Source organism: Haliotis rufescens, unplaced genomic scaffold, assembly GCF_023055435.1.
Source record: "Haliotis rufescens isolate VD_foot unplaced genomic scaffold, xgHalRufe1.0.p SCAF_17, whole genome shotgun sequence".
NCBI classification, from domain to species: domain Eukaryota; kingdom Metazoa; phylum Mollusca; class Gastropoda; order Lepetellida; family Haliotidae; genus Haliotis; species Haliotis rufescens.
Genome location: NW_025963857.1, coordinates 27,753,064 through 27,825,152, shown reverse-complemented (window position 1 = coordinate 27,825,152; position 72,089 = coordinate 27,753,064). Strand labels below are relative to the sequence as shown.

The following is a 72,089-nucleotide window of genomic DNA, read 5'->3' as shown; positions in this document are numbered from 1 at the left end:
GGTGGACACACCCGCTACTCAATTACCCTGGCTTCGTTCTGAACCTCTGTGACGTCATCCAGGGGCGTGTTTCTTATGGGCTTCATTGTTAACATTTCAAGTCATAGTTATGTTTGTCAGTATTGTTGGTTTCATTTGGTTTTCCTTCACTGTAATAACCAAACACTATCTGAACATTGAGTTGCGTTTTCAATGGTTTTGAGTATATTATTATTATTTACAAATAAGAATCAATAAATGATGAAAAGAGGGTCTGGGTGATCCTGGCACAGTCAGGCTGGTTAGGCTCATCATCAGCTATGGGGCTTTCCCAGCTAACACACGACGTTGTCACAACGTTGTGAAGAGGTTATGGATTGGTAACGTCGTGATATAACGTTGTTACAACGTCATTATAACGTCGGTGAAACGTTATACAGTTTGCTTCTCGATAGTCATAAAGGAATAGAACTGCTTTATCAAAATGAACATGAATTTGTCAGAATACCAAGGCAGTAAGGCATTACCTTTCCTATATATTCGGCATTTGAATTTTCATATCTTAATACTAAAATTTCCAGAACGTAATTGCGTATGTCTATGACAACGTTAGTATTACGTTACATTGTACGTTATTCCACAACGTAACAACAACGTTGCAAATTAACGTTATGATAACGTTGTGCTTTGGACATTACAACACGTTTTGTAAATGATGTTTAGGAAACCACTTGTAGGTCTACCATCTCTTAGTTTATTTTGTTAAAAAAGTATATCTATTCACGAAGTAATCTAAATGTTGTCACAAGCAATATTACAGTTAAAAACAATTCGCGCATTTTTTGCGGCGTGAGAGCGACTACTGAAAAGTTTAGCTTGTTGCCTCGTGAAGTGACGTCAGAATGACGTAACATTGTCGCGGAAGATTTGTTGTCACCAGCCATCTTAGTTCAAGCTCACTCTGGATATATACTGAACCAAATTAAAAACTTCACAATCCTAAAATTTTAACATTTTTGCCAGTTATCATTGTGGGCCCTTATTGTGTATTTAAACAGTAATGGCCACGTATTGTCTTCAGATAACACCCGTTTTTGTGCAGGTGAATCGATCCAAATCATGTGCACAGCACTATAGTGGCAAAAGTGTTTTTTCACGTGCAACTGGTCACGTGGCCATAATACCGCACGTGTTTTCAGCCATACTTGTTAGCAGTCATTAACAAAAAAAGAAAAACACAAGAAAACAAAAGTCTTTACGGCCATTTGTCATGCCACGCCTTTCAAATGTGCACCATGAACGTGTCATCGGCATGTTGCAGACGGGAACGTCCGTAGATGAAGTCGCAAGGACGATGGGTTGTAGTCGACGGACTGTTTATGATTTACAGACGCGTCCTGTAAACGGGTACCACCGCTGATCGCCGTCGGCCAGGTCGACCACGTGTGACGTCACATGCAGAGGATCGTCAGATTATCTTACGTCACCTCCGTAACCGATTTTTGACGGCTACATCAACCAGAAATGAACTGTTTAGGGGTAGACTGAGTGCGCAAACTGTTCGAAACCGTCTGAGAACTGCTCACCTTCAAGCACGACGGCCATACTGCGGGCCGATTCTGACTCAATAACACAGACGTCAACGTCAGTTGTGGGCACAGCGACACTTACGATGGATTCAGTGATGAATCCCGATTTAATCTTCGATTTGCTGATGGTAGGGCGAGGGTGTGGAGGCGCCGTCATGAACGTAACGCCCAGTGTTGTGTACAGGAAGTTGACAGATTTCGAGGCGGGAGTGTCATGGTGTGGGGTGCTTTCTGTGGCAATGCACGTTCCAGGCATCTTGGCACCCGTGGCAACCTCAACGCTGCTGCTGGTACTGGCACCAGAACTTCTGCCTTTTATGGCAGCACATGGACCCGGTTTGATCTTCCAACACGACAATGCCAGACCCCACACAGCAATTTTGACAAGGAATTTCCTTCAGAATGCGGGAGTCAACGTCATGGACTGGCCGTCAAGGTCTCCCGACCTCAATCCCATCGAACACGTCTGGGATGCTCTTGGCTGAAGTCTGCGCACACTCCAGAACCAACCACAGAATTTGCAAGATCTTGGCACCATTTTGCAGCAACAATGGCGTCGTCTTCCCAATCATGTGTTCACAAGAATCACAAGGTCCATGCGGAGGCGTTGTGTGGCAGTTGTCAACGCACATGGTGGCCATACACGCTATTGAACTTGTGTGCCATCAGATTCTCGTGCTCGGGACTTATGATTTAAACTGTTGATGTTATTACCGAATACCGTAGGTGCTTGGGACAAATTATGGTTACCACCGTTAATCAAAATCCTTCTTTGGACATTAATGACTAAAAATTGCCTTCTCTGATACATTTGTTCGTTGTATATCATATATGGGATTACTTTTAAAAATGTGAAGTTTTTAATTTGATTCAGTATATTACAACCAAGTGATTGTGCAGCAACTGGAACTGGACAGATGATCTGTGAATTCGGATGAGGTAAGTTAATTTTTCAAAAGCAGTCTCCGCTTGTTGATAGATAGATAGATAGATATTCCTAATTCCTCCAGATATTGAAGATACATATCATATATGATATTATGTTTAGTTACAGAGCTGTACAGCAGAACAATTTAACAATATTATGAGAAATGATAACTACAAAATGCATGACAATCAAGCATTCTTATAACTGTTTCGTAACAGATACAGCTATTTCCTACAGTATCTTGACACAATAACCATAAGGTCACCCCATAGACTTTGAGATAAAGAGCTAACACACTCAGGCATACCGCCAAGTAGTACAGACAGGATTATATCTGTATAACTGAAATAACGTTGAATAACTTCCAGCATATCGTATTCTTTGAGGGTTAATAGTCCCCAGACATTACATCCATAGAGCCCGCATGGGAGTATCACTCGTTCCAAGAGCCTTTTTGCTGGGATTGGATTCATGCCTCCAAACTTTAGTCCAGTATCATTATTTCTATTTATTAACAAATTTATTTTCACAAGCCAATTGTGTTCGTTCTAAGGAAGACTTATCAGAGCTAATCCTGACACCTGCATATATTATAGATTGCTGAAGTGGAACACACATACTGCCCAAGTACAGGGATTGAGAGCAGGTAAATTTACAAATATTAGAACAGAGCTTTTCGTGACATTGTACTTAAGCTGCCATTTATATGCATACTGATTTACAACATTGAGAAGATCTTGAAGGCCTGTTGGTGAGCTACTAAACGGTGTTGTATCATCTGCCAAGAGCTGGCCTGGACTATGTGACCACGGCAGATTTAGCCCTAGCTTAGAGCGTTCCAGCTCACATAACAGATCATTTATATATAATGTAAAGAGCCAAGCAGATATAACTCTGCCTTGACCAACTCCTTGGCGTACATAAAAAGATCTATCTGATCTATAGCCTGCAAAGCTGACATAGGAGTACATAGACATATAAGAGCTACGTAGTATTCGCCATGTTTTACCCGTGATACCAAGGTCATAAAGTTTTAGAAAAAGTCCATCTAGCCATACCCTGTCGAAGGCTTTTTCATTATCTAGAAATGCACAGTAGACTGGAGAACTTCTTTCATTGTAATATGCTATTGCTTCTAATAGTGTGAGGGCCGCAATGTCTGCACCTGCATTCTTGCGAAAGCCAAATTGGAGAAGATGTGGGAAATTACAGTTTTTAGTTACCCAGGATTCGATTCTGTTGAGTATGAGCCTTTCCAAAAGTTTACCAAAAGCAGATGTCATAGTTATTCCCCTGTAATTAGCAGGATCCGACTTGCTTTTACCATGACCTTTATGAATCGGGAGGATTTGACCTGTGTTGTACTCACAAGGTATATATTCATAGTGCACAATTGCATTGAATAAAACCATGAGATGGTGATGAATAGATCTACCTGCTTTTTTAATATGCTCGTTTGAGATTCCTTCATGCCCTGGTGATTAACCTGTTTTAAGAGATTTGACAGTATACGTCAATTCTTCAGCAGTGAAGGGTTTCGAAATGGGAGATGCTATAGCTACACCATTAAATTGTCATAAGAATCAGTGCTATTTAATACCTCATTTCCAGGTCATTAACACGTTGTTTGGCGTAAGAGGAAAATAGAACATCATGTTTCAGATCAGTATCCAGGGCAGCTAGATTTCTGTAATATTCACCAAACATATCACATATATCTTTCGGGTCATTAGTGGATTCATCTGAATAGACAAGTTTTTGAGTATGACCTTTGTTTTTACGATAACGTTTAGCTACCATGAAGTATTCGTGACCATCAACCTCAGCAGCTTCATAAACTTCTTTGTATCTATCATCTATCAGCTTTTGTTTTGAGATCCGTTGCTGTTTTCTAAATAACCTTTTGGCTTCTTTGTATCTAGCAAAAAAGATGTTGCTTTTATCACGAGTTTTACCATTTTCCTTCCATTTTTTACGACACTTGCGCATACTATTGTGTAATGATTTAAGATTATCCTTTTTCCAGTACGGTTTCAGCCTAGGTTGGAATTTTGATGAAGGAATGCACATTATTGCTGCATTTTGAAGGGCTGAGGTGATGTATTTATTGTAATATTGAATAAAGTCTACTGGCGTCTGGTAGTCTGAAATTGCAAAAACAGTATCACGAAGCCAGTTTTCAGTTTCATAACGATAAAGCATTAGATCCGTCTCAGTTGCTTTGCGCCAGTTAAGTTTATCACCTCCATATTGGCTAATAGGTGCTGTTATAGTTAGACAGGCAAGAATAGGCAAATGATCTGATACAGAGTAAGATACATTTGTATCAATGACAAATCCGACAATATTAGGTATAAAATCAACATTTACAAAAATGTAATCTAGCATAGTCTTAATATTTCCACTTTTGGTGAAATATGTATATCTAGTGACGTCATCGATGGGGATCACAGAGTACAGAGATCTCTCATTCAATACTCTGCTTCAGTACTTGGAACGCAGTTTATCAGGAGTGCGTAAGTCTGTGTTAAAGTCACCAAGTATGATAGTCTGTCCATGTTGTGAATACACATCATATAATTGCATGACATAGTCAAGCGCTTCACAATAAACACTGTCCAGCACATTACTAGATGGAAGATATGTTCCTATAATAAAAACAGGAACATTGTTCATTGTCAATTTGATACAGTAACTGATCGTTCGATCATCATCTGGAGTGTTTATCACAGACGAGACACAACAGTCCCATTTACGAACAAATATTGCTACGCCTCCTGAGCCTCTAGGTCTTGGTAGTTTTGATTTGTCACAATTGGAATACACATCAAATTCATCATGGATCTGATTTAAGTAGGATTCGTTTTGTCTGTTTAGCCAGTGTTCAGAAATGAACATTATATCACAACTTTCAAGTTTATCAGCAAGTTCAGTAGCAGCATACATAAAGCCACGCACATTCCATGTATCAAGTCTGATCATAAGAAACAAGAGATAGGTCACAAATAGTCGGGATCTTGATTTACTTGTCATGTTTAATATCTTGACTGTTCATCATCATTGTGTACATACCATCTTTTGCTGGGAACCCACTCTCTACAGTTGACATTCTCTGGCCAGAATGTATCGTCTTCAAGCATGACCTTGGCCCCCAGTATATGTTTGACCAGAATTCAGTCTGGCGGCGTTTTGTGGCCGTCATATTATATATTCGGGTTTCGATCGTAAGCGTATAGGTCTGTACATAGGCCTAACGTATGCGTCGCCTACTGACCACTGACAGTTATCGCAATTTCTTTCGTGTTATTTCTGAAATCATTACTGTTTAAAGTTTACGTGTACTGATCTTCTGACTTTGATTTTTGTGAAACAATGTGGCTCATTCAGGCCACTGGAAAGGCATCTTCCCGAGGCAAGAGAGTTAACTGACTTTAAAAGTCCAGTTTCCACCCTTGCCAAACTAGGCTGGAATTATTGGGCTGGATCGTAGCGCCACCAATGGCTATTGCCAATTATGTCCCTTCTAAGCCTCTCCTCTCGTATCACTTGCGTTTGCTTCACACAAAATGGTTGCGCCCGGTCAGGACGATCTGATCGATAATCAATATCTATATTGTGATAAAACGGGTCTTACATCGCGAAATGCATCAAATCACGTGAGCACCTTGATTAAAAACATGAGAAGATTTGGAAAATATCTGCTGACGACGAGTCGGTGCACATGCTTTGCAAATCCTGCAATCGACCGAAATCTGCACGACAGTTACGAACCAGATTTCAATTTCGGTGCGCGATTTTGATTGGACTATGCATGGACTCGTTAGTCCAGCCAAAATGTAACTCCAAAATACCAGCCTAGTTCGGCAAGGGTGGAAACTGGACTTTTATAGTCAGTTAACTCTCTTGCCTCGGGAAGATGTGGGAAAGGTTGAGTAGATTTCTCTTATACAGCGAAGAGAGGGAATCAAAACAATGGAGGTATTTTCAGATCGACTCTCTGTAGACTGCTAGTTATATACCTAGTCTAAAGCGCTCAATGATGTTATGAAAAATTGTATTTTCGGGAAGAGACAGGAACATACTTGTTGTTTCCGAAAAGGCCTAATTAGCACTGACTGAAGTAACCTAAATGTGGATCATCTGGTTGTTGGTGTTGTCTATAAAGTTTTATTGTAGCAAGGCGCTTATCATGTGTAGTTTTAATATTTCCAAAAAAGAATCAATTCATCATTTTCCGATAACTAGATCTATGTCCGACTCCCTTTTAATGAAAACGAGCAAAAGTAAAACGAGTCTCTCGTCGGGCGCTATAACGGGGTGTTTGCGGTATTGTCCTCGCTGGTGATGATAAGCTAGTCGATAGTCAAAAGTTAAATATCACCATATATTTTCAGTGAGTTGGTCATCGTTTCTTGATTATTAAGGTGAGATTAGTGTATCAAGTGTGCATCCATGAAAAATACAATGAAATTGATAACAACCATATTCGTTCGGTTTTCGATCTCCATATGTTGCCATGTAGGCTACCATACTACAAAATTATATTTTACGACATTGAACTGTATTATGTTCAATAACGTAGTAACAAATAAATTTCACATGATACTTGGTTCTCTGAAACTTTTTGACAATGAGAGAGAATAAAACGGTGATCGAAAACTGAACGAGTAAGCTCCAGTGCTCGCTACGAAATCGTACTGTAGCTAGATCTATATAAACAGCGCTGCGATGAAGATGTGAGTCGTAATTAGCTACAATGCCTGTTTAATATATCTGTTTCCGTTTGGATTCCGGTTTAGAAAAGGTCCCCAACAAACCATGTTTGTACTAACATGATTGTGTGTCATTATACTCTGACAGAGGTTGTGAGACGTGGCTCACTATAACAATCACTGGTTTGCCTGACCGGTTTGTCAGACCGGTGTATATGGAAACCATATTACATTAGGTGTTGTTTTTTTTATGATGGTACTCATAATTTTGTTACTTATGTCTGTAGCCTGAGATATTTCCGATCGGACGTTATACATGGGGACTTTAGATTTACAGTTTTTCCTTAATTTTAGACAATTATACAATATGTTATCTTTTTGGATAGACTATAGAATTTTGACTTTTTGTATATGTTTTCGTTGCAGCAAGGGGGAAAATGTTACACGACCATTCCGTGAGATAAAATCAAGAATGTTGAATCATTGAAGAATACACCAAATAAACCCTGGGCTGTGAATTATGTTAACGTAAGTACAGTTGTTTACAGTTACATTCCATTGTCTATATCCATGTTAATTGGTGGGTTTTTTTTGGCTTTAAATGAATGCAAAGAATGTAGATCTATTTATATAAATCTATGCTCGTACCACGTTTTGTATTCAACCTGATTCTTGATGTCTGTTATGTTATGAATGAATGTTAAAATTTGTTTCCATCAGACACTTGCATTATACATTATTGTTTGAATATTGATAAAGCTTTATCTCCAAATGAATGTTTCTCGTCATAATATATCTTTCAAATACCTGCTCGAGGTTTATTAAGCTGTTAGTATTTCAGGGAAGTGGAAGTGAACACCAACGAAAGAAGATTCTGTCTGGCATTCAGTAATTTCAAAAAGTGTATAAATTTTCAATGATCTAAAAATATTAAAATGTCAAAACAAATGTGTCTTTGAGTTCTTTGTTGAATGGTGACGTCGCATGACTGTAAGTTGAAGTATACTATATGGACTTGATTAGAGACAGACCATTTAATATTCAAGGGGGTGGGGACCTGGAGCTTTTCCATGGAGATTACATATGTTATCGGTCACAGCTACAAAAGCAGATATATGTTTTTATTTAACTCTATGAGCCTTAAGATAAGCACCTTGCAACTAGATCTATGTTATATTTTTTTGGCAGGCATTTCTTTTCACCAGTCTGTACCGTAATTATTTTTGTCAAGAATTTTCGGTGACAATATATTTTTTCGATAAAATTCCAGGCCCCGACCCTCCCCAGAATATCAAATGGTCAGCCCCTTACCATGTCTGGCATTCTTATTTTGTTTCCTGCAGTACTTGCCTAAAGGGTAATGGTGTCTGACTTTGTATTCGTCATTTGTATCCAGTTAACAGCTCAGTGGTGTTTTTACATTTTGAACATTGTCAGCAAAACACGATCTAACTGTTAACTGGGCTATTCGACGCCCTGGTTTTAAAACATTGGTAAAGGGTATCTCGAATCATACACATTCGCGTGACTAAAGCATATTCTGAAACATTTCCGGAACATGTTTTTGGTTGTTTTTACAACATTTTAGTGGGGAATGGTCACAACGTATTTCATCCTTGTAACACAAAGTTACTTCACGTCGTTGTGACAACGTCCATGGTAGTACACAGAATAACGTTGTAGGGACGCATTATTATAACATTGCCACAACGTAAAATACAACATTACCTTAACGTCAAATACAACGTTCCCTCAACGTAAAAATACAACGTTCCAACAACGTAAAATACAACGTCATCACAACGTTGTGACGACGTGAATATGACGTAACACAACGTTAGGCCATGACGTTGTGACGACATAAATGGGAGTCCACATAATAACGTTATATGGACGTAACATCCCCAACGTAACCACAAAGTAGACACAACGTTATCAAAACGTTGTCACAACGTGAACGTGTTAGCTGGGTTGCCCCTCTTCACGCAGCCCAGACAGCGAATGGGACTTCTCAAAGGAAGTGCTGCCCAGTCAAACCCACCGAGAACATTTCGGAGAAGACTCCCAAACACGACAGCCTCCTGTATTACCCAGATTGTCAGAAAGGCTGTATTCCTGGCAACAAACCCGGATACTCTCCCAATGTCAGTCAACAGAATGGTAGGTACCAAACCTAAGGCACCAAGAACAATGGGGAGTCTGACAACTTGATACTTGACATTTCGAAAGCGAGGTCCGCATATTTGCCATGTTTTTCTTGAATCTTGTCAATCACATTAGTGTCAAAGGGACAGAAAATTCAATGATATAAATGTTTCATTGGATTTATCAAAAATGACAAGATCGGGTTTGTTGGCCTAGAAAGGTCTGTTGCTGTATACGGTCCTTTTCCAAAGAATTTTGTATTCATCATTTCCGTTGACGCCATCGTCGTATTCTAGGTCGTACCATGGATGGACCTCCGTGTCAAAACCATAAGCATGGCGATGTCGGTAATGATAGGATCGAGCCACTAAATCATGTCGCTTAAGATACTGTGTGCCAACGCTCTTGACAGTCTCATGAAATTCATGGTATAGTCGACATTTCTTATGTTGATGCAAAATCACACATTGACGTTTTCGAGTGGGAAGTGACTGGTCCTGAGCCTTCCGTTTCACCTTTCAGGCCAACCGACTTCATCCAAGGGAAGGACTCTGCGGGCTTGTTGTACCTCTCAACACACTTCACTCAAACTTGATGCACTGGTCGTAATTATTTAAAAAAGAAAGATAAATGGCCTTAGCCGATAAAGAAATTGTAGAAAGTATTCAAATTAATGTCTACTTTTACCGAATCGATCCGTGGCAAAACAGATTCATTATTCTGTCAACTCATTAAATACTTTTATTTTCATGACAAAACTACGATATGTTTGATGAATCGTGCAATTTTGTCATGGCATGTTGTCAGGGTATTTTGCTCGAAATTGAAAAATTGGTCTTTTCTTCAAATCTGTAATTATATCGATTTTAACCTGGGTCCAAATGCACTTCCAAATCCAAATCATGGTGGATGTCATGCCTAAAGACACCAGAAATGTGAAATTTATTGTGATGACGTTGGGTAACAGCTAAGACTATACATACAGCACATACATGCACACAATGTAAATTTGGCGCTGAGGGGTTTCTCATGTTACTATTACGACTGAGCATCCGTCAAGCCCAAGCATTGGGTGATATGACGGTATGCGACGGAGCCCCTGGATACAGCTGCTGAGACTCAGTGTGGTGATTGAGCATCACCCCCCCCCCCCCCCCCCCCCCCCAAGCATTGGCACACACTGGGCTTAAAGGACGCTGAACTTATACTATCACTGTTCCAGTATTTAGCCTGTAATATTGAGTATTACCAATAAGTGTGGTAACACCCTATATTATAATTACCACTGTTATGACTGACGGGGAAATTATCCTTACCGCTTGTTAATGAATGCAACTTGCATGATGACTTATAGCTTGGATGATATAATAGCCCTACAAAATGAACAACAAAAGAACAATACATGAGAATCCCATTTTTCATTTTTTAGGAGAAATGTTCACCTAATATCTTAACTAAAACCCTAAATATGGGATGGAGACGTTACAAACACTTTCATATCTAATCGACTGACTTGTAGGCTCTGGGATTGAAAGGTGAAGGTCGAAAACAAATCTTTGCTTACAACGTAAAAATGGCTGCCGGATTTGTCTTTGCACATGCGCTATGTAAGAAACAGGAAAAAATATGGGAACTTACTGTCATGCACACGTTGATGAATCGCATGGTTTCCCGTGTCAACATATATTAATATTATACGTACTGCACTTGGGGAATGACGAATAAACAAATAACCCCTTATGAGTTGTACATATTAAGACATTACAGGGCGCTTTATATTAAGGTAAGGCATTCACAATTCAATAAGGTGTATTGTCACGACGAGTATTTTATGATAGCTATTCGACATTTTCCAGTTACGTGTACTTTATGCCATGATCGTTTCTCCAGCCATTATAAACCACGCCAATTTACTTTGGCTGAAATGAAATAAAACGTCAACGCCAGAGACGTCTCGATAAACTGCCGAAGCAGATTCCATTTGGCTTTAAAGTAGAAAAGTGGTGAACAGAATAGGAATGGATCACTGTAAATCAGTGATGACACCAGCTGTTGGCGTAAAGGGTCTGCTCTACTTGTAGCACCCGCTAGTCACATAATTTCACACAAAGGCACGTGTTTGATTTCCCTGAAGCCGCACAGCAGAACTCCTGCCATTCGACTGGCATAATCAAGTCTTGACCATACAATAGCGCTGATTTTGCTAATTTTACTGATTTTGTTGAAACTAAAAACGTTAATTTTAAATTAAGTCTATTGCATACACAGGCAAAAATGTTTATTACGAGAAAAGAGAAACAACTTAGAATATCTTTGTTTTGCAAAACAGAGGTTTTCAATTTTGCTCGCCCGAAACATTTCTTTTGTTGTTGATTCATCATGATTGATATTGAACTTCAAAGGAAACTCCAGTCTACAGCTGCACGATTACACCACATGGCTCCTGGACAGTGACACATGATTGGTTATCCTGTCTTTTTAAATGAGTGTTCAGGTATCAACTCTTCCCTGAACACTCATGTAAGAACGACATGATAACAATCATGTGTCACTGTCGAGGAGTCACGTGTTGTAAACGTGCAGGCACGACATGGTCAGAGGACTATAAGTGACAGGCAATAGATGGTTTAAAGTCCACCACGCAGCAAGCATCAAGTTGTTTACATTCTCCACAGGGTACACTCTTGGCCGCCAGATCCAAAGAGCAAGGCTCTATTGCCTCCTTTAATACAGTGACAGACGGCAGACCGAGACAGACACCCTGGGGACGGACAGAGAGAACTTGGGTAGACCAACAGGCAAACATCCGGTGATTGGCATCATGAGCATCGATCCACGTAATTGGGATTGATAACCTACATTGTACATCAACCAAGTCAGCGAGCCTGACCACCCGCGATCCCGTCAGTCGCCTTTTACGACAAGCATAATCACCTTTTACGGGCATGGGTTGCTGAAGACCTAATTCTACCCCGGATCACGGTACTGCTCCACTGGCAATCACGTTGAACCATCAGGCTCATTCCCAGTAATTCTACACGTTAATGTTGAACCACATCATAAATCGGGGTTGTCATCTTGTTTCGTGTAACTTGTCAAAGGCACGGATATATTTAAACAATTGGCATTTACTGACAGTTGCAAGTAACCGCAATGTAGGTCAAATTCTGCCACGTACCAGTTCCGGTTATTTTGAATTTGTATCATTTACTGGAGGTAATTGCAAACTATTCATGAGATTTACACATTTGAAATAAATAGTAGCATGTGACTTAATAAAGTTTGTTGCATAAATAAATTCGTTCGGCATTTTTTATAACTATTTCTATATCCTGAAATTACCTTTTGATTTCATTTCCAATAAATGACTTGGTGGATCTTTGAAGCGTTCGATTCGTAAAAGAAGAGGTTTATCTCCTAAATCATTGACTTATTAGCTTTACTCTACGTGAAATACAACATGCTTTCATTTTCATAAACTGTGATGTGTTTCAAAGAAAGGCTTGTATGTTTAGGACGTTCACATAGCTATGAGAAGTGGGAGGTGGTGGTGGTGGTGTGTGTAGGTGTGTGTGTGGGTGTGGGTGTGGTGAGGGGGGGGGGGGGGGGTATACACATTCTGAAACAAGAACATTTTTGCACATTTTTTAATTCTGCCTGTTGTTCAGATCAATGTATTTTATTGATGCCCAATTACTACGATATAGAATGTATATAATATATGAGTTAGGTTTAACGCCGCTCTGAACAGAATTCAAGTTATGTCATGGCGTGTCAGCTTCATGTAGAAGGAACCTCAGAAGTGATATGGATCTTTGCCGTTTAACACTTTGGTGAAACCCACGAGAAATATAATCAGGGCAAACCGGGACAGCATGCCCAGAAACATTGTACATGCTTGAATTCACGTGTCGTGTCTGCTAACACCTCAACACATCAATTGCGTTCCATGCTGATAATATTTGACTGTACCTCGACGTCCACTAGGCTTGAGCTAGACATGCGACCAGATAACGTGGAAATTGTCAATATTTCTAACAAGAACAGTATTGTGTTTAGCGTCAATGAGCTCTCTGCCATTAACAATTTTCTTGTCATCAAAGGGATTTCCCTTGCCACCTGTTGAGACATCGTTTATTAGTTTTGAGACCAGGGGAATCTGTAACTGCCTGATTTAATCAATTCAGTTACATGTGGGTGAGAGATGGCCACTTTGAAGTGAAACAATCCACGTGCCTTTGCATGTAGTCGTACTGGGTGATACTAGAGAAACAGGGTACATCCACCTTTTCGCGAACACCTGGTGTCATCACTATTTGATAGTGATTCAGGAACATATGCTTATCATACAGTCGGAATCGTACATTTAACTCTGCATTAACTTGATATTTCTTATGATCATGGAAACATCGCTTTTATGTATAACACTGTATATCCGTTTCATGCGGAGGAAAGCCCGAAGTGTAGTAGGTCTTTTAGCTGACATCTTTGGTGATGCACCTGATAATGTTGCTAGGTTAGACAGCAGCATCCCCTAAGCCCTTGGGATTCGCTCTTTTGAAGTGGTAAACGACTGACCTTTATCGCTTCGGGCTTTACTTCCTAGTACATCTGACACGCCGAGATATAACTGAAATCCGGTTAAACTAAACTCACTCATCACACAACCCAAACTGAATACTAGGGAACTCTTGTACCCCGAATTCCGCGGAAGGATTTGATGGAAGGTTGTATTTTTATTAAGGAATGGCTATGTTTCGATTGCCGGATCATACATGACAGATACATCTCTTCATACTTGCTTAAACTTTCAAATTATTTAAATGACACGCTTCTGGCGAGCTAGTTACAATATTCAGTTGAACAGTCACACTTCTTTATCTAACAATCTTGACAATGGCGGCCATTATATTTGAAAGTGTCTCCTTACGTACGTAAACATACATAATACATGGTTCAAACAAACATTTCGATATCAAATATAGAACGCTATAGTAATGGCCCTGATGCTGTATAATCAATAATCAGTGGTGCTGACAAAGCCAAGCCCAGCTAGTGGTTTCTTCCAGTTCGTTCTAAGGCCTACGTTGCTCGCGAAGGATATTGGTGTAAGATGTGTTGAAGATGCTTCCAGAAACAGACTGTAGATCCTAATAAGGTATGTCTTGTAACATTTATCCACATCTCAATGATGTTCTGTAAATAATTATTGAAATCGTACCTTTTCCCATTGCATTCTCGTTTTCAAGTTAAACGGACACTGCTCTCAAATTGAAAGCCTCGCAAGTACTGTGCTGAATTAATACCCACCTATCCTTTGATATATTAGAGTTTGGAACCATGTATTATTGGAATTGGTGACGAGCAGGAACCTCATACTTGTTAACGCCACCAGGATTTACCGAAACGGATACGAAAATATAGCCATATTTCTTAAAATGGAACTTTTTTTTTCGATTCGCCATACAGATCAATCTAGAACCACAAAGGCATTTTATACATATGGTATATAGTATAGTATACATATGGTTCCTCGGAAAGACCTTATCTTATGTTACATAAATACCGGTATGCGGAGAACGACGTTCTCGATCTCTGTGGTAACACACCGTATAATACCTTTCGGGAAATCATTTAAGTATCCCCTAACTTCAGTAACAGTTGTTCGCTACCACCAATGTCTGTAATGTACATGTAACAAGCCCTTCAGTAACAGTTGTTCGCTACCACCAATGTCTGTAATGTACATGTAACAAGCCCTTCAGTAACAGTTGTTCGCTACCACCAATGTCTGTAATGTACATGTAACAAGCCCTTCAGTAACCGTTGTTCGCTACCACCAATGTCTGTAATGTACATGTAACAAGCCCTTCAGTAACAGTTGTTCGCTACCACCAATGTCTGTAATGTACATGTAACAAGCCCTTCAGTAACAGTTGTTCGCTACCACCAATGTCTGTAATGTACATGTAACAAGCCCTTCAGTAACAGTTGTTCGCTACCACCAATGTCTGTAATGTACATGTAACAAGCCCTTCAGTAACAGTTGTTCGCTACCACCAATGTCTGTAATGTACATGTAACAAGCCCTTCAGTAACAGTTGTTCGCTACCACCAATGTCTGTAATGTACATGTAACAAGCCCTTCAGTAACCGTTGTTCGCTACCACCAATGTCTGTAATGTACATGTAACAAGCCCTTCAGTAACCGTTGTTCGCTACCACCAATGTCTGTAATGTACATGTAACAAGCCCTTCAGTAACAGTTGTTCGCTACCACCAATGTCTGTAATGTACATGTAACAAGCGGAAATGGTTTCCGGCACCTGTCTGCGAATGTTGCTCATCGCACTTTATTTGGTGACTGATACGGGAATATCTTTTGTAGCCAAGGGACAAAATCTATATCATTTCCGACTTTCCTCTCAGCTCTCTGTTCTGCGATCCATGAAAATAATTACTGGGATCACGGATCTTTAAGAATGTCAAAAAACATGAAATGACATTTCATAAAAAAATGACTACTTTCAACTCACAGGATTAAATGTTAATTGTTTGTTTGTTGTTTAACGCCGCACTCAGCAGTATTCCAGTTATATGACGGCGGTGTGTAAATCATCGCGTCTGGATCAGACAGTCCAGTGATTGACATCATGAGCATAGATCCATGCAATTGGGATACGATGACATGTACCAGCCAAGGCAGCTAGCCTGACCCCCCGATCCCGTCAGTCACCTGTTCCGACGAGTACGGATTGCTCAAGACGAACTCTAACGCGGATCGTCATTGGTATTAATATATACTACGAACAATATTTAAGAGAACCCCCAAATTTATTCAGAAATGATATGTTAAGAAATGACGCTGTGGAATTCAGTTTTCATGCGAAATTTAATATCTGGCCCATGCCCCGTGAGCATCGATACAGGCACCACATCTTTTGGGCATATTGGAAATCAAGGCCTGTCCAAGTCAGACAGCCTGACCTCCCGATCCCGCTTGTCGCCTCTTACGACAAGCATGGGTTGCTGAAGACTAATTCTAACCCGGATCTTCACGGAGAAAGAGTTACAAAATACCAAAACCGGGCCGGTTACCTCATCGTTACGTGTTGACAACACATTTGATGAATAAGACTAGAGTTGTTTTCCAAACGAAAGTGGTATGTTGTTCTTCATCTGATGGTGCCATAATATGGGCATTTCGCCTTTTTATGCGTGTTGCGGTTCTGTCTGTTCTCGCTCCGGATCCCGTTCTTTAGCTTCTAATACCCGAGAATCAGCTTCCACTCAAAATGTGAGCGAGGGAGTGAGTTGGGTTTAACACCACTTTTATCAGTATTCCAGTTATATACTGAGTCAAATTAAAAACTTTTAAAAGTAATCCCATATATGATATACAACGGACAAATGTATCAAAGAAGGTAATTTTTAATCATTAATGTCCAAAGAAGGATTTTAATTAACGGTGGTAACCATAATTTGTTCCAAGCACCTACGGTATTCGGTAATAACATCAACAGTTTAAATCATAAGTCCCAAGCACGAGAATCTGATGGCTCACAAGTTCAGTAGCGTGTATGGCCACCATGTGCGTTGACAATTGCCTCCGCATGGACCTTGGGATGCTTGTGAACACATGATTGGGAAGACGACGCCATTGTTGCTGCAAAATGGTGCCAAGATCTTGTACATTCTGTGGTTGGTTCTGGAGAGTGCGCAGACGTCTGCCAAGAGCATCTCAGACGTGTTCGATGGGATTGAGGTCGGGAGACCTTGACGGCCAGTCCATGGCGTTGACTCCCGCATTCTGAAGGAAATTCCTTGTCAAAATTGCTGTGTGGGGTCTGGCATTGTCGTGTTGGAAGATCAAACCGGGTCCATGTGCTGCCATAAAAGGCAGAAGTTCTGGTGCAAGTACCTGGACGCGGTAAGCAGCAGCGTTGAGGTTGCCACGGATGCCAAGAAGCCTGGAACGTGCATTGCCACAGAAAGCACCCAACACCATGACACTTCCGCCTCGAAATCTGTACTTCCTGTACACAACACTGGGCGTTACGTTCATGACGGCGCCTCCACACCCTCGCCCTACCATCAGCAAATCGAAGATTAAATCGGGATTTATCACTGAAGACGACTTGATTCCAATTCCTCTGAGTCCATCGTAAGTGTCGCTATGCCCAAAATTGACGTTGACGTCTGTGTAATTGATTCAGAAACGGCCAGCAGTATGGCCGTCGTGCTTGAAGGTGAGCAGTTCTCAGACGGTTTCGAACAGTTTGCGCACTCAGTCTACCCCTAAACAGTTCATTTCTGGTTGATGTAGCCGTCAAAAATCGGTTACGGAGGTGACATAAGACAATCTGACGATCCTCTGCATGTGACGTCACACGTGGTCGACCTGGCCGACGGCGATCAGCGGTGGTACCCGTTTGCTGTAGACGCGTCTGTAAATCATAAACAGTCTGTCGACTACAACCCATCGTCCTTGCGACTTCAGCTACGGACGTTCCCGTCTGCAACATGCCGATGGCACGTTCACGTTGCACATTTGAAAGGCGTGGCATGACAAATGGCCGGCCGTAAAGACTTTTGTTTTCTTGTGTTTTTCTTTTTTTGTTAATGACTGCTAACAAGCATGTCTGAAAACACGTGCGGTATTATGGCCACGTGACCAGTTGCACGTGAAAAAACACTTTTGCCACTATAGTGCTGTGCACATGATTTTGATCGATTCACCTTCACAAAAACGGGTGTTATCTGAAGACAATACGTGGCCATTACTTTTGAAATACACAATAAGGGCCCACAATGATAACTGGTCAAAATGTTAAAATTTAAAAAGGGTTGTGAAGTTATTAATTTGGTTCAGTATATCACGGCGTGTCAGCTTAATGTGGGAGGAAAGCCCGAAGTGATGCAGGTCTCAGACGTTTACCACCTCGATGAAACCCACGAGCACGGGTATGGTGCTGACAAACCTAGAAACATTATCGGGGCGAACTGGGATTCGAACCCACAATCATAGGTTTCTGGCGTGCCCAAGGGACGCAATTCTTCACGGCGAATCGCGGCGATTTAGACGACTGGGCGTCGGTTCGGAGATCGGAAGGTCGAAGTTCGATCCCAGGCCGCTACATTCCAAACAAAAACGTTAAAATATGTACTTGATGTTACCCTGCCTGACAAGGACTGTTCGGCTCGGAGTCAGTTTACTGTGTCTGAGTGGGGTATTCATGTACAACTGCAGCATGGTATCTCAGTGGGCTAGCACTATAAAATCGGTATAAGTCCACACGTGCATGCACGTCGCTACAAAAGAGCAATTATCTTGAACGCAACGTTAAACCCCATTTTTCCCCACCTCGCCCCACCCCAAATAGGATATATATATTCTCACCGACTAGAAGCGTTCAGTGACAAAAAACACGAGTCCCTTTCATATGACAGCACGATGGTCTGCTGCGTCCTGTAATACTGCATTGCTGTACAGTAAAAAATATAGGTCTTGTTTTATGTCTGATAGATCTGTGTAAACAACACAAAGGATTGTCTGATACAAAATAATCAATATCATTCTTACTGATACCAGATGCCAGATATTACTGTAACAAATATCGCCGGAGTCAATTACGGAAGAACTGGAAACTGATGGATCGATACAATAGGGAAACGTTTTGGAGTTGTGGCACAACTATCATATGGCTCACACATGTAGTTAATCACAACAGTAAATCCTCAGCATAAGCTTAACCGTATTTCTTGACCAGCATTGTACTGTGAAACCCACACGCAAGGTGTTAGTTCATAACCCGTTGATCCGGGAACAAATGCCTTCCGCGCTACTGCTTGGACCGATTGGAAAGGTTTATCTGGATACTCTATAATCCGGGGAATCTGAAAGTGAACGCTACTGTCCGTATTAATGGGGTTCAACTGTTTGGTGTGATAGAGAATTCTTCGGATGTAAATATTCTGTAAACGACACGGATCTAGAGTTAGTATATGGCACGTGAAGATCCGGGTTCGAATTGGTCTTCGACAAACTGACAGTGTTTAGAATATTTCTTGTTATACTGATATATTTCCTATTCTATATTACACCGAACAGTTGATCCCTGTTGATACCATGCTTGTCATAAGAGGCTAACGAGACTCGTTGTGTTGGTTGATGCATGTTATCGTATCCCAATTGCGTAGTTTCACGCTTACGATACCAAAGATACCATACCAAAGTATTGTCCAGGCTCGATTATTTACAGACCGCCGTCATATAGCTGGAATATTGCTGAATGCGACGTTAAACAACAAACAAATTCAAGCTGCAAAACAACATCAATGGATCCAAACAATACATGTATCTTCACTTTATTTACGCTACCTATACATCCATCATTATGAGGGAGTGAGTAAGCAGGGCTTGACGCTACTTTTGTCACCATTTACCAACATATAAGTCATGTCGTGGCGCACATACATGAAGGCTTCGCAAGCTCTACCCATGAGGGTAATCGATCTTGGCGTGTCGGGGAAACCTTCACCCCTGGTCACCCCACTGTCAAACATGATTATGATATATACTACTTTGTAATTGTAGCAATGTTATCATATTATCAAATAAATCGTACAGTGAATTAACTGCAGCATATCAATCATATTTACAAAAATAATAAGATGAGCTGAAGTTTCTAGGACTACATAATTTATAGAAATTCATTGTCGAGTGTAATAAAATTGAATGCTGCCTAATCGACTTTCATTCCAGCATGTTTCATATAATACAACTTAAAATTGAGTAGAATGAAAGGACGTTTATGAAAAGTGAAGGTTTTTTTAGAATGCGTCTCGTAATTGTTTTAAGCTAAAGTCATACAAGTTAGCTCATACAGTTGTAGATCGATCGAGAGATTTCCATCTATCATCTGTCCGTTTCGTCAGCAGCAAATTGCGTTACAATCACGCCTTGTCAAGATATTAATACGGCAATCAGGTTATTATGAACCTATGGGTCACACTGCCAAGTGAAACCACTCTCTGATGGGTGCAAAGTTTGGAATATATTATGGTCTGTATTGATTGAGTTGGTTGCTGATTGGTTAAGGTGCACACACTTCTGACAACAATGTTTCAGAGCCTGGATCCCACTGGTGAAGCAGGCTACCTCCTGGGCCCACTTGCACAAAGCGATCTTAGCGCTAAGATGATTGTAACTCCACTGCTTTAAAATAGGCTTAAGATAATCTTAGCGCCAAGATGATTGTAACTCTACCACTTTAACATAGGCTTAAGATAATCTTAGCGCTAAGATAATTGTAACTCCACCACTTTAACATAGGCTTAAGATATTCTTATCGCTAAGATGGCTTTGTGCACGTGGGCCCTGGTGGTATATAGCAGAAATTACGTCATCACCATGAGATACTAGCTCTTCACATCGTAATTAAGATTCCTTTGGAATCCCAAAAAAACCTAAGTCATCATCTTTCCAGGTGATGCGACAGACGTGTTCTTCTACGTAGGAAACCTAAGATGTTTCCACTGCTTTATAAGTAATAATAGGCCAATTATATTGCGCATATTTCCACACCACACAGGGGCATGTCCAAAGCGCTATCGTTACCTCGGTCACTGGATCAGAGTGCACTGAACAACCCCAAGGAGTATACACCCCAAGCTGACTGTTAACAGACACATTTCATTCTCATCCAACCGGGTACCCATTCACTTTTCGAACAACGTCACTTGCCCAAGAAAACACCAGTGTTTTGTGTTTACATGTGCTTTAGTGTCTGGCAGAATCGAAGCCCTAAAAACTCTAAGGAGCCAAGCTGCCGAAACGCGGTGAGATCTCACGAGAGATGATGAACCTGGAGCTTTTGTGTTCAGAAGCCCTATGACCCAGCATGCTGAAGCCTTTGTCGTGAATAACTTTGCCCGATTAACTTTCTATATATACCCAATACGCTATTTGGTGACCTCATTTCGGTTGCTGGGGATCTTTAGCCCATTTTTATAATATTGTGTTGTTGAATGATAATTTCTTCTTTTAAATGTTCTCAACAAGGTATAAATTTGAAACTGTGATAATCTAGTTACTGTCCACCGCTGACAGGTTTTGATTCAATCTAAAGATACTCATTATAAATGTCTGAGTAATATGGCTAAAATATAACCGATGCGACGGTAAATGTTAACTCACTCACTCAATGTTTGTCTAAGGCGCCGCGATTCGCTCTGCAGAGATGCGTCCCTTGGGAACGCCAGAAATTTATGATTGTGGGCTCGAATCCCGATTATGTTTCTAGGTTTGTCAGCACCCTTCCCGAGCTCGTTGGTTTCACCGAGGTGGTAAACGTCTGAGACCTGCATCACTTCGGGCTTTCCTCCGACATTAAGCTGACACGCTGTTAAAAGCCCCACCCAACCCCACCCCACCCCACCCCACCCCACCCCACCCCCCACACCCCACCCCACCCCACCCCACCCCCCATCCCCCACCCCACCCACCCCACCCACCCCACCCACCCCCTGGGTGTAAAAGGTTAAGTGGCAGTGACAATTATATGACTGGATCGCTGAAGACATGGGTAGGGCTATTATGTGGCTAAAAGATGCATATATTCAATGCAATGTGACTGAGGGTCCGCGTAGCCGAGTCTTAGAATAATTTGGCAGCGTTATTGACCAACAAACACACTTCGTAACAAAATCCCACGGTCTGCAAGGTCTTGACATACCGCTGATGGAGGGTCGCGACCTTAGCATTGGCCGAAGTCAACGTTCTGTTATTGCAAGGCACCTACCTGACCAACTACTGAGAGTACACATATTTCCAAGCAGATTATATATAGTAAACGTGCTCCATGTCAATCAATCAATATTTTCTCATTGTTTGGCTGTTGTAACCAAGAGGGCGGAACTTATACTTTTGGCAACACTAAGAATCCAAGATAAGCTGACACAAAGGACTCTAGAATGCTATTGACGCATTTCTTACGCACAGAGACAGTTCAAGGATCTACTGCCAGGGAACAGGCCTCGTTTTACGTAAGTGTTCTTGTACGTTGCTGGCGACTGTTGATAGTGTTGATGAAAATTATCCAGATCCGGACATTGTGGAAGAGGGAAATCAAACCCACTGATCTTATTTGGAATATTATCAGTCACAAGAACCCGATAGCGTTCCCAAGATACTTTGGTGTTACCAAACATAAATAACTGATTAGTTTCCTTTTTATCAAGGAACAGCGGTCTCTGAAGTGACAAGTGTTTGTTTGTTTGTTGTTTAACGCTGCACTCAGCAATATTCCAGCTATATGACTGCGGTCTGTAAATAATCGGGTCTATAATCCAGTGATTGATACCATGAGCATCGACCCACGTAATTGGGATCGATGACATGCATCAACCACGTCAGCGAACCTGACCTATCGATTACGTTAGTCGCCTCTTACTACAAGCATAGTCGCATTGGCAAGCATGGTTTGCTGAAGACCTGTTCTACCCCGGATCTTCTGTCGTGACATTTGCATGAATGATGTCATACGTATGATCTGACATTTAGTACCTGTAACACAGCCGGACTTAATGCTATTTCTCGGCTATACAGGTGAGGTGAGGTGAAATGGGGTTGCACGTCGCCACCAAGATTGTTGCGCTAATATAGCGACGTGCATGCACGTGTGTGTGTGTGTGTGAGTGTGTGTGTGTGTGTGTGTGTGTGTGTGTGTGTGTGTGGTTTCTTGTACTAACTACAATGCCGATTTATAGTACCTGCCCACTGAGACACCATGCCGCAGTTTAACATGAATACCCCACTCAGACACAGTATACTGACTCCGAGCCAACCAGTCCTTGTGTTAGCCCCTTAATGCCGAGCGTCAGACAGGGTAACAACAACGTACGATCTTTTAACGTCTTTTGGTATGACGCGGCCGGGGATCGAACCCCGGACCTTCCGCTCTTCCGGGCGGACGCTCTACCACTAAACCATGGAGGCGGTCGGCTATACAGACTTTGTGTATTCAGTTTCAATTTTAAGAAGTAAGAGGAGAAATTTTCATTAATTTAGAGGAAAACGTGAGTACCTGTATGTACAATATACTTGTACATTATAAGTTGTAGCAGCGTCCCTCGTTCGTGCGATAAAATTATAGATTCGTCCGTCTTTAGGTTTTATACACCGAATGATACTGCTACAACAATTATATCTATGTTTCAATCTGTCATTGTTAAAATAATTGAAACATTGAAAATTGATAGGAAACGCTATTCGATTGAACTGAGGTTAACCTGTGCTGTGTCATGCACGGGACTTGACCCGTTAACAACGTGCAGCTATTTGCTTCGTAGCAGGGTGCAAGAGATATATTTTCCAGCTCGGAAAGTGATGCGCAGTCCTCTTGGCGGGGTATATTAATAGTATGTATTTATCTCCCAGCCGGGATACGTACATGTACTATGTTATCAAGATCACGTGAACCACTCAGGTCTCAACATTCGGACATGGAGGTAAGACATATGGTACTGATTTCCACCAAGTATTTCGTATCATATACATGTATTATTGTGTTACATAGAACGAGTAACATGTGGGAATTATAACATGTAGAACATACACAAACTGACTTACAATTGACTTGTTTGATTCATCAATATCGGTTGTTCTGTATCACAAACCGTCTCGGTAAGGCTTTCACCTTTGTTAAACATAATGTTAATTAGCTGATACAGCCCTAATTAAATGCAAAGCTGATCAAGAAATTTAGTGTCTGTGACTGTGCTTTATAATGATACTTCACTTCACTAAAGTTGCGTTGTAGTACTGAAGGCGACATGCAAGCTGTCTTGTAAGTTAAACGGAGTAATATGGTTTTTTTTTCGTTTTGCGGGTAGTAAATGTTTGTTTGACGTCATGGCATTTGCTTGTCACGTCTCAACAGACACTGTTCACACTTCGACTACTTCAAAGGAATGTTAAACTACGGTTTTCACGAACTCAATAGGACAACTAATACTAGTTCGTTAAAACCGTAGTTCGTTAAAAGCATATATACAGCATATATACAGCAAATGCCCGGGACCCCAAAAAGGTACGTTGCAGCCCTCAGTTCGTTATAAGCGTGTTCGTTTTAAACGTAGTTTACTGTAATTATCACACATGGTAACCGGTTAATAATTTACAATTTCAAACCGATTACAAGTATTTTGGGGATTGCGGGCCTACAGTGGCCCACGCAGAAACGTAATGACTCTCACAGCGGTGTCGGGCCGGGAAGTCGAAAATCTATTTACCAGTAGTACCGGAAAGGCGAATGGAGGGGTAAGGGACTGGGGACCGGGAAGGCGAATGAAAAGATCAGTGATGTGTACCCTCGTTATGTATACAACGGACACTTATACATTGAGGACACTGGGGTGTTGTGAGATGGAAAAGTGAAGAAAGAGATAAAAAAAAATGAAAATGATTACTAACTTCCATTGAACTCGTGAGACGGAAAAATAAAGAAAGAGATAATCTACTAAAATTGTTAAAATTGAACTCAGAGAATGTGATTACTAACTTCCATTGAACTCAGATTAAGTAATCTAGTAAAGAAACGATGAAGCGGGAATCAGTTAATCTCTACTACTATATCTTGTATTGAGAAGATGCGACTTTAACGCAAAAGTTGTTTGAATTGAACCACTCTTTGATTACTATATAGCTGAAAAGGACGTTAAATGTTAAACTCACTCACCTCATTCGACATATTGAAATGGCGGTAGGGCTGGAAATGCTCACCCTTATCGCCAAAACCTGGTGTCAATACTGATATTCAGTTATCAATTTATATAATATCCACCTCTATTTTGCATTTTACGCCATGGAAAAGGTTTCGTTAGATATTCTAGACTTGTTAAGCTCTGGCTTAAATAGTAATGATACCAGGTGGTCGCGAAAAGGTGATCGCATCCTGCCCCACTGGTGGCACACGTCACAAACACATGCAAAGGCAAGTCAATTTTCACCTGACAAACGCGGGAACATATGGTACAAGTCAAAATAGGGACAACTGCATCGGACATCATTTCTGTCACTGATGCGTCAAATTTGGAAATGTCCTCCACATGTCTACCATAAAACATTTTGAAAGCTTTACTGAGGCCTTGAATGCTGTAACCTTTTGAGCAACAGTCGTATGGCGCTCTTTGAAAAAAATTGTGGCTGGTTACAGGTAGAGCATGATCATGCCATGCTATCCTTTTCCGCGAACACATGGTGTCATCCCTGATTCTCAATTACCCATTCATATAATTGTCATCATTATTTTGCCTTTTACATCCCATGGAACCTGTCCACGCAGATATTTGAGACTGATTGGTCTCCGGCGTTGACGTTTTGAATCACTATTGTTAACGGTAACTAGAGAAGGCTTAATGGCATATATCCCCGTCATTGTTCACAGGAACGTGTTTGTGGCAATCTCTAGATAGAGTAAGCCATTCATTGTCACATCAACAGAGTCCGGGGATATCCCTAGGATAAATGAAGGGTTTATACAACTTAATTAATTATTGCCTTTTGTCATTCAGTAGCGATAGTCTGTGTCTGGTTACCAGACTATAAATATATGTATAGTTCATCTGTGATGAGTGCAATAAAAGTGTGTGCTTGTGATTGAACTAGCCTGGACTAATGCTGTTCTAGTCCAATGAGATATCATGCCGCAGTTTAACATGGGTACCACTGAAGGTTCTCTCTTCTCTGATATCATCTGCTTGAAACCGATTTCTCTGCTCTCAATACCGTACTTGTTTCAACATGTAAATAGAGCAAATCAAGAAATAGAGTGTGTTTCAGGACCTTTCGTGGCATACTTTGGCACTTTGGCACATTACACTTTGGCAACACGCAATGATTTGGTAAAATCAACAGAAGCAGTAAAATATAACAACCGGATAATATAGCCATTCTGTCAGGCGAGTATTTACGATTTGCCCTGGTAATTCTATTCTGAAAAGGAAGTTCTTTGCATATTTGTATACTTCAAATGAATAATATTGAGACAAAACGAAGACTGTGAATCACATTCTGATGAACACACCTACACGTCCGATTTTGAAAATATGTTTCTGTTATTATTTGGTTTATGTATTAACTGATATCTATCAGGTACGCATCTTGTCCAATTGCAATAGACGAACTCGTTTTCGTTTATTTAAAATAAATTATGTACATGGTAAGGATAAGCTATACGGATAAACAGCTTCTTTATTTCAGTTATCCTTACTTCGTACTCCAACTTCTAAATGACTCTCAAAGAAGTTATGGTAAAAGCAGTAATCTAATGTTGTGCCGAAAACGTTTCAAAATCTGTTTTACAAATCGAGTTGGAATTTTACTGAGGACGAATATTAGGTAAGAAGGATATTAATCTTTATATATGTAGCACTGCCGTTTTTCTCCGACTTCGCAAAAGACATAAAACATGCAAGCCATGAAATAAAGCAAAAGGTGACGAAAATGTCAGTAATTCATTTCGTTTCATGATGAGGATAGTACTCCATTAATAATAGTGCAACATAAGTCAAATTAGGTGAATGCGGGAATCTATTAACTAAACTACTCCGAACTCAGGCCCCAACCTGCCCCGTCGCCGATCGGAATCACCATACCCTACCAAGGCCCGGTCAATAAGAGCAAAGCCAACATAGATGTCACTGTTTCTAGTGGCAGGACCATCAAGACCAATCTACGAGCCAATGACAGAGGAACAGCAGCGCATGTCCAAACCCTAGAGGATGTATATGCGAGATCCCCCGCAACTGTGGCCACAAATACATTGGAGAAACTCTCAGGTCAGACCCCTCAACACCAGACTCAAAGAACACCAGCCCTCTATCAACAAACTGGACCTGAAATTCGCTATTTTCGAACGCATCCTCAAGACCCAAGACCATAACATCATGTGGGAAGCCAGCAAGCTAAGTCCTACCTACCAACAACAACAACTGGATACAAAGGAAACTACAAGAAGCCATTGACATCAGGAGACACCAGCCAGCCATCTGCCCAGTGCTTGTGACTTGTTGCTTTGATTATTGTATGTGCTAATTATCCAACTGCCTTCCATTTGCCCATCGTCCTTTCAATTGCACTTACCTATTAGTGATAGTTACTCCCATTTCTGCCTCCATTGTCCATTGCCTTTTATCAATCCTGACTTCCAGTTGATCATGCCTATCACCTATCAGCGCTATCTGTTAAGTTACTTTGTTATGTATCCACCTTTGTTATTTTATTAATTTTGTTATTCCTACAGGGACATATATATCTTCTCAGCTTTGTAGTATATACTCACCTGATAAAGGAGTAAGTTTGTACTCCGAAACGTTGTGATATCTCATAATAAAGAAGTTGACATCAATAAATTCTCTTCCTTACATGTGTGTTATCGCCATTGCTTATGATTTGCGTCGACGTACCTCCACGATTATAGTTTCAAAATCGATATTTCTGTTGGAATAGGTTCATTAATCGTGATCAAAATACAAAAAGTATGTACAATGTACAGTACTTACATATATGCCTCATGAAACAAAAGTAGTTTTTGCTTCAGTATTTCTGTTGTATGTGCATATTATGTCACGCCACACTCACTTTCAGATCTAATTAAAATGTGCATCATAAAATGACATCGGCATCGATGGGGTTAATGCCGAGCGCCAGGTAAGGTAGAAATCAGTACCATCTTTTAACGTCTTTTTGTATGACACTGCCGGGGTTGAAACGGCAAACTTTCCGCTCGCCGTACAAACGCTCCTATTTCTAAAGTAAAATTCAAAAATAGTTGTAATTTAATACAGAATTTCGATCACAAAAATATCATGCATGTTCATGGATTTTACCAAAGAGGAAAAATCAACCAGTGTCACTTTGGTGGAACCTTTGATTTCGAAGAAGTATTACAGGCGACGTCACTCATTCTCACACATGAACAAAGAAGCAACTCTACAGTGATGCTTAGTGATTAGTTGATTCTTATTTACGTTGAAGCTGTTTCTGATTAATTCCCTTCTGTCGCGTGTGAGAACTTACGGCTCGGAGTCCGGACGGACACGTCAAACGACTGGGTTCAAATTACTAATAAATAACAACGACAGAATACGACAATGGTATCACACGTAGACACGCAAATCGAGCCGTTAAACTGTAAAAGATCAATAAATAAAAGCGACAAAACCATTTCAATAATCATAAAAAAATCTCTGCTAAAGACATTGAACGATCCCGATTATATCATAAGCACGTGTTCACACGAAGAGCAGTGGAACAGAGTACACGCCAAAATAGTGAATTGCATCAAACATCATGTTGGCCACTGATGCGTCATATCTGCCGGACGTCCACTTTTGGAAACTATACTTAGGCGTTGAATGATGTGACCCTGATCAAACAAGTTTTGAGCCAGAGTGGTATGACGCTCTTTGAAGTTTTCATAGAATATGATATAGAACGAGCATTATCGATTGTACCTCAACAGTAAACATGTGGACACCAACGGCTGGAGCTGCTGGAAACGTGCTCGACATGAAGGGCAAGTTAAAGTCGTCCCTCTTATCCTACGTTCTTGTGGATAGCTTTTTGTCGCTCAGAATATGTAAAAATAATGTAAGTATGAAAAACAAGAGTCGTGAGGTAACAAACGAGGTAGAAGTGTGTTTACCTCGAAGTGGATGATGATGAAATATGCCTCTACCACCCCTCGTATTATCATAGTATATATTTTAGTGGCCTAATGTTGGTTGCTGGTGATCTCTAGCCCATTTTTATAATGTATTGGTTAGAATAGTCACTTTTTATGGTAACATGCTAGTTTTAAATCTATATCTGTGATAGTCTAGTAAATTTTAGTCCTTTGTCGACAGATTTTATATTCTATATTTATATATTATTCCTGTAGAACTTGATCTTAACTCACTCACTCATTCATAATATATTATGATCTTCCACAATATATAGAACAGTACAACACAATCACATTAACAACATTCGAACTTTAAAAGCAATAATATTATTAAAATGACGGTGTTTTAAATTGCTACAATTATACAAAGACCCACAGTCTCTGTGATGTTCTTTTCTTCAAAAGTTTCAAAACCTTCATGATTAGCTTTGAAATTCATCAGGAAGTGTTGGAAGACATAACAGAGAAAATTTCAAGGCGATTTTCAGCTTTGATCTTTCCGTATTCTAATCATTCAGTGAAAATCTTAAGTATTCAAACGTCAACGCCAGAGAATAGTCAGTTTCGATAAAAGGCAAAAATAGCGGTGACAATTATTTGAATAAATCACTGGAAATCAGTGATGGCATCTAATGTCCGCGAACAGAAAACGTTAGGGGTGTTCATTTTCCAACGTTCGTGTCTTTAGACATAAAACATTTTAGCTGTTGCAAGTAAAGACAACTAATAATACAAAAAATGTATGTATACTGTAACTTCCTTTGTACGGCAATTGAGAGGGATATTTTGTAGAATGACATGTGTCTTAAAAGAACATGTTGAGATGCCTTGTTGCATCGCCAATAACATAAGTGGAACGTCCACGAGCCTATTAATAATTCAGCATGTGTCGAAATGTCTGAAAGCTTGCATTTCCACATTTATCTTCCATTGTCTAACAGCGGAAAAAGTAATTGTGCTTCTTGTAAAATTCAACAAAAATATATTTAATCTGAAATTAAATAATGCATCTTTCAACACATATTCATGAAGACATCTCAACTTTAAGGTCGGGATTCACAATTTGCACGTGCATATTCATGAATGTCGTATATTTTGAATGTTTGCGTGTGTGTTTGGAGAATGATACTCCAATACACGTGTTCTTAATGTGATCAGCACACGATTATTGTTTTGCTATCAGGTGCTCACAAAATAACTTTTGTGTAACGATAAATAACGCTTGTGCAATGTCACCGTTTGCTGAAAATCAACGTCTATGCGCCGTGGGTATGGTGTAAAACGAATATGAGATTTCATTAGAGACGTTTTCTACAGCAGCGTAACACGCATGACATGCCACGGGCCAATCGTCAACGTGTGACGTCACGTCAACAAGACAACCATATTCGATTGGTGCTTCTTCGAAATCGATATCAAACTGTCAGATTAACAGCATGGAAAATTCATTGGTTGAATTTGTGGCAGAACCGTACGCAACCGGTTGAGTAAGCACAATATTCGGCCCAGCGATACGCCCAAAGTTGCTGCAAGGTCACCGTCAGGCACGCCTAGAATGGTGTAGAAGGTATCCAACTAGAGTCGCAGCTTCACTGAGTAACGGGGGCGGTCGGGTAGCCTTGTGGTTAAAGCGTTCGCTCGTCACGCCGAAGACCCGGGTTCGATTCGCTACATAGGTACAATTTGTGAAGCCCACTTCCGGTGTCTCCCACCGTGATATTGCTGGAATATTGCTAAAAGCGGAGTAAAACCATACTCACTCACTCACTGAGTAACGATACGTATGATTATAATATCACATGTTGATGAACGTATCTTCAACGTGGATTAAAGCATCATCTACGTAGATGATTTTTAAAAATTAGACTGTGGCACCAATACGCTTCCATATTAACTACCTGATCGTTTCAAAGTATTAAGAGAAGTTTGCTCTCAGGGAGGAATCTGATATTGAGCTGACTCAGTAAGCTTCCATTTTGATTGAACCTCCACATGTTAGTTTTGTTTATAAAACACGGTAGAGAGTCCAAATACACCGTGTTCCAATGAAAAATCCATGTATTGACCATAATGTGACCAGCATCTGTGTTTGTTTGTTTGTTGTTTAACACCGCACTCAGCAATATTCCATTTATATGACGGCGGACAACATCTGTGACTTCCGAGAAAAACTACGTACCTTTCTTCATTTGCTATTTGGGTACATTTGTTACAAATATTATGTTAAAAATATATGTGTTGACAAAATGAGATTTACATGTAGTACCAAACATTATATCCGACATTACGATACGTAATGTTATTCAGAATAATTAAACATTGGTCATCATTTAATTATTGTTGCAACAGACGTTTTGAGTCAGCACAGCACTGTTGTACGCTGCCATGTCCGAGTGTTTCTCCTGACCCCCAGTGAACATGTCTTGGATGAGATAAAACGACGCTTACGACAGTACGAAGACCATCAGTTAACGTTAGGTCACTTCGACATCTGGTGGTCGTGCAAGGGACTAAAGGCGTCCATTCAGAACGATTTAGCGTTACCCGTGTATTCAACATCGTCCTTTTGCTGTACTGCCATGGTCGGCTGTTTCTCCAGATCGCTTCCCCATAGAACACGTCTGGGATGAGATGTATCGACGCCTACGACAAGACCAGAAGCAGCCAGTAACGCTAGCCCTGCGGTCGAATCCTTGGTTGACATTTGGAACAACATCATCCAGGCTGTTTTCAAATATCTGGTGTCTTCAATATGCAACCACTGCCTCGCCTGTGTCAACGCAAATGGAAGTCACACCCGATACCGACATTGTTAATTGAGTTGTTATGATAAAACACTGGTCGGACGAATGGCCAAAAATTATGTTGTTATTTCTAATAACATAACATTAACACCGGTTTATATGAAGCACGGGTTTTTCTGTTATTTTTATGAGCATCTCAAATACATGTAACTTTTTTTAGAAACCGTTTTTGAGTGTCTGCCGATGTAACTACTGCCATGACTTTGAGGTCCCCATTACCCCTTAAAAAACATAGCAGTAGTGTCATCGGCAGGCACTTATAAAAAAGGTTTCTAAAAGAAACTAAAGACTTCAGATATTAATAAACAGTTTGCACACTGAAAGTCCAATCCCAATATGGTGCACTTATTTCCGTCCCTTAAATTTTGTTTTTCGAATATATACTGTACGGCAAAAGAAACGTCAACCTAAGTAACATTGCATGAAAAGTTGTCATTTAAATATCTGGGTAATTTTTGGCAAAGTTACTAAAATTTAACATTACCTTGTCCGGAAAAATGAAATTTGATGATAAAAAAACAAAGCAGGTGACAATAAAACCAATCGCCCAGACGCATCACTGCCACGGCAATGGTAACCTGCTGCACGTGAGTTCCGTGCAAATTGAAATGCGCATGCGTTCCCCCATTTCTTCCCACTATAAAAATCCACCCAGATCGGATAACATTCGTTCGTTATTGAATTGCTACGTACCACATGCCAAGATTGACAAGAAATCAGCGACAACATGCCCTTGGGCTATTGCAATCTGGACAAACCGCCTGGCAAGTAGCCAATGCATTTCAAGTCCACGTAAGGACCATATACAGGCTCCAGCAACGGTACCAGACCACCAACACTACAGATGACCGACCACGTAGTGGAAAACCAAGGGTCACCACCCGACGTCAGGATCGTCAGATTGTGCCACATCATCTTCAAGATCGCTTTGTTACTGCTGCGGAAACTGCTCGACAGACCATGGGGCCACACCAGCGACACTTTAGTGCGGACACCGTGCGTCGACGATTGACAAGCAAACACCTCCACTGTCAAAGGTCACACCGAGGACCCATTCTCATACCACGTCATCGCCAGGACCGTCTTCATTGTGCAACACAGCACCAACATTGGCGCCACCAGCAGTGGAGAAGAGTCCTCTTCTCAGACGAGAGCCGTTACTGTATCTCAACGGCAGATGGCAGAGAGAGAGTCTGGCGACGCCGTTGGAAACGTTATTCGGATGCTTGTGTTGTTAAGAGAGACTTGTGGGGTTGTCCGAGCATCATGGTGTGGGGTGGAACTGGTCTAGCACAGAGGGTCGGCCCTGTGGTCTTCCAGAACATCGGTCCAGGGAGAGACAATGGTGTCACAGCAGTTCGGTACATTGATCAAAGTCTTGAGACCACACGCCATACCTCATTTGGCACGTCAGCGCAACCACGAGTTTCAGCATGATAACGCGCGTGCCCACACTGCAAGAGCAACAAGAGACTTCCTCCGGCAGAATGGCATCAGAACCATGCAGTGGCCTGCCCTCATGATCAGTCCCGATTTAAATCCCATTGAGCACCTGTGGGAAGAGATTCAAAGACGGCTGAATGACGTCCGACCAAGGCCGACAACTGCAGCTGAACTGCGTCAGACATTCCTCATTTTCTCAGAGACTAGTGTTGTGTTTCACTTTAAGAACATTTGACACTTGAATTTCAACCTTGTTGATCAGTTTAGCCAAGTTCCATCTTTTTAATATCATAATGTCTCAAAGTATGTTTACTGTGTTTGGACAAATAACGTTTCTCATATGTCTATCCGTGGTGACGTTTCCTTTGCGGTTCAGTATTTTACTATGTTTTCGCTTACGGCAATCTGACGCGATAGCTTTAGATCGGCACTACTGATTACTTGTCATCGGAGCAAGCTGGCTATGCGGTGGCGAGTTCACTGCAATGCTCTATGCTTTTTATTTGAACCAAGGTTTTCGAGGTTGACACTTACCCGAGAGGAAACGATTGCTAGGAAATTGATAAGGACAATGTGCATGTAGGTAAAAGCTCTCAAATGAGACAGCGATGACAACAGGAGAATCTGACCTGAAAGCACAGATAGACCACTTACCCTGGGGTCACTTCAAGTGCTCTACATGTATCCCTTTTTAACCAGGAAACCTGAGCTGTGTTCTCAGAGCTTTTGGGGAAGTCGATGAAGTGAGTTTTTTTGTGTTTGTGATTAATGGTACACACGAAGAGGTCGGCTTGTCTTCGTGAGTGAATATGTATTAGGCATTAACCGATCGAGTTCGGTTGCGGTGCAAGAATCATAACCTTGCCATCAGTAGCAGATGAAATACATCTTAATCTGTTGGACAAATGCACAATCGTTTATGTTTGTAGAAGAAATATAGATATGGGACTTAAGTAGATATTGCCTTTAACTATTGTCTGTTTGTATTTTTGTTTTTTTGTTTAACGCCGCATTCAGCAATATTCCAGCTATTCATATTCCATATGACGGCGGTCTGTAAATAATCGAGTATAATCGGATATATATATTTTGGTACTAGATGTAAATCCCATTTTGTCAACACATTTAGAATCAGCTCAATATCAGATTTCTCCCTGCGAACAAAATGCTCTAATTTGAAAAATACTTTGAAACGATCAGGTTGGAAGCGTATTAGTACCACAGTCTACATAATATATATATTATTATTTTTATCATTTACGTAAGTGATACTTTTATCCACGTAGAATATGTGAACCGCCTCCATGGTCTTGTGTTGCAGCGTCCGCCCGGAGAGCGGAAGGTCCGGGGTTCGATCCCCGGCCGCGTCATGCCAAAAGACGTTAAAAGATGGTACTTGTTGTTATCCTGTCTGGCGCTCGGCATTAAGGGGCTAGAACAAGGACTGGTCGGCTCGGAGTCAGTATACTGTGTCTGAGGGGGGTATTCATGTTAAACTGCGGCATAGTATCTCAGTGAGCTTGCACTATAAATCGGCATCAGTCCGGACTAGTACAAGCACGTCGCTATATAAGTGCAATAATCATGGATGCGACGTTAAACCCCATTTCACCTCACCTCACCTCTCCGTATGTGATATTATTATCGTAAGTATCGTTACTCAGACAGTCAAGTTGCGACCCTTGTTGGATAATAGTTCATGCAAACATTGATATTTTAAATCAAAGTAAGTACTTAATTACAGTTGATTTAAGTAAATGTTTGGGGGCGTGTTGGTTGGTTTTTTTCTCCGGTCTTCTCCGTATTTTAACAACATACTGAGATCATTTCAACCTTTCAAACTATCAGCGCTAAAATAAAAACACAAACTGCAGAATTGTACGTTCAGTGCTTCATAGGATGATGACGAGTATTAGTTTGATATAGTTTTATAGTTTCAGTGATTCACACCCCATCATATTCACGTTTTACCTCTTAAATCAAATTTCCGTACTGGAGAAATCATTAGAACCAACATATATGAGTGATTTCTCCGGCTCTAACCTTGTTATGGTTGATATATAATTTCGCTAAAATTTTGAATAATGAGCTATAGTTATCTGTTTGTAGTTCGGAGAACATTTTGTGCTCTCTTCTCTTTAATACGGTTGTAAGAAAGTGTTACGTGTGTCATTTGTGTGGTAACTTCGGCACGTTGAAATGAAGATTTACTTAATGCAATGTTAAGAAAGGTAGGAAGTCTAACAAATCGGTCATTATTAATTAAGCCAGAGGTTATATAGAGAGAAGAGAGAGAGAGAATAATGTTTATTATAGTGTCACATGTTATATACACTTCATACTAAAACACGTACATGAACAGTAAAATATAACATCCGACCAGGTATGGCCTACGAGACACTAGACATAAAAGCAAATTATAACGTCATGATCTGGGTAAGGTAAAATAAGACATATACTAATATAACACAATGTTTAAAATTAAGGTTTGGTTATGAACACGCACGCACGCACGCACGCACGCACGCACACTCACACTCACACGCCAAATTACTTATAAAGTCACACGCTCTCACGCCCCCCCCCCCCCCCCCCCCCCCCCCCACACACACACACACACACGCACTACACAATATTTTCTGGTGTTTCTATGGATATAGTTTGATAAGACATAGGGTTCAGGCGCTAGATCCTTCTTAAGCAATCTATAGGTCCTCAGCTTATTACCATTAGGGTTATTAGCATCATTCCACAGTTTCATCCACTTGAAATAATTTTTGCTTAATGAGAGTGGCCACGACGTTTAAGTTTCTAGCTAGCTTGTAAACCTCCTTTTCCCATGAGCGCCCTCTTTTACTTGACCAAGCATGAATGACACGGGGCAATCTTGTAATTTCCATACTGTTAAGGCGGAAGAATAAGCGAAATACTTCTATGCGTTGCTTAGTGACACATGATTTCCAACCCATGTCTCCCCTGGCGGCGACATTTGACGCATTACGTCTAAGTATATATATAACTGATCGAAGTGTCGATTACTTGAGAAAATATTGTTACCTAAGTCGATAATTTGATAGTAGGTGATACTTTCTTCTTCGTAGATTATTTTATTATGCACGAAGATGAAAGTATCTTCTACGTAAATTATAGTATCATCTATGTAAGTAAGACTTTCATCTACGTATACGATACTTCTTTTAGACTGTGGACCTAATACGCTTCCATAAGTAGTGACTAGAGACACATTACTAATGACGGTCAGCTAAGTATACTTCCCCCAATAATCCTTTGCGAGCTCAACTTAAGAGCTTGTTTTTCTTCGAGGTGAATCAGTAATTTCATCTCACATTTCTTTCGTACATTGTGGTATGTATGTACAGTGTAGGCAGCACAAACTACTCAAAATACGAGAACATGTACAGAATAGTGAAGCAAACGGGAGAATTGGTAACATGGTCCTGGGCAATCAAAGATCTACATGTGAACATCTCTTTGGCAACAAATGAAAGAATGATACTGTTATGTGTTCAATTTGTATTTTTTATATTTATTTATTATATGGGGAAAAAAGCAATGTTCAAATCATCACTTTGTAACATATCCTGTGCATGTGTACGTACGTGTGTACTTATGAGTACAGTAAACTACGTTTATAACGAACTTACCTATATAAGGAACTTATTTTTTACTCCCGGCAATTTGTTGTATATATGCTGTATATATGCCTATACCCAACTACGGTTATTACGAACTAACATTAGCGATCCCTTTGAGTTCGTTATAACCGTAGTTTAATGTACTTTGATCTATTACAAAACGGTAATAAACATTAGCGGTCCCTTTGAGTTCGTTATAGCGTAGTTTACTGTACTTTGATCTATTACAAAACGGTAATAATTTGCAGTGAGCTATTGTACTTCAGTGGATAATGCCATGAAGATTAAATCATACGCCAAAAATGTTCAACCGACCTGCATCATTAAACGGTAATCGAAACTCGGATATACATTCTGTATATAGAGAATACTACACTCATTCCCGTTAGATACCATAGAAAGTTCACGAGTTCACGAAAATGGTATCTAACGAGAATGAGTGTGGTATTTTATTTATTACCCACGTTAAATATATATTTAAGTGTAAATACTTAACAACTTTCGTTCATTGACCGACCAAACTGAAACCGGTTGCAAAAATCTGGTTGCGCATGAATATTGATATATGCCCAAATATGGGCATTGTTGACATGCATACGCATACGCATTAACCATATGCTCCTGAAGTTGTGTTTGCAAGCATAACAACAGCGCACTCAAGATCCTTTTGGAAGAATTTCTTCAACTTATGGTAATTCAAGCGCCAAGTTGTAAGAACGCAGGACACCAATAAGAAAACCTGAAAAGTCATATTAGCGCCGCGCTTTGAATATCTGACCTACATTCGGTCACTCGCACTGCCGGTGTCAAAATGGTTCTGTTTCTTTGATCTATCAGCTGAATTTATTTCATGTCCGTACCATTTTGGAAGGGGGAAATCAGAGTGTACGCCAAAGACATTCATGTTAATTGTACCACCCTCTACTGAAGACGTGAAAATCAAAAGTCTCCTTGCATGTCAGTGACAGCTTCGAAAGAAGGGCAAGGTCACCACCGGAATAAGAAAAGTCAACCGTGATCTACTCACAGCGTTTTACGCTAGAGATGGGGAATGTTATTGTTCACATAAATTGGCCACTAAATCAGAAATCAGTCACACACCCACGGAGTTTTCGAATGATTTGTATCGGAAATGTTCACTTTGAGTGATCTGGTAGTGCAGTCGTGAACAATCAACTCCCTCAACAGTGCCACAAAAAACGCTTCGAAGGGGACACTAATGGCACAACCCAAGTAAGTCTAGATATCTGTCAAATTGAAAGTTCTGAAAGTGGTCGGGTGCGTCACGCTCATGGGGACCCTCGATCTATTTATCGGTAGTCGTACATTGTAAATGGATACAGCTCGATTACATAATGTCTGTAGAAGCCCTATGCATAACCTACATAGAGTGCAAACCGAATTTGATGCGCGTGACTATCTTCTCTGGTTTAATAAAGTGTTAAATATCTCTTGATTCGAATAATATATGAATTCAGAATATTCATATACAAGTTTTAATTTTAGGTGATTAAGAATTAAAACTGCTCTGGTCTAGTGTTATTGCTTATATTTGTTGGGTCTGAATATCTGAAGGAATTTGACTAAGAACCTAAACACACAGCTGAACATCAATAATTCCCTTTTTAATGCTCATCTGGAAATGTTACAGCAAACATATCTGCAAATGGTTTAACCGTTTGTTCCTCTCACCGAAGATTCCCACGATGGGTACAATTCTCTTTATCCCCTACATACTTAATCAAGACACAACACCATTAACATGGGAATACGCTGTGTGATACACGGCCGATTTATTTGCGTATAGTATAAAACAAAGATATTCATTGAATACACATTTGTATATACATTGTCAGCAATCTGCTATGAATATTTATATTTTGCTGAAGCCCGACACGTAAAACCAGATATAAAAACTTTTATAAGAAAACATCTGGAACCGTGTTCCCTCAACGGATGCAGCAGCAAATACTGGAGGGTATACAGCATACTCATGACATGTATATGCAATTCCAAACAGAAATACTAACAATTCATGAACATATGTTACAAATGAATTTCATAATGTATTACATACAGTGCAACTCGCATAGTATATGCAGTATTATCAAGGGCAAACACTGTATTATTAAGGCCCGCCGGCCAAGCAATATCATTGCATCCAACAATGCACACTTTCACAATAAAACAATGCTGTATTATAAAGGCTCGCCAGCCAAGCGATATCATTGCATCCAACAATGCACACTTTCACAATAAAACAATGCTGTATTATAAGGGCCCGCCGGCCAAGCAACATCACTGCATCCAACAATGGACTTTCTCAATGAAGCAACGCTGTATTGTAAAGACTCGCCAGCCAAGCAATGGCATCACTTACAACAGTACACATTACCCTCAAATGTGTATTCCATTTCAACGACTATCTGCAACACATGAAATCATTAAATCATAAAATGAAGAACCAAATTTAATATACATGTTCATCAAATAAATATAAGAAACAAGTGTGAGGCCGTGCATGCACAGTGAGCGAGAGAGAACAATTCAAAATTGTACTACCCCTTATATACCCCCTTAATCACGCCACCTAGGGGCACATAATCACCTTGATTGACATACCGCTAGGAGAAAATAATTTCTAACTTATTCATTCTTCAATATTATTTCTCCTTATCCCCTACATACTTAATCAAGACACAACACCATTAACATGGGAATACGCTGTGTGATACACGGCCGAGATGTACAAAGAAAGTTATAGGCCTAAGGGAAGTGATACTTTCATTCTGTTATCAATACTATCTTTGATGTAACCATCTTTAGCGTTCTCGCTTCTCCAACGACCATGTCGTTTGAACATACGATCTGGTATACCATTATTTGCAGCTGCAGTAGCACCACCACTGCGTAAGCTATGCAGACCATACTTCTTGATGTTGTCAACAAAGGGAGTTAAAGCATCAATAAATAGTTCCCTTAACCTGGTATAAGACAGTGGAGCATTGTCCTTTCTAAGGACATAGCCTGAACGACATTTGCTTACATTCCTGAATATGTATTGATCACAATCTGGATGAATAGATGCAGCTTGTAAATATCTCTCCACACAGGCTACTCGACACATCTTGGAATCTGTCCTACTAATAACAAGCCATGCGCCATCCCTGTATATATCCGTCTTTGACTTTTCAATAAAAATGACCATGTGACTTATAAAATAAGATATCAGAACGAGATAAATGAATTAATTCTGCAGATCTTAAAAATCCGGCGAAAGCTAATAAACACATAGATACTATTCGCAGATCCATTAAAGATGCATTGATCATTTTTGAATCATACAACCGTTCAAGTATATCAACTGTGATTGGCTCCTTTTTAACCACTGGCTTAGACAGTTTGCGCTTTGCTCCTTCCAAAACATTCTTGACAAGGCTATTTTCAGTGGGACTCTCTAGTCCAACGTTACAATGAGCATGCCTTAAACTATAAAATGCTGTTAACACTGGTGATATTGTTTCACTCTGTTGTACAATAGACAACAGATAAATAGCACAATGCAAATGTGAAACGGGCAACTGATCACACATATTATTAGCGTTTGCCCACCTTTTCCAAGCAGCAAATCCATTGCTATATTTTTTATAAGTAGAATCTGCCCTGGACCGTGCCAACAAACCTGGTAGCTGTCCAGCTAACTGGCGCACATTCAAAGGGAGTTCATCAAGTTCATCACTATAGGCATTCTGAAGGCTATCTGTAAATACACAGCAAAATATTACCTAAAATCCACATAAAGTGCAATCATATCAAAATGCAAATCGTGTTCACCGAACAAACCACCTTTGATTCTGCTTGCAACAAACGCTTCTTTGGCCCTAGGCAAATATATTTGATCTTTGATTTGCAAAATACGCTCAGAATTCACATATAACAGTGGCCAAAAGCACGCTGAATGCCACTCTGGGACGGCCAACCTTCCAACTGCATGACACTCTGCCATGTGTTTGATTACTCGCGGTATCAAACAAATAGGGGGAACAACCCAACTAATTGTACCTCTCCAGTTAACAGTGAAACAGTCCACTGCCTGGCATCCAGGATTACTGAAACGATAGTTAAATTGGACAACTTTTGTGTTATAATATGAAGCCAGCCTATCAACTTGATGAGGTCCCCATTTCACATCTATTTCCTGAAAAATATTTTTGGAAATGCCCCAATCATCGTAATCAATTAGCTTGCTAAGATAGTCAGCTTGCATGTTCTCATGGCGAGGAATCCACTGAAGATGGAGCTCAACACTGTACTGTAAATATAGATCAAAGATCTGCAAAGCAAGCGATTGTAGATGGAGCTTCATACTGCCTTTTTCAATAATAGATACAACATTTTGATTGTCAGTAAACCATTTGACTCTCTGATGACCTAGGGTTGCAACAAAGCTTTGGAGAACCATACACACAGCTTTCAGCTCTCTCCATGTTGAGCTGCGAGTAATTTCATCACGGGACCACTGTCCATGGGATATATACTACAGAGTCTACATCCACGCAGTATCCACCATAACCACTTTGGCTTGCATCCGAATACACCAATCTTTTTGTCAATGCTGTTTGCACAATCGTTCTAGAAATATACCTATGTATATTGCGATGCCAAAATGTCAGCTGCTTGATGCTAGTATCTGACAAGTATATAAGACTGTTCCATGATGAAGCAGCAACAACATCAATACTCATAGCTCTTGTCATGAGTTGTACAACTGGTCCTATCACTAATTTCATAGAAACTAATTGACCAACAACTGATGCTACAGATCTAACCGATACACGTTTAGTCTTGTATTGTAACAGTTTAGTTATAGCTTGTTTGACCTTGTCAACCTTCCTGAGAGGTACAGTCATAGTCATGGAAGTAGTATCGATACCAAAACCAAGCCATTCAAGAGATTGCGACGGTAGCCAAAGTGATTTCTCAACTTTAGGAACAACGCCTGAAGAAAGCAGATCTCTCTTTATATCACACCCTGCTGTCTGCGCTCCAGTATCCGTAGATACAGATAGAATGCCGTCGTCTAGGAAGGTAACTATCTTATGGCCATCAAACCTCCACTTTTTGACTAGTTGTCTCATGACTTTTGTAAATACATATGGAGCAGACGTCAAACCAAAAGGCAAAACCAAGAATTTGTAGTAGCATATTCTACCTGCTTCGTTAAATCATGCAAAACCAAGAAAATCAGTACGAGATGGAATTATATCTATATGATGGTATGCTGAGTGGATATCAAATTTTATCAACCAGTCATTCATATTAATATATGCCGATGCAGTCTTCCAATCTTCATATTTAATACTCTGCTTGAAGATATATTTATTAACTCTGCTAAGATCAAGAATTAAACGTCTTTTTCCTGACGACTGTACTGAAACAAAGGACTAACAACACTAGGGGGAGCAACACATTGGCACACCAGGTCCTTCTTCAACAACTCACCAATAGCCTGCGAGACAAAGTCTCTGTGTTTAATAGCAGACTTGTTATTCTTATCATGCAATTTAGGCGGGGTCGAAATAAACGGAATTATATATCCATTAGCAATCCAATCAATAACACATTGAGATGCACCTATCTCACGTCAATACTGTATATTACTTTTGAGACGGCCCCTGACTAAGATTTCAGCTGTACCTTGTCCACACTCAAAATAGTTATCAGTGAACTGACAAATCTTGGCAAGAACTACTGGCGTTGCTGACTTGAGGCAACTTGTCCGCCGGCTGTCGCCCCTTGACCTGTTCCGAAGTAAGGACAGTCTTTCCTGAAGTGAGGGAATTCGCCACATGCGAAACAGGCCCCTGATCTTTGCCCTTTTCCACGAAAAAGCTGGTTTGTGATTGGCTGCATATGATGTAAAGTAGAACCAGGTTGAACAGCAACTTGCACGGGGTGGGTGACAGTCGCCGAACGTCTTGACCTATTTGCCTGGCACGTTTCTGTTTGAGTTTTCGGACAGCTTTGCTTTCAGCTCTGTTGATACGTTTGTCGTCATCGGAATCATCCGCCAGCTCACGAGAAACATAGTTCTTAACCGTTTCCCACCCACCTTCAGATGTATCTGCTATTTTGATAAGCTTGTTCCTTCTGTTGATCCTGTCGAGCTCTGACGTTACGGAAGCTTCTGCTTCGTCCAGACGAGAAGACTGGATATCTCCCAGAATTTTCTGGAGGCAATCTATACTTTCCTGATTAAAGTTGAATTGAATTTTGTTCTCCTCTCTTGACCATGTAAAATCTTTTTCTGCTTTCAACTTCTTTAAATCTTTTGAAGTCTGTATAAACTCTTCCCTCAATGAACCAATCTTCTCATTAAGAGAGGCTTGAAACTCTGTTTTATTCGAATTAAGCTGTTGCAAAATGGCGTCCAGTTTAGCTTCTGTATCCATATTGACGAAACAAGTGTGAGGCCGTGCATGCACAGTGAGCGAGAGAGAACAATTCAAAATTGTACTACCCCTTTTTACCCCCTTAATCACGCCACCTAGGGGCACATAATCACCTTGATTGACATACCGCTAGGAGAAAATAATTTCTATCTTATTCATTCTTCAAACGAGAGAAATATTATTGCGTGAAGCCTATGTCTGGTGTCCTTCGTAATGTGGCTGGAATTTTTCTTTAAAATTTTTTCTTTAAATCCTACTTTCTCACCCACAATATCACACAATAATGAACCGGTTGCACATACAGAACACATACGTGATGTATATTGCTTATATAGAAGTCAGGATGCAATACTATTGGGACGACAATGAGCACAGAACGATGTGTACGTACAAGTCCTTTCAATCCTACGTGACAAACGACCTAGCGGTTTTCACAATGAGATTGGGATGCATCTGCAAATATTTATATGCCCACCAGAATGCATCAATCATAGCGTCCAAACCGAGATATAACCACCAAGTCGTAATCGTTTTCCCCATTTGATCGAACGGTGATCCGAGTAGAAATAGAATAGCATGCATAATTCGCTCATTCTCCATCCCGAATGTATCTGAAGAATCATCTCAAACAATGACTTTGGCCTCGTGACGCATATAGAACAGGCACTTAAATCTGTGGCTATGACGGATGGAAATTAATTTGAATCAAAACTAGTTTTTCCTTATGAGCGCGTTTGACCGGAATGAAACAATACACACATGTTCGTTATTTGGCTAAAAAGAAACAAACAAGAAATGGTCATTTGATGATGATGTATATGATACGGCTATCATGGTTGTATTTTTCACCTTTTTATTATAGTGTTTCGGCGACTGTTTTCAGCCTACGTTTGTATTACTTTGGTAAAATCCATTTTTTAAGTGTATGCTTTCTTTTGTCCGGCAATTTATATATGATTTGTCTGTTTTGTTTGTTTGTTGTTTTACGCCGCACTCAGCAATATTCCAGCTATATGACGGCGGTCTGTAAATAATCGAGTCTGGACCAGACAATCCACTGAGTGACAACATGAGCATCGATCCACGCAATTGGGATCGATGACATGCATCAACCAAGTCAGGGAGCCTGACCACCCGATCCCCTTAGTCGCCTTTTACGACAAGCATAGTCGCCTTTTACGGCGAATATGGGTTGCTGAAGACCTATTCTACCCCGGAATCTTCACGGGTCATATATATATGATCGACGTATACTAAACTTTGGAAACACCATCATGATTAATGTTAGTCTAAGCGTGAATTTAATATGTGAAGTTCACAAATAATACCACAATGACACAGATTTGGAACTATAGTTGAACGGGAAGAATGCTTCTTCAAGGTGTGCAAGGTAATGTTCAGGCACAACATGCATATATTATATTTAACGCCAGGTTATGGAATCATTAATCATTAGTTGCATTCAATCATGTGACCAAAACTGAAAAGTGTAGCTTTAAAAATTAGACTTTACAGATTACGAACACCATCACGGTTAATTATATTACGTTTGTTTGTTTGCACCGGTGAACACTTCCGCCGTGTGGGGCACATTAAAGAGACCGCATTATAATCTTGACCTTTGATGGCGTCTTGCCATTTTTGTTTAATCATGTGCATGGTTGAATCCTGCCTTTTGGGTACTACTATATGCCCTGAGTATTTTTAGTACGGTGTTAAACAACACAAAAGCAAACAAAACTTTGTATAATAGAATATTCTGAATAAACAGTGATGTCAATTTCGATTTTTTTTATATCAACAGAGAGAACGATTTACTGGTAACATAACTCGGGTTTAACTGATACATTGCGGATAGTAGTGAGTGAGTGAGTTGGGATTAACGCCACTTATAACAATATTCCAGTTATATCGCGGCTTGTCAGCTTAATGTGGGAGGAAAGCCCAACGTGATGCAAGTCTCAGACGTTTACCACTTCGGTGAAACCCATGAGCACGGGTATGGTGCTGACAAACCTAGAAACATAATCGGGGCGATCCGGGATTCGAACCCACAATCATAGGTTTCTGGCGTGCCCAAGGGACGCAACTCTGCACAGCGAATCGCGGCGCCTTAGACGACTGGGCCACCCGTGCCCCCTTTCAGATAGTAAATGGAAGGACGCTTTACTTGTGCTTGTAAAGGCTCCTAATACGAAACTCCTCTCGCCAGCATAACTCATTAGGACCAATTCCCTTTGGGGTTTCAGTTTGATGGGAATCCAAAGATGGTTTCAGCTGCAGAACCGACCTATTGACACAAATCCGGATGTGGGTCAACCTAGGTTCTCAGCGGCAATCTGAGTCTCGGTTAAAGACCTATAAACGGCTTACATGGTTTCTCATCTGACTTAACCGAATAAACATATAATGTAATTATGCACGTTAGGGGGCTTTGGATGCTTTTGTCTGAAAAAGCAATTGAATGGAATGATTGTATAAAGTACTATCATCGTATAACATATAATACCAGTGATCATGTTCTCTTCCACCACGGGGTGTCTTAAGGATTACTAGTACTATCACGGCGTAAAATACAAATGATGGAACCAGAAAGTCCATTGATTGGCATCGTGAGCTTCGATGTATGCAATTGGAAAACATGACATGCATCAACCAAGTCAGCGAGCCTGATCACCCGATCCCGTTGTTGAAGACCTATTCTAACCGGTATTAAACTGGTATGAGTATATGTAATACCATCGCAGTATAGTTATGGTTGTAGGCGAGGGGATAGCCTAGTGGTTAAAGCGTTCGCTCGTCACGCCACGGGTTCGATTCCCCACATTGGTACAATGTGTGAAGCCCATTTTCTGGGTGATATTGCTGGAATATTGCTAAAAGCGGCGAAAAACTATATTCAATCACTCACACACTCATTTTGAAATAGAAATGGTTGTATGAATATTTTCATCATGAAAAAATAAGATACCCTGCACGTGTTGTGTGTTATTTGCAACAAACGTGTGTGTGTTTTTCAGTACAGGTGTTGAATATTTTTCATGATTTTCTTTATTCATGTGTGGGGTATATTTATTTCAGCGAGAATGCATTGATATTGGTTGGAAACTAACAGTTTGCCTTTCACAAGTTATTTTTTCTAGCTTACATTCGTTTGTATTCAGAGGCTTTCCTCCGTTTAATGAGAGGCCCGATTACAAAGGCTTCCTTCAGCTGCCCCATAAAAAAGACAGGAACTATTTTTTAATTGTTTTTTATGGTAAGATGCTCAATCACTTTGTCCCACGTAAACATGTGCTCAATTATTTTTAAAATGAAGAACCGTATTCTTTGGACACTTGTCTGCGAACCATATTCAGTAAAACAAGCGCTTGAGTGTGCGATTGCCCCCCCCCCCCCCCCCCGAATATAAAATGACAACTCCCAGACACTGTCACATAGAATCCTAAGAGATCATAAACCTAAGAAAGAACGAAGGAACGAATTACGTATCTTGTCGTACCTTTACGAACCTTTACAATTGACAACGCTTCAGATTTCTTTACTATTTAGTGACGAAATAATAACTTTATCTGAAAATATAACTTCGATTATCATATTTCTTCTGCTTTCAGTCTGCTCCATGGACAGTTATTTGAAACTATGTGTTTTAGGCTTGTCCCCAACGAGTATAACACACGAGTAATAAACATGGTATGTCATGGGATGGAGTTGTTCTCACGTAAATGCAGCCAACATGTACGTTACTTAAAGGGGCACGTCGAAAAGATGAGTGATGAAATCATTGCGTGTGTGTATACGAAATAATTCAGAAAAAACATTGTTTGGCTTCCCTTGTCTAATAATACGCTTATGTCATCAACTGACCTAATATCGTCTCCAGTGACGCAGAAAATCCAAAATTACTCTACTTTTTCCTTATGAGTAAACAACCTGATTGAATTATTGGCGAATCGGTAAGGCGTCCAGAATGTCACTGTTACGGTAACATATTTCCAATCTCGGTCAAGAGTTGTGGATCGGGAACTCCACATTCCTCTCATGGTTCAGTGGCTGCTGATTGTGTTCCCAGCGAGATACCAAATCAAAGATGGAGGTCAGTTTAGTTTCATGAATACGTATTGCACACATTAACCCACCTGTATTTAATCTAGTCTATATCTACTCTGTGGTATAGTACATTTACGATTTGATTGCGTTTTTCGCATCCCAGTGGGATTCATATTCAACGTATCTCGACTCCAATCTTGATTTTTGATGGCAACACAAATATCATATGCATAAGACTATGTTTTTACAGCTATGCTGCTGACAGCTATATATATCTTACATTTCAATAGCGCATTACACGGTTACAACCACTAAGCATAGCTTATGTGAAAAAGTCATCAATGCGACGTTTGACCTTCTTGTTAGAATCCAATAATCAATTGAACTGCTCTCAGTTATAACTTGTAAAGCCAATCTTTTTAAAAAATAATCTTACTTAAGGTTATATGTAAGTCAAAATTGACGGATAGTATTTAACAACTGTGTTTATCGGATAATCACAAATCATCTAAAGGGGCCACACATAAATCTGAACTTGGAAAACATGTGATGGTGGCTATGAATGAAACAAACAAGAAATGATTATTCGTTGGTAATGTATTTGATACCTGTATCATAGTTGTTCTTTGGACCTCAAGCTTGCAGTGTTTCGGCGACTGATAATCACAAATCATCTAAAGGGGCCACACATAAATCTGAACTTGGAAAACATGTGATGGTGGCTATGAATGAAACAAACAAGAAATGATTATTCGTTGGTAATGTATTTGATACCTGTATCATAGTTGTTCTTTGGACCTCAAGCTTGCAGTGTTTCGGCGACTGATAATCACAAATCATCTAAAGGGGCCACACATAAATCTGAACTTGGAAAACATGTGATGGTGACTAAGAATGAAACAAACAAGAAATGATTATTCGTTGGTAATGTATTTGATACCTGTATCATAGTTGTTCTTTGGACCTCAAGCTTGCAGTGTTTCGGCGACTGATAATCACAAATCATCTAAAGGGGCCACACATAAATCTGAACTTGGAAAACATGTGATGGTGACTAAGAATGAAACAAACAAGAAATGATTATTCGTTGGTAATGTATTTGATACCTGTATCATAGTTGTTCTTTGGACCTCAAGCTTGCAGTGTTTCGGCGACTGATAATCACAAATCATCTAAAGGGGCCACACATAAATCTGAACTTGGAAAACATGTGATGGTGACTAAGAATGAAACAAACAAGAAATGATTATTCGTTGGTAATGTATTTGATACCTGTATCATAGTTGTTCTTTGGACCTCAAGCTTGCAGTGTTTCGGCGACTGATAATCACAAATCATCTAAAGGGGCCACACATAAATCTGAACTTGGAAAACATGTGATGGTGACTAAGAATGAAACAAACAAGAAATGATTATTCGTTCAACTTGGTAATGTATTTGATACCTGTATCATAGTTGTTCTTTGGACCTCAAGCTTGCAGTGTTTCGGCGACTGATAATCACAAATCATCTAAAGGGGCCACACATAAATCTGAACTTGGAAAACATGTGATGGTGACTAAGAATGAAACAAACAAGAAATGATTATTCGTTGGTAATGTATTTGATACCTGTATCATAGTTGTTCTTTGGACCTCAAGCTTGCAGTGTTTCGGCGACTGATAATCACAAATCATCTAAAGGGGCCACACATCAATCTGAACTTGGAAAACATGTGATGGTGACTAAGAATGAAACAAACAAGAAATGATTATTCGTTCAACTTGGTAATGTATTTGATACCTGTATCATAGTTGTTCTTTGGACCTCAAGCTTGCAGTGTTTCGGCGACTGATAATCACAAATCATCTAAAGGGGCCACACATAAATCTGAACTTGGAAAACATGTGATGGTGACTAAGAATGAAACAAACAAGAAATGATTATTCGTTGGTAATGTATTTGATACCTGTATCATAGTTGTTCTTTGGACCTCAAGCTTGCAGTGTTTCGGCGACTGATAATCACAAATCATCTAAAGGGGCCACACATAAATCTGAACTTGGAAAACATGTGATGGTGACTAAGAATGAAACAAACAAGAAATGATTATTCGTTGGTAATGTATTTGATACCTGTATCATAGTTGTTCTTTGGACCTCAAGCTTGCAGTGTTTCGGCGACTGATAATCACAAATCATCTAAAGGGGCCACACATAAATCTGAACTTGGAAAACATGTGATGGTGACTAAGAATGAAACAAACAAGAAATGATTATTCGTTGGTAATGTATTTGATACCTGTATCATAGTTGTTCTTTGGACCTCAAGCTTGCAGTGTTTCGGCGACTGATAATCACAAATCATCTAAAGGGGCCACACATAAATCTGAACTTGGAAAACATGTGATGGTGACTAAGAATGAAACAAACAAGAAAAGATTATTCGTTGGTAATGTATTTGATACCTGTATCATAGTTGTTCTTTGGACCTCAAGTTTGCAGTGTTTCGGCGACTGTTTTCAGCCTGGTAACGTTGGTACGATTTTGGTCAAAGCCAACGTTCATGTGTATGCTATTCTATTATTAAAAAGACAATATCTCTTGAACATAATGTTTTATATCCAACATTCGATGAGTACTTGTTTAAATTTAAATGTTGTCACCACTGTTTTCCTATCAAATTTGTGAAATATGTATCTGTTAGATTGTTTGTTTGATTGTTGTTAAACGCCGCACTCAGCAATATTCCAGCTATATGAAGGCGGTCTGTAAGTAATCGAGTCTGGACCAGACAATCCAGTGATTGACAACATGAGCATCGATCCACGCAATTGGGATACGATGACATGCATCAAACAAGTCAGCGAGCCAGACCACCCGATCCCTTTAGTCGTATCTTAAGGCAAGCATAGTCGCTTTTACACCAAGCATGGGTTTCGCTGAAGACCTATATCCTAACCCGCATCGTCACGGGTCGCACGAGTATGTATGATTCTTTTTAGACCGCAATTTAATTTAACAAAGCTTCTTAAATATATTTCCATCTACAAACTATGATACCCCATCCACTTCATTGGCGAGCCTTTATGTAAATTAGAATTCATTTGTCATGTATTATGACAGCGTGAAATATTATCTGATGCTACAGGCTTTAATGATGATCTTTTCTGTAGTCTGTCTGTCCTTTTTAGAAATCCCATTGAATTAATTGCTGAGCACAGATAATTGGACGTGGCTGTAGATAGTTATGTCAGATTAATCTGTTCGATATATCAATATGTGCCAACCACCCCAAACATAAAGTAGAAGCTCGGTTCTATCCGTGACAGATCTATTTGACATGACAATTAGTCTGACAATTCTGTATACGTCCTGCCGTTACCCGTTGGGAAAGCGATGAAAGCGGTTCCCCGCAGACTATGGTCGTAAGAGGTGACCAAATGGATCGGGTGCTCAGGCTCGCTGACTTTATTATAGGGTGTTATCGTTTCCCAGTTGCTTGGATCGATGCGCATGGTGTCAATTACTTGATTATCTGGTCCATAGTCTTTAAAGGGCAAGTTCACACGGAAATGAACCAATTTTTCTTGTACTTTTTCCACATTAAAAGTGTTAACCTAGAAGTGTCATAGACAAAAATATAAAAATATCACAATTAATTTACATATTTTTCGCATTAAAACGATTTATATTTTTCACATTTACCAAGTGTTCTATTTCCACAACAAAAACACCATGGCTTATGCCCCTTGCAATATGACTTCATTGGTGCCAATTGATAAACATTATGACCTCATCATGCTTTGTTAGAGCCGCTTCACGTGGTGTAGGTCTAGGTGTGTGATTCTAGCGTCTCAGATGCCAGCCAGCATAGTGTTATGCTGAGTCACCACTGCGCCGGAGTGTGTCGTAGGCCATGTTGTTTTACCGCAAACTGGTACTTGATATCTTTTGCGTTGAGAATAGACAGGGACCCAGTTGAATTGGCACCAATTACGTCATAATCTAAGGGGGATAACTCAGGCCTGTTTAGCTCGAAAAACGAAGGCCTCATAACGGCATATCATTTTCACCCTATTGTGAGCTTCCTACTTTCACTGTGAAAAAAATAAGTGTATATTTTCAAACACAGATACTAATTAATTCTAAAATTGCGTTTTGTTTAGAAAAAGAAAGAAAGTGATTTTTGCGTGTACACTTCCCCTTTAAGTTACAGGCTGTCATTAAGTTACAAGCTGTCACTGCTGAATACGATGTGAAACATCAATATCACATACACAGAGTGAGAGAGAGAGAGAGAAAGAGAGAAAGAGAGAGAGAGAGAGAAAGAGAGAGAGAGACAGAGAGAAAGGCAGCGTACGAAAACTATCGTAAAACGTTGGTGTTTCCTATTGCAACAGAACCTATTACTGCTACTACTACATACAAATATGTACACGCTAGTGCAGTTCGCACCCTGCTAAGATAATGGATGCGTTTGTATTGTTTTAAGGTTGCAAACCTTTGAGACAAAAGGCGTCAGGTACCCTGGGACGTGTTCGAACTGACACCAATCCATTTAGAGGCTTGTTGTAGGGAGATGCAGAAGTCATGTGTTATCATGTTGTAGGTTTGGCTAGGTTAGATCGAATGGAGCTAATGGGTATTTCAAAGTACTGTTACAGTATTGAATTTAATTACCAGTCCCTCGGCAGTGGTAGACATCTACGCCAAAGTGGTACCTAGCCAAATCCACGTGTAAGACGGAACCAGCGGTTGTTGATTAGGAGATAGACAGCGTGTGTTGTCAACTGTGTAGAAAATACTACTCGGTAATGCCATCCTATCCAGAAGCATATGTACCGTGGGTTTTATTGTAATGCTTTAGGAGTTAAATATGACAGCGTGTCAGTTTAACGTGCAAAGAAAGCCTAAAGTGATGCAGGTCTAAAGCTTTTACCACTTTGGGTATACTGCTGACAAACCAAAAATCATTCTTTAGCTGAACTTGGTGTATATATAATATCTATATACGAACTCCTACTGGAATAGCGGGCGCCGCGATTCGCTGTGCAGAGTTGCGTCCCTTGTGCACGCCAGAAACCTATGATTGTGGGTTCGAATCCCGGTTCGCCCCCGATTATGTTTCTAGTTTTGTCAGCACCATACCCGTGCTCGTGGGTTTCACCGAAGTGGTAAACGTCTGAGACCTGCATCACTTCGGGCTTTCCTCCCACCTTAAGCTGACACGCTGTGATATAACTGGAATAATGTTAAAAGCGGCGTTAAACTCAACTCACTCACACTCACCTCCTGGAATAGCGTTTGAAATAGGATAGGATTTGGATAGAGCTAGACAATTACCCAGCAACGTTTTCTCCGTTTTCTGTTTTGATAACTCCCTGTGGACACGGTGTCTGGCGTTGCCTATTCCTTAAGACAAATAGGAACTACAATAACTGAAAGGAGGACCTCGATAGTGCTGTCAAGAAAAGACATTATAATGACTCAGTGCATGTAAACCACATTACAGGCGGGGAGGCCTCACTGAGAATGAATAAACCAGTTTGGTTTTTTTAAATGTCATCATGTCAACGTCGTCATCACTTTGCCTTTTCTACTTGTATTAGATATATTAGGAAAACATAATAATCCCCCCGTGTGAAGGTGAGGTGAAATGGAGTTTAAAGTCGCCTCCAAGATTATTGCACTGACGTACATGCGTGTTTGCTCTACAACCAGACCACGGAGGCGTTCTCCCGTGTAAAGACCAGAGAGAAGTAATGAACAGACTCTGTGACGCCACTTCGATAAAAAAAAAATTATGAAAGAAGTAGAAACCCATCAGGATAGATTGTTTGGGGCAATTCACTTAAGTTTTCAATGCAGTGTTATCAACCTTAACGTTGTCAGTATCTGGTTGCGGTTTTGAGACATGTTCCAGAATATTTATACGATTTAACATAATGGATTATCCATTTGATATTCGGATAATAATGAAAAAATAATTACATAATTAAATATTTAGGCTTCTAAAGTCCGAGAAAAAAAATCGTGTTTTGAAGCAGTGCTTGAAAACAATCCTTGGAATAAAAATACCCACACACCAACACCACACAACACACACCACACAACAAACCACACACACACACAACAAACTACACGCAGAATATCAAATGGTGGGTCTCTATAAACATATTTGTATGTAATTTTAATATCGGTTTCATCAATATGTGAGTGATCTGATTGAGGACATCAGCACGGCAGATTAATGCGAGAGGAACGTCTCACGTACATGAAGTGGACGTCACCCGCCAGCGCTGACACCGTGCTGACAAACTAAAGGTCAACATCAGGATGAATCTTTGATTAGTAAACAACAATCAGCGAATGTTGTACGGCTGAGCAGCCTTACTACTAACATAGGAAATGTCTTCCAACGGAGATTGTTTCTTGATATTGCTTTAGGTGTCCTTAAAACTTCAGCACATTGTTGGCGAACTCTCTGATCATTCCAGGGGCGGTCGGGTAGCCTAGTGGTTAAAGCGTTTGTTCGAAACGCCGAAGACCCTGGTTCGATTCCCGACATGTGTACAATGTGTGAAGCCCATTTCTGGTGTACCCCGCCGTATTGCTGAAATATTGCTAAAAGCGGCGTTAATCATACTCACTCACTCACTCACACTGACCATCCCAACCATCATCCTTCTGGAACATCATCTTTTTGGAACCTTTCCGGCACAAAAATACATTCTGAGTATATGCGGGGTGAAATGGGTTTAACGTCGCGTTTAAAACTAAGTCACGTGTATAGCGATATACATGCACGTGCGTGTGTGGCTGATAGTACAAAGTCAGGGCTTTCTCATCGGGCATTTCTCATCAGATATTGCGAACGTCATGTAAGCACATCGTCCCTCTCATTGTTTTGTGGTGTCATTATATTCAAAAGATACGTCATGTCTGTCTCGCAGCAGTCTGGTTACACAGATTTGAGGTGGTGGATTGTGTGTTTGTTCGTGGTTTAGCGCGCCGCATTCAGAAATATTCCAGTCTGGTATTGACAGTAAGATCAGAAAAATCATGAAGAAAATAAATAGAAAGTTTGTCTTTTCGTGAACTGTCAAATTAAAGTTGATTGTGTCACTCAACAGTGTCTCGTCACCCGATGAGAACACTTGAAGATCCGAGGTAGAATAGGTCTTCAGCAACCCATGTTTGTTGTAAAAGGCGACGATGCTTGTCGTAAGAGGCGACTTACGGGAGCGGGTGGTCAGGCTCGCTGACTTGGTTGATGCATGTCATCGTATCCCAATTGTGTGGATCGATGCTTATGATGTCAATCACTGGATTGTCTGATGCAGACTCGATTAGTTACAGACGCCGTCATACAGCTGGCCAGCTGGCATGTTTGCTGAGTGCGGCGTTAAACAACAAGCCACCCCCCACCACCTCTACATCAGCGTATTAGTGATCTGAACTTTTGACTGATTGCTTCGGTATAACAACAAACTCATTTGTTTTGTTGCACTAGTGACAATAAGGGTACAATTACAAGATTCTGTAACACGTGTTATCAGAAGAACATTACGAACCGTAGCTTGTTAGTTTATGTTGCCATTGCAACCGGAGACATAGATTAATCATCCTAGGACAGATCACGTTTGATCAATATGCCGCTATTATCATGGTGTGATGGTTTCCCGTGTTAATGTGTACACCACTACAGATCAGTCTCGATGGCAGTCAGTAAAGGCTGGTAAACCGGTCGGGAAATCGGAGTCGCGCTAGATCAGCTGTGATGCTAGTCCGCAGCTCTGTATGATAACAGAGGATCTGTCTATACTATAAGCATTATCATTTATAGGGTAAGTGTACTTTATTTATATTATCATCTATTTCATTCTTACGTATTTGAGTATGTGAGGGATTTGTGACGTAATTTGCATGACCAGTTGGCTCATGTTTTCATTATGCAAAACTCGAATAATCGTGTCAGTTTGTTTTATTCATTTTGTCGGATGAAACATGACTACACGGGTTATACTTTTAGTAGTAAATGTGATGGCCAACGAATATCTGATAAATATCGAATGTCTCCATTATCCACCGTAAGAGATTCCATTGGGCGTAAAAAGCAAAATAGCTGTGAAAAAAATATGAATGGATCTCTGAAAATCAGTGATGACACCAGCTGTTCACGAAAAGGATGTCCTACCCTAACGGTAGCACCCGCCACTCGCACACTCAGTATAAAAAATGTCAGTGTCTCTGGCTTGACTCCGCACAGCAGTACTCGTACCATGTGACGGCGGACTGTAGTCAAACCCGAAAAAGTGCGGAATTACATGTTTATTAATCAGATTTTATTGACACAATAACGTATACTTTTTTATATTTTCGGAATCGTACATCGGACGCTGCTTTTAGAAGACATTTAATATCATTGTGGAAATGGTTTTGTGTCCTTTAGATATTGGTGAGGTGAAATGGGGTTTAACGTCGCGTCCAAGATTATTGCACTTATATAGCGACGTGCATGCACGTGTATGTGTGTGTGTGGCTGCTTGTACTAGTCCGGACTGATGCCGATTTATAGTGCTAGCACACTGAGACACCATGCCGCAGTTTAACATGAATACCCCACTCAGACACAGTATACTGAGTCCGAGCTGACCAGTACTTGTTTTAGCCCCTTAATGCCGAGCGCCAGACAGGATAACAACAAGTACCATCTTTTAACGTCTTTTGGTATGACGCGGCTTGGGATCGAACCCCGGACCTTCCGCTCTCCGGGCGGACGCTCTACCATTAGACCACGGAGGCGGTCTCTTTTAGATATTGATCTATACTAGTTTAACGGCCCTGTTTGCGTGTATCCGATCACGGGTGATGTCATTGCCGTGTTCTGTTTTGATTCTTTGCTGTTTATTATTAATTATCACTCTGTCGAGTGACGTGCCCCTCGGGATTCCGAACCGTCACTTCTCACATGCGGCAGAAGTGAATTAATCGGAAACAGCGAAAGGGAATTAAATATATCGAAATTGTCGCTGGATGGGCATGGTCGGCCGTTTGGAGCTTGATGTCTAACTTTGGGGTTATCGTAAATTCGCATTTGAGTTATATAATTCTAGGTTAGTATGAGGTTCGTTTTTAGTACCTCCCTTTGCATGTACATTGGCAATATAATCTCAGTACCACCCTTGTCGTGAACCATGTCAATGGGATCCCAGTACCACCCTTGTCGTATAGGGTTACAATAGGTCTTCAGCAATCCATGCTTGCCTTTAAAGGCGACTATGCTTGACGTAAGAGGCGGCTAACGGGTTCGGGTTCCCAGGCTCGCTGACTTGGTTGATGGGTGTCATCGTATTCCAATTGGGTGAATCGAGGCTCATGACATCAATCACTGGATTGTCTGGTTCAGACTCGATTGTTTACAGATCGTCGTCATACAGCTGGAATATTGCTGCGTTCAACAACAAACAGTTCTACAATTGAATTGTCGTGTACCAAGTCATTGTGATCGTAGTTCCGCCCCTTGCCGTTCACCTATCAGTGTCATTTTAGTAACCTCTTTTCCATGTACCATGTCAGCGTGTTCTTAGTACTGCCCTTACCGTGTACCAAGTCAATGTGGTCTCGTACCGACCATTGCAGCGTTTCAGGTCAGTGTGATCTTAGTACCGCTCCTTGTGTTCAATGTCAAAGCCGGTTCGCCCCCAATTATGTTTCTAGGTTTGTCAGCACCATACCTGTGCTCGTGGGTTTCACCGAAGTGGTAAACGTCTGAGACCTGCATTACTTCGGGCTTTCCTCCCACATTAAGCTGACACGCTGTGATATAACTGGAATAATGTTAAAAGCGGCGTTAAACCCAACTCACTCACTCACTCACTCAATGTCAAAGCCATCTTAGTACAGCTTTTTGCCGTGTACCAAGTCAATAAGATCTTAATACCGCTCCTTGTGTTCAATGGCAAAGCCATCTTTTTACAGCCCTTTGCGAGTACCAAGTCAATGTGATCTTAATACCGCTCCTTGTGTTCAATGTCAAAGCCATCTTAGTACAGCCCTTTGCCGAGTACGAATTTAATGTGATCTTAGTCCCGCTCTTTGTGTTTAAGGTCAAACCCATCTTAGTACATCCCATTGAAGTGTATCAGGTCAATGTTGTCTTAGTACCGGCTTTGTCGTGGACCTTGTAAATGTGGTCTAATTACAATGTGGTTATTGTGTGGTAAGTCGTTATATACATATGATATTTACTTATGCAGTCATACCTCACAATTTCATTCTGTCCAGAGCGCTAAGGTGATAGCCGAGCTAAACCGTAGGGTTTGCCTCTCTTGTCATTAATCCGTGTATAAACATCTAGGTTAAAGGTGTAAATGTTAATATATGCATCAGTAACGGAGTTATGTCATCAACTTTTTATGAACAAATGGTTGCATAAACGAATATATGGCAGTTGACCAATACTGCTCTAAGGAATAACCAATCCACCGTGCCTCCTACACACCTATTAAGAATGAATGTATGTTCCAAGTGCGAGATTAGGCCTATGCAGAACTTACGTTCCAATAATACTGTCAACTGTATCTACATTGTGGGGGTCTCTGCACTGTTAAAACACTGATAGACCCTTTCAATTTGCCAACAACACATGGTGAATGTAACGAAATATATACCAAAGAAAAACCGCATGTCATAATACTTTTGTAGAAAAATTACTTTTTGTAGATGAAAAGTATTCCTTGTCCTTGTATTCCGAGTCAATATCGATGACCTTTGACATTTGCATGATTTGTTTCCTGGTGAACTTATATTAGAAACAGTTTTCACATCCAAGTCATTGAATTTGTTTTACGACTGTCGTGCTCGAGATAGTGAGGTAACTTGTAGACTTTTCCTTAACGTTTGATGGACTTCCAATCTCCATACCCCCACGTGTCCCACGTGTTGCGTTTAAAGCCTTGTACACGTCAGAGATTGAATCTCCTGAAAACCACACATGCGTGTATTTTTTAGGAGATTATATATTCATCGAAGGCCAATTACCTTGAAAGCAGGAAAGCTTCTGTTTTGTCAGGTACGTCCTGGTACGTGGGTGAGCATTCAGCTGTTACTTAGCCTGAGTAGGCCAATAATATTGATCACTGTTATGACAGCTTACATTTATTTCCAGCGTTGAACGTGCCTCGAGGTAGCCACATCGCTGATGTTCAGCGGCCTAGCTTTGATGGACTGATTTGATGGAGTTAGATGCTAATTACTTTTCATTTGTTTTTCTTTTATTTATTTATTCATTTTTTATTTTTTTATTTCATTTTCATTATTTCATTTTCATTATTTCATTTTTATTGATTGATTGATTGATTGATTGATTGATTGGTCGATCGATCGATCGATCGATCTATCTATCTATCTATCTATCTATCTATCTATCTATCTATCTATCTATCTATCTATCTATCTATCTATCTATCTATCTATCTATCTATCTATCTATCTATCTATCTATCTATCATTTATTTGCCCATAATACACATTACAGTAACATAGTATGCATCTAGCAGGCTCAGTATTATAGAACAATAATATTATGGGTACTTATATTGGGTTAGCCTCCATACACTCGGTGCAACCAAGGCGCTACCTTATCGCCCCGGTCACTGGATCGGAGATATTGCCGAAGGAGAATTTCTGATTTTGACTTGGGGCAAAGGGGTAGCCTAGTGGTTAAAGCGTTCGGTCGCCGTGATATTGCTTGAATATTGCTAAAAGCGGCTTAAAACCATACTAAGTTACTTATTTTGACTTGTACCATATGTTACTGTGGGTGAAAAACAATTCGCGAACACCTTATATATTATCACTGTTTGATAGTAATTGATAAACACATGCTCGTGATATAGTCAGAATCGTACAATCGACTGTTTTGGGCAGACATTTCTTATAAATATTATATTATCTTTTGTACCTAACAATGGAAAGACACAGTACTATGCCAGTATGAATAACACACATTATTGGCATGAAAGTACCTAATGTACCATCTACATGGGAAGCATTCTTGTGCTACAGCTTCTTTCCGCTTCTATGCTAGTACATGGAATTCAACATCCCCATGCCTCATGTAGTCAAGATCACAATAGATACAAATCATATCAGCGCATGTGGTAAGACTGTTCCACAGCCAATCTAAAATTATTACATCTAAACGTAGACAAAGCATGTCTATAATTTGACGAAAGATTTGAAGAAAACTATTTTTCAACCTTCAGCATTTAAACTGTCCAAATCTTTTACATTTGGAAGGTTCACAGCATGATGCCAATCTTGACAAAGACAATCACACAACCTTTGCTTACATCAATACATAAAATAAATGATCATTATGTAACATTGTGGGGCCATCTACCTGGAGCAATTTACACCAGTATTTGACAGACTTGGCAGTGATACACTCCAACATTCCCAGAGTGCCTTAACAGTTTCTTATATAGAGGATTCATCACGAGTGTTTTTTAATATGGGAAATATCAACCGAGTCTTAGTTAATACCGATTAACGGGACGAGGTTGATATTTCCCATATTAAAAAAACACTCGTGATAAATCCTCTTTATCATTTTCACATTTTTGCTTCCCTTTTAAGGAATAATTGCATTAACATTTTCATCAGCAACTTGTCGAAATCTTACGTATAGATCGTGCGTAGTGTTTTCCATAGCCGTGAAAACCAAGATATACAACCTCTTAACTCCTTTATGGCATATTCCTTCGCTAATTTGCATACTTATGTCATTGGGGTATGACATACATGTTTTTATGTCATAAGCTTATGTCATGGATAAATGCTTTAGTTAAATGATACATTTACTTATTTTCCAAAACCCTTTTACAAAATTAGGTTTGCACATTTTCCAAAACCCTTTTACAAAATTAGGTTTGCACATTTTCGACTTGTTCACAATTTATGAGTTTAAGGCTAATCAGGGATTGCATGTGACCTGCAACATTGTTCTGGTTGTTGTGCACGACGTTTAGCCTTGATATTAGCATAATATTGGCCATTGATGGTTTGGCCTTTCGAGAGGTAGTCCACCAGTTGCTATCCCAGAAAACCGAAGACATCACCTTGTCAGCTGATGGAACATACTTTGCTTTCTTCTGAGGACGAGTCATTAGAGGTTTCCACTGCTCTGTGAAGTCAGTGGCTGATGGTGGTGAACCCAAGATTCATCTATGCTTACACAACGATGTAAATAGATGATGAACCTGACCAGGGCCCACTTGCACAAAGCGATCTTAGCGCTAAGATGATCGTAACTCCCATACTTTAACATAGGTTTGCAATAGTCGTAGCGCTACGATCGCTTTGTGCAAGTGGTGGCAGAGTCAAAAGCCTTGGAACCCATTGTGCTGAAACCTTTGCCATGCCCAGTTCATTCCTCAGAATTGTATCAACTCCCCCATGAGAGATGCCCACTGTGTAGGCTATGTGACGTGTCATCCATTATCATGTTTTATCAACATTTGACATAGTAGTGGAGCTTGGATCATCTTCCCTCTTTGATCTCTGCTACCCGCATCTCTACAGTGGGAAAGGAAGGAGCATCATCCCTATAAATGACACCATGTCCGCATGGATGGAGATCAGTTTGAAATACTTGATGACAGCTCGGTAGCCAAATTTGTCCACATTCATTAACACAGAACACCCAGTCACTTTGATGCCTGGAAAATAGCTTCTTTGTTGTGTATTTCGTTCAAATAGAGCAGGTAAGCATGGGAGTACTGTACTTATAACATGCAAATTGTTAAGGGCATACCACACATCTTTCGATGTGAGGCTTAGAACGTTTCATCCAGCCCTGGCATATAATCGAACTACGTTTGACGTTGTTCAGATTGTCAGGTGTTGGTAAAATGTGAGCGAACGCTCATCGTTTCATGTTACGCTATCCGATGATTGCGTCCTATTTGTCAAACACGTGTGTCTGGTTATGTCAAGGCATTGTAGATTGAACGCCTGGACGTAGACTTAAATTGAGTCGCTCAAATGAAAAACATAAGAAGCCTCTTTTAAATATGATGAAAGCAAGGAGTTTGTTTGACGCAACTGAAGGCATTTCTTTTCATCGTTTTGTTTTAGGGTCTGTATGACAGACAAGATATGACGGGTAATTGGGTAGTGCTACATGTATACGTGAAAACAAGGTTATTGAAATAAAGAGCTCATGATATGAATTACTGGATTGTCTGGTCCAGAGTCGATTATTTACAGACCGCCGTCATATAGCTGGAATATTGCTGAGTGCGGCGTAAAACAACAACCAACCAACCAACCAGCCATGCGCCTGTCGCATGTGTCCGCATGTTACCCGCCCGTGCGCCTGTCGCATGAAACCCGCATGTTACCTTCCCGTGCGCATGTCGCATGTAACCCGCATGTTACCCGCCCGTGCGCCTGTCGCAAGTAAGCCGCATGTTACCTTCCCGTGCGCCTGCCGCATGTTACCCTCCCGTGCGCCTGTCGCATGTAACCCGCATGTAACCCGCCATAGCACCTGTCGCATGTAACCTGCATATTACCCGCCCGTGCGCCTGCCGCATGTTAACAGCATGTTACCATCCCGTGCGCCTGTCGCATGTAACCCGCATGTAACCCGCCATAGCACCTGTCGCATGTTAACCGCCCGTGCGCCTGTCGCATGTTACCCGCATGCTACCATCCCGTGCGCCTGTCGCAAGTTACCCTCCCGTGCGACTGTCGCATGTAACCCGCATGTAACCATTCCGTGCGCCTGTCACATGTAACCCGCATGTTACCTTCCCGTGCGCCTGTCGCATGTAACCCGCATGTAACCTTCCCGTGCGCCTGTCGCATGTTACCCTCCCGTGCGACTGTCGCATGTAACCCGCATGTAACCATTCCGTGCGCCTGTCGCATGTAACCCGCATGTTACCTTCCCGTGCGCCTGTCGCATGTAACCCGCATGTCACCCTCCCGTGCGCCTGTCGCATGTTACCTTCCCGTGCGCCTGTCGCATGTAACCCGCATGTTACCCTCCCGTGCGCCTGTCGCATGTAACCCGCATGTAACCTTCCCGTGCGCCTGTCGCATGTTACCCTCCCGTGAGCCTGCCGCATGTCACTCGCATGTAACCTTCCCGTGCGCCTGTCGCATGTTACCCTCCCGTGAGCCTGCCGCATGTCACCCGCATGGTACCCTCCCGTGAGCCTGCCGCATGTCACCCGCATGTTACCCTCCCGTGCGCCTGTCGCATGTCACCCGCATGTTACCCTCCCGTGCGCCTGTCGCATGTCACCCGCATGTTACCTTCCCGTGCGCCTGTCGCATGTAACCCGCCTGTGCGCCTGTCGCATGTAACCCGCATGTTACCTTCCCGTGCGCCTGTCGCATGTAACCCGCATGTGCGCCTGTCGCATGTAACCCGCATGTTACCTTCCCGTGCGCCTGTCGCATGTAACCCGCCTGTGCGCCTGTCGCATGTCACCCGCATGTTACCATCCCGTGCGCCTGTCGCATGCGGCAGCAGCCGGGTTTTGAAACATGTAGTTGCTTTTTATACATGTACACTAAGACCTAGCAGTTGTGCTACAATACCGTGGTGATGTATTATGTGAGTGGCGGGTGCTACCGGTAGAGCGGGTCATGCTTCCTCTTTTCGCGAACACCTGTTGTCACCACTAATCTATTCAGATAATTTTCACCACTCTGTTTTCTTTTACGCCCAATGCAATTTGTTCCGATAGATAACCGAGACTGATTATTCTCTGTGTTGACGTTTTATATGTGGAGATCGACGGCCAATACCTGGCGTCGCTAGTGTAGTTTCACAGCTATTCCTGAGTGTTGGCTATATTTCTTTATGTCCAACTTTGTGTATGAACTCTTGGGAGCACGCCAAGCCTGATGGATCTATGCTTTTGTCAGCTGCAATTTGTTACATTTGTTAAAGTGCAAACCATTTCAATACTTATATTTAAAACTTAATTTATCTTAAATACCTATTTGGATCAATATGTTTCCAAGTGCGCCGAAATTCTATGCCCGTTGTCTGTTTAATATATTCAGCAAACATTCGGCGTATCCCCTCTTATCATAAGCCCCTTCCGGGCAGGACCATTAATCAATAAATGTCAATTAAGACCTCCTTACGTCGCCAGATCTAACGTACATACATGCTCGTGGGTCAATGACCTTGCCCCACGTTATATAATACCTCCATCTACAAAACCTGACTGACAAGGTCAATCAGGGAGACGGGCATAGATCATTGACTTGTTAAGTGACAGAGCGGTCTCCGCACCAGGAACATTGGTCACGTAGTCCCGGGGTGCGTTCTGTCACGTTATTATCAACCGGTACCATTTCGACCTGCAGCCATAAACATAGCTGCTGTCGTCTTAAACTTCACCCATGAGTTTTGTCTTCAATCGTCAACCTGAGCTACCATCCGAGGGCGAAACGTACTAGATTAGATTGAAGTGACTGTGTACATACCAGTCCTCCATCAAGACAACCTACCTCAATCTATATGTAGACATGGCTAATGGGTATATCTCGATTGTATAAGTCTTTACATGTGTGACTGAGTTAGTGAGTTTGGTTTGAACAGTAGTTCCAGTATATAACGACGTGTCAGCTTAATGTGGGAGGAAAGCTTCGAAGTGGTGCGGTTCTTAGCATAGACTGTTACCACTTTGGTGAAACCTACGAGCATATGACGAAGCTCGAAGCATAATCGGAACGAATCGGATTCGAACCAACGATCACAGGTTTCAGGTGTCCAAGGGACACAGCACAGCTAATTGCGGTTCCTTCGCCGACTGAGCCACCCGGGCCCCCCTTTACTTGAAGTTGATCTTTTGTTAAGGTCATAGCGAATGCATATCGAAAGTGAAGCATGTGGTTTAATAACGTGTAAACGACGAACCCTTTCATGTGTGACCTTAGCGACGTCATGGTTATCCAAGAAAAAACACATAAACATTAAAGTTTTAAGTACCTCACCAGGTGTCTCTTCACCGGTGATACTATAACATATCTGACACTATATCTTTCTTATTAAGAAACGGCTGTTCATTTTTCAGAATAATCAGACTGCTTTTAAGGTTATTGACGTTTTGTACACTGGTGCTGCGAGATTTGGAAGCAGTACGGGGGCGAACCGGGATTCGAACCCACAATCATAAATTTCTGGCGTGCCAAAGGGACGCAACTCTGCACAGCGAATCGCGGCGCCTTAAACGACTGGGCCGCCTGTGCACCCCGTACTGATAGACTGATAAACTATTCATTACTGCTTAATAGTAAATGCTCTATTTACATAAAAGCAAATTAATTTCCACTTGATTAATTAACACCATGTATATTAATATACTGTCAAGTTTCTTTTCGGATGTCTAGTAATATTCTGTGTGACACATTTTATTCCTTCTACAGTGACGAGGTAAAGACCATGGGTGACAACACGTCCTTCTTGTTTGGTGAGTCCATTAATACCACGGACATCCCTTCAACAAACAATCCATCTGTGCCGCATCCTCCCGCCTACCTTCTCGGCACAGCCACCGCCCTCTACGTCGTCGTCTTCGTTGTAGGTCTGTGCGGCAACTTTGCCGTCATCTCTGTTGTTCTGCAATGTCGTTCCATGAGAACCTTCATCAACTTTTTGTTCCTGAACCTCTGTCTAGCTGACCTGTTTGTCCTCCTGATTACCGGACCAACAGCAGTGGTGGACATATATGCCCGGGAAGTGTGGTACCTCGGCAAATCCATGTGTGAGTAGCAACTCGCGTTCGTTAAATAGAATTGGTCTTCAGCAACCATGCCTGTCGTAAGAGGCGACTAACAGGATCAAGTGGTCAGAGATCGCTGACTTGGTTGATGCATGTCATCGTATCCCAACTGCGTATATCTATGCGCCTGATGACACGGGACTGTCTGGTCAGGATTCATTTATTTACAGACCGCCGTCATATAGCTGAAATATTGCTGAGAGCGGCGTTAAACAACAAACAAAACATGGCCGTTAATTAGGAGCAAACAGTGCGTGTTTTCAAATGTGTTATCGAGTTAAGTACGAAAGCTAAAGATAAAAGGTTTCTTTCTTAAGGTTTCAATTATTAAAATTATGCAGATCCAGTGCATTCCTTCTCTTAACATTTACATAATTCAAAACCTAGAATGTTTAGAGAGTATCATTTATATTTTGTATAACACACGTTTCGTAGCTACGTGTATTCTGTGTATATTTTGACTGTTTATTGTACAATGTATAAGGGATGGCTCTTCAGATAGTACTTTCGTAACATTAACTCTTGTGAACCCAAAAGTATATAACCCTTCGTATGCATTCATAACTGTTCCTGTATTCCTTCAAACAGACATGTGAGTGAGGGGTTTGGGTTTAACGGTACTTTAGTTTCACCAAATACCGGGGTCAGTATAATTTGGAAGGCAGTCCCAAAAAGATGCATGTACATGGTGCTTGCATGATAGACAGAGTCCAATCTGGGACTCAAACCACAGGTGTACCTGTGGTTTGGACATGGATCTCTGGGCCCCCAATGTGAGTTCCCCCCCCCCCCCCCCCCCCAAACACACACACCCCCTCATCCCCCTCCCACCCCATGTCTTGCAATCATGGAAGAAGAAATATCTAAACTGCAGTGCAATCGATTTTTAAGGAACAACCGTCCACCTTGAGATTGGATGTCTGTGTATAAATACTATGTATAGTCATGGGGATAATTGGCTGTCTGGCATGGAATGGTTTTACGGCACTGTCCGATTAATGCAAAACCGGTAATAGATCCGGTTGTCTTTGTTCTGTGCGATGTATATCTGCTTCATGACCCGAAGGCCGTTCTGTATCCCTCTTGTTTTCTATTATTACAGAGCAGGGATGCTCAAAAGAAATAAAACATAATTACATCTTCTGAAACATATCACTGCAAAATGAGATAACATTCCCTAGTTCATGTTATTAAGATGTATTCCAATTCAACCTTTATTTTGCTTCCGGATACCTTCAGTGTCCTCAGTGACGAGTTTAAACCAGATGGACGCCTCCGTGGTCTTGTGGAAGAGCGTCAGCCCGGACGCGTCATACCAAAAGACGTTAAAATATGGTACTTGTTGTTACCCTGTCTGGCGCTCGGCATTAAGGGGCTAAAACAAGGACTGGTCGGCTCGGAGTCAGTATACTGTGTCTGAGTGGCGTATTCATGTTAAACTGCGCCATGGTATCTCAGTGTGCTAGCACTATAAATCGGCATCAGTCCGGACTAGAACAAGCAGCCACACACACGTGCATGCACGTCGCTATATAAGTGCAATAATCTTGGACGCGACGCTAAACACCATTTCACCTCACCTCACCTCAAACGAGATGGATAGCATATTGCTGTTACTTCTTTTTAGAGTTGTATTCTCATTCGCATATACAAAACACACTATTGAATAATGATACGTGATGTATTTTGACATGATATGTCCTGACACGTTTATCGAATCGGAAATACTGATATGGGCTTGAAAATGTTTTTTAAACAATTGTTACTTGTATCTAATTCCAACATGTATGGGTTCTCGAGCAATGCTACATCCAGTTGGTGTTTATCCAAAAGTTCAAGCTAATTATCGGAGACTTGAGGTTATGTATCATTTCTAAAATGCGTGCGTGCGTGTGTGTGTGTGTGTGTACTGTGTGTATATGTGGGTGGTGGGTGCAGCATTAAACAACAAACAAACAAAAGTTATAACTATATTTGACAAATCCGCAAATACACCTTGGGAAGTCTGATGATAAAGTAAGTTGGAGGTGGTTTAGGGGCAATGTTACTTCTAAAACGTTTCGGTAGTATCTGGTATTCACGGTTTCAGGTTGTCAAACTGCGAATGCAGTGACATTACATGAAAGCATTTCCTATGTTCCGTAATGCCGATGATCAACCAACAACTGTAACATACAGTCGCAATAGAGTTATCACTTACTATACTCATTTCATTTCTATATGTTTACCAACATTTACAACTATTTAACCAGGGGGCACGGGTGGCCCAGTCGTCTAAGGCGCCGCGATTCGCTGTGCAGAGTTGCGTCCCTTGGGCACGCCAGAAACCTATAATTGTGGGTTCGAATCCCGGTTCGCCCTGATTATGTTTCTAGGTTTGTCAGCACAATACCCGTGCTCGTGGTTTCACCGAAGTGGTAAACGTTTGAGACCTGCATCACTTCGGGCTTTCCTCCCACATTAAGTTGACACACCGTGATATAACTGGAATAATGTTAAAAGCGGAGTTAAAATCAACTCACTCACTATTTTACCATATGTTGCAGGTCACTTCATCACATTCCTCGAAAATGTCGTCAGCCATGCATCGGTATCCACGATTCTAGCTATCAGTATAGAGAGGTTCAGAGTTGCATGTCGGACACAAACGCAGCTATCGACCAGAACCAGCGTCATAGTGAAGGCCTTCATATGTGTGTGGACAGTTTCCATCATTTCGGCTATCCCGTTCTTCTTCATCACAGAGTACAAGACCTTGCCCCTGGTGGATGGTACTCTAGTTCCGGTCTGCCGAACTCCAATCCACAAGACCTGGCATAGGGTGTACATTGTCCTCATCACCAGTTTCTTCTTCGTCATCCCGCTTCTCTTCATCCTCACCCTGTACAGCAAGGTTGGAACCAAGCTGATATCACTGTACAGGATCGAGCGTAAGAAGCTGGAGACCTATCCGAAGGAGATAGTCAAGCTGAAGAGACAGATGATTCAGATAATCGTCACGGTGGTTCTTGTGTTCTTCATCTGTCACACGCCTTACCGAGCTCTCGTTATCTGGACAATGTTTGAGGATCGGGGAACCCTACGGAAATTAGGGTTGGAGGGATATCTGGCCGTGCTGTATTTCCCTCGTATCCTCCTCTACTCCAATCACGCTATTAATCCATTTGTGTATAATTTCGTGTCCCGGAAGTTCCGACGAGCTCTACTTTGGGTGTGTTGTGACCGACGGCGCAATGTTTCCCGTATGAATAAACATGAACAGGCTGAACTACAGCCGAGAAGAGGGTCCAAATTTCAAAATGGTTTAGCTAGGTTTGGCAGTGTTCCGAAGGAAGAGATAGAATACATCGTTCACACAAATCGCACCCAGCGGAACGATTTTTTAGTATTATACGAAAACCTATTAAACTGAAGGGAGTTCTTCTCTAGTTTGTCGAAAATGTGTTTCTTCACATACATGTACGTCAGTATTGTCAATTGTAAATATATATCCTTATAACTTTATTTATCATTTAAAACTGGCTCCCACAGGAGATATCGCTTGAATGAGATCAAGCGATATCTACACTGTAGATATCGCTGCAATGAAATTACATCACAATGCTTTGCAGACCATTGTGACGCCACTGGTTACCATGACGTCACAATCAAATGACATCACTAATGGCTCTGCTACTGAAGCTGTTAGTACTTTTTTACACTGAAGACACTGCTAATAACTGTCAACAAATTGAAAAAGATGGAAGAATGATGTTGGATGATAAATAAAATCTCACCCTTGTGTCTTTTGATATCAAATATCGTTGATAAAAGTGGCAAAGATCCTCGGCAAGCCTCGGAATTTTTCCACTTTTATCAACTCGTGTTGATATATTTGATATCAAAAGACACTCGGGTGAGATTCTCTATATAATAGCTTCATTTGAAAAGAATATTTTCGTAATTCAATCCAGATGCAGTGCTTATGAATTGTGCGCATCTGATGTTGTGCATTATTTTGGATGTTTGCCTGTGTGATGTCCTGCCAGATAATGTGTACAAATGGACAACGGTCTAAGGGTACAGGATAAGTGATCAGGTAATCAAAAATATCAAAACTATATTTGTTTTTTTGTTTTTTTTATCAGAACACGTCGGTACGGGCCATGCGGTCAGGCATGATATAACTGCATTTTTATTCAGAACAACAAAGCAAACTTTACATCATGATTTGCGTGTTTACGTGGATTGACTTCATGAACGTACTTTAAGACAATACTGATATTTTGAAGTTATATTCTATTTTGTGCTGTTTTGCTTTCTTTCGTTAAATGTGTGCCGTTTTAGAATTATATTGTGAAAATAATCTTGACATGGACATATTCTTCGTAATGTATACGTTAATTGAATTCAAACAAAAGCTTCAACATACGGTATATAATGACTGGTATTTGCGGCGTTATCTCGTCACTACTTATAATATTATGACGTCTACTATTGATACATAAGAAACGAACGAACGCGAATATACGTATATACCTGAATATTTATATATATAGGCCCTATGCACATCGGTTTAATCAAATCAACTTGCTTCTTAATTTATTGTCTTTGAAATGTTGCATCAGACTTACAGGAGAGAGACACATTTGTCAATCGAAGACATGATCAATCAATTTGTAAAGATTATTTTGTGTAACATTTTGAATCATATATCTTGTCATCGATATGCTGAAAAATGTTTCAGCAGTAAGTGTATTTTCATCTAAGAAATGAACATTAAACGGTCGTTGTCCACCCATGTACGTTTTCGTCCTTATTGTCTGTCATTATCAACATACACAAATACATACACACACCTATATAGCGCTAGCATTCCAGCTAGCACTGCTCAAACGACAATAGAAAAGTCAGATCTTGAAAAGGCGAGTCTTCAGCTGGGACTAATTGTTGCTGTGATCCGATGTGAAGAGGGACCTTGTTCCATTGGTATGGTGGATCGTCGTACGTTTTTTGTGAGTGAAAACGAAGCTTGCAGAAACACTAGGTAAAAAAAATCGGTTGGTGCTGATTAAGTCGACAGGTAGGCTGCTCGTGAGCTTCTACATTTACTCACTTGAAGACATATATCAATACTTTGCGCAAGCAGTCAGTGTAGTTTTTACAACTGGAGCGATGTGGTCACAATTTCTCGTTTTACTTGCAGTTCTTGCTGCTGCATTTTGTATCCACTGCAATTTCGTTTAGCCAGCAAAATCTTCCGGAGGCCGACGAGAAGTGAATTGCAACAGTTTATCCGAGATGTAATATTGGATTGTATCAGTGACGAAGCTGAATGATGATTTAAGAGCCTCCATATCAGAAAGATGTTCCGGGTATGATGATATGATAGTCTGCAGATGGTGCTGACATGTGACTCAAGATTTGCGAGCCCGTGAGCTTGTGGGAATTATGCAGTTAACAACCTGTGATCATGTGGGAATTATGCAGTTGCCAGCCTGTGAGCTTGTTGGAATTTTGCAGTTGCCAGCCTGTGAGCTTGTTGGAATTTTGCAGTTGACAGCCTGTGTGCTCGTGGGAATTATGCAGTTGACAGCCTGTGGGCTTGTTGGAATTTTTGCAGTTGACAGCTTGTGAGCTCGTGGGAATTATGCAGTTGACAGCCTGTGGGCTTGTTGGAATTATGCATTACACAGCCTGTGAGCTCGTGGGAATTATGCAGTTGACAGCCTGTGGGCTTGTTGGAATTTTGCAGTTGACAGCCTGTGAGCTCGTGGGAATTATGCAGTTGACAGCCTGTGGGCTTGTGGGAATTATGCAGTACACAGCCTGTGAGCTCGTGGGAATTATGCACTTGCAGTTTTTTCAAATGCTCCATCGGTGTCTACTGCCTTAAGAAGATCATTCATATAGTCGTATCAATTTGGATCAGTGTGCACTCAACAATCATTCTCAGGAAAATCCCCGGGGAGCACACAACCCAAGCTGCCCGTGAGGCCCTAGAAGGTTAACAGCCACATTGCCATCTCATCCTCCGGGTACACATTCACAACTGGCTGAAAAGGGGCACATTTCGAAAAAAAAGTCACTTGCCAAAGGAGACAACACGTGTGTTACATGTGCTTCAGTGTAGGACAGGACCTAAGACCCAGAAACTCTCATGAGCAAAGCTGCCAAACACGTTCACCCAACCGAGGACTCTCCGCGGACAATGCTGCTTTGCTTCACCTGATTTGTGAGCTGTGCACAGGACCACGTGCCACCACGTTCGATTGGTCATATAAGGTAAGAAGTACAGTAAAGTACGGTTATAACGAACTCAAAGGGACTACTAATTTTAGTTCGTTATAACCGTAGTTCGTTATAAGCATATATACAGCATATATACAGCAAATAGTCGGGACCAAAAAAGTAAGTTCGTTATAAGCGTGTTCGTTATAACCGTAGTTTACTGTAGTACAATAGTTTTCTTGATCATCCACGTCAGCATTGGGCGTGTCAGGACTGTTATAAATCAATTTCTTTACTTAACACTCTGTGGTTGTTTGGGAGAGGTGTGAGAGGAGAGTATTCCGTTAGCTGTTCTAGATCTGTCTGCATATTATCAATATGGTCGGTGATCATCTGAGGGCGATTACCCTTCCCACGAAGTACTGAAAAACGTTTTGAAAGTTCATCTGAAGAATTGTAGAATGACAATTACACTCGTATTTGCTTGAACAGGAGTCTGTGAAATATCCCCAAAACATCCTTCAGTTCGATGGCAACGCCCATATCCCAAAAGCTGCAATCAGTTCGCGAAGATGATTTTCATTTATGTCAAAC

At 40.8% G+C, this 72,089-nt stretch overlaps 1 protein-coding gene across 1 annotated transcript; it reads left to right on the top strand.

Annotated features, from left to right (window-relative positions):
* Positions 1 to 22,367: 22,367 nt before the first annotated feature.
* LOC124138624 (growth hormone secretagogue receptor type 1-like) lies at positions 22,368 to 68,802 on the top strand. The gene is made up of 3 exons (XM_048397821.1): positions 22,368 to 22,400; positions 64,930 to 65,267; positions 67,832 to 68,802. The coding sequence occupies exons 2-3, from the start codon at positions 64,946 to 64,948 to the stop codon at positions 68,695 to 68,697; spliced, it is 1,188 nt and encodes a 395-aa protein (XP_048253778.1). The 5' UTR covers positions 22,368 to 22,400; positions 64,930 to 64,945; the 3' UTR covers positions 68,698 to 68,802.
* The last annotated feature ends 3,287 nt before the right edge of the window (positions 68,803 to 72,089 follow it).

Excerpts from the sequence above, each read along its gene's own strand:
- LOC124138624 (XM_048397821.1), top strand. The coding sequence starts at position 64,946 with ATGGGTGACAACACGTCCTTCTTGTTTGGTGAGTCCATTAATACCACG. Across the intron at positions 65,268-67,831 it reads GTACCTCGGCAAATCCATGT|GTCACTTCATCACATTCCTC; the intron begins GTGAGTAGCAAC and ends CATATGTTGCAG.